This window comes from Aotus nancymaae, unplaced genomic scaffold (genome assembly GCF_030222135.1).
Source record: "Aotus nancymaae isolate 86718 unplaced genomic scaffold, 86718_ANA_hifiasm-v0.15.2.pri h1tg000058l, whole genome shotgun sequence".
Lineage (NCBI taxonomy): Eukaryota > Metazoa > Chordata > Mammalia > Primates > Aotidae > Aotus > Aotus nancymaae.
The window spans coordinates 3,909,009-3,981,097 of NW_026988472.1; the positions used below are offsets into that span (position 1 = coordinate 3,909,009).

General features: G+C 37.8%; 1 protein-coding gene across 1 annotated transcript; it reads right to left on the reverse strand.

Moving 5' to 3' along the window:
- Positions 1-22,992: 22,992 nt before the first annotated feature.
- Positions 22,993-23,939, reverse strand: LOC135269932 (cleavage and polyadenylation specificity factor subunit 5-like). The gene is given in 1 exon segment (XM_064364580.1): positions 22,993-23,939. A coding segment is annotated over 1 exon segment (684 nt). The 3' UTR covers positions 22,993-23,255.
- Between the last annotated feature and the right edge of the window lie 48,150 nt (positions 23,940-72,089).

Consider the following 72,089-nt stretch of genomic DNA (forward strand, 5'->3'; position numbering starts at 1 on the left):
GGGTGCTGCAAACCACCATCGCACGTGTATACCTATGTAACAAACCTGCACGTTCTGCACATGTACCCCAGAACTTAAAGTATAATAAAACAAATTGGAAGAATCAACAATGTTAAATTATCCACATTACCTAAAGCAATCTACAGATTCAATGCAAATCCTATTAAAATACCAAAGTCCTCGCCCACAGTACTAAAAAACTATTCTAAAATGTATACGGAACCATAAATAAAACAAAACAAAACAAAAAAATCAAAAACAGAACAGTCACAGCTATCCTAACAAAAAACAACAAAAATGAAGAAATCACATTACCTGACTTCAAATTATGCTAAATCTATAGGAACCAAAACAGCATGGTACTGGCATGAAAAGACACATAGATCAGTGGAACAGAATAGAAAACCCAGAAATAAATCCATGTATCTACAGTGAAGTCATTTTTGACAAAGGTGCCAATAATATACATTGGGGAATGGACCATCTCTTCAATAAATGGTGCTGGGAAAACTGGATATCCATATGCGAAAGAATGAAACCAGACCCCTTTCTCTCACTATATACAAGAGTGAAATCAAAATGGATTAAAGTCTTGAATTGAAATCTCAAACTATGAAACTACAGCAAGAAAACACTGGGGAAAATATCCAGGACATTGGCCTGGGCAAAAATTTCTTGAGCAATACTCCACAAGCACAGGTAACCAAAGCAAAAATGGGCAAATGAGATCACATGAAGTTAGAAAGTTTCTGCACAACAAAGGATGCAATCAACAAAGTGAAGAAATGACCCACAGAGTGGGAGAAAATTTTGCCTTTCTGACAAGGGTTTAATAACCAGAGTCTATAAAGAGCTCTAACAACTCTATAGGGAAAAATCTTACAATCCAATTAAAAAGGGAGCAACACATTTAAATAGACATTTCTCAAAAGGAGGCATACAAATGGCAAACAGGCATATGAAAATGTGCTCAACGTCACTGATCATCAGATAAATGCAAATTAAAACTACAATGAATTATCATCTCACTCTGGTTAAAACGGATTTTATCCAAAATAGGCAATAACAAACGTTAGCGAGGATACGAAGAAAAAGGAACACTTTTACATTCTGGGTGGGGGTTTAAATTTGTACAACCACTATGGAGAACAGTTTGGAGGTTCCTCCTAATCTAAAAATAGAGCTACCATATGATCCAGTAATCCCGCTGCTGCGTATGTACTTAAAAGAAAGGAAATCAGTATATCAAAGAGATATATGCTTACCTAGGTTTGTTCCAGCACTGTTTACGACAGCTAAGATTTGGAAGCAACCTAAGAGCCCATCAACAGATGAATGGATAAAGAAAATATGGTAAATATAAACAATGGAATATTATTCAGCCACAAAAAGAATGATATTCAGTCATTTCCAACAATATAGATGGAAACGGAGATCATTATAAGCCAGGCACAGAAAGAAAAACATCACATGTTCTCACTTATTTGTGGGATCTAAAAATAAAAACAATGTAACTCATAGACATAGAGAGTAGGATAGTTTTCAGAGGCTAGGGAGGGTAATGGAGTGTAGGTGGGGAAGTGGGGATGGGTAATGGATACAAAAAAATAGCTGGGTTTAAATTGTGACTCTAGCTGTGTGACCTAACAGAAGTTACCTACCCACTCTAAGGTTCATCTTGCTTATCTGTAATTACCAGGATAATTAAATTTTAAATACTTCACAGGGTTGGAAGAACTAAAAAAGACCATGAACCGTATATCACATATTGGTTAAAAGCACGAACTCTGTATTCATACTACGTAGATTTAAGCTGAGCTCTACTCTCTACTAGCTGTGTGACCTTGGAAAAGTCACTTAACCTCCCTGTCCTTCAATTTTATCCTCTGTAAAATGTAAACAATAATGGTACCTACTGTGACTGGTAGTTGTGAGTATTCAGTGATTTAAAATATATGTGAAGTATTTATAATAGTAGCTGGCACTGGCACATAATAAGAATTAGTAAATATTAACTACTATATGTGTTTTATTTAAATAAAGTCCCTTGTACCATTCCTGATACATAGTAAGTGCTCAATAAATGATTGTTAAAATGCCCAAATATAAAAAAAAAAAATGGTTGGAAAGAAGAAATAAGACCTGCTATTTGATAGCACAACAGGGTGACTATAGTTAACAATAGCTTAATTGTACACGTAGAAATAACTAAAAGAGTCTAATTGGATTGTTTGTAACTCAAAGGATAAATGCTTGAGAGGATGGATACCTCATTCTCCATGATGTGCTTCTTTCACATTGCACTCCTGTATCAAAACACCTCATATACCTCATAGATATATATACCTATTATGTACCCAAAAAAAAAAAAAAAACCAAAAAAACCCAATCAACAAACAAATCAAAAATTAGACGTGCAATGTGAAAAAAAGAATGTAGGGTCTCAAAAGTCAGTTTGTAGCTCTTCTCTCTTAAATATTCCATTTCACCTGGAGGACTCACTCTCAGGGGGTGTATATTCTTCTCTAGGAGGCTCAGATACTTGCAGGTCAAGTCTTAATGGACTTGGCAATGAGGGAGTAGTTGTTGACATACTTCCCAAATCCCAAGAAAGTCCTGAATTATTGATACTGGTAAGGCATCCACAAGTCTCAATGATCAATGTTTTCATGGCTCCATGCTGTTCCACTTGATAAATGATATAACTCATGTATTTTATTTAAGTCCAGCAAAACAAGGATTTGTTGAAAACTGACTTAGGGCCAGCCATATTTAGGCTACTGGGTTTTTGATGAGCCTCTATTAATGTAATTTTTAAAACCACATTACTGAGGTATGACTGACATGTAAAAACTGTACATATTTAATGTATACAACTAAATGAGTCTGAGGATAAGTATATTTTCATGAAACCATCACAACCATCAAGACCATAGACATATCTATCACCTCCCAAAGTTTTCTTCTGTCTTCTTCACTATAATAATTGTTTCTTGTGAGACTACCTAACATAAGAACTCCCCTCTTATCAATTTTTTTTTTTTTGAGACGGAGTTTCACTCTTGTCACCCAGGCTGGAGTGCAATGTCGCGATCTCGGCTCACCGCAACCTCCGCCTCCTGGGTTCAAGCAATTCTCCTGCCTCAGCCTCCCAAGTAGCTGGGACTACAGGCACGCGCCACCATGCCCAGCTAATTTTTTGTATTTTTAGTAGAGACGGGGTTTCACCATGTTGACCGGGATGGTCTCGATCTCTGGACCTCGTGATCCACCCGCCTCGGCCTCCCAAAGTGCTGGGATTACAGGCTTGAGCCACTGCACCCGGCCCTCAAATTTTAACTATACAACACAGTTAAGTATAAGCATTATGCTGTCTGGTAACTCTCCAGGACTTATTTACCTTGCCTAACAGAAACTTTGTATCCTTTGACCATCATCTCCACATTTTCCCCACCCTCCAACCCCTGACAACTAACATGTTTTGTATGAGTTCGCCTGTATTAGATTCTTTATATAAGCGTTATCATATAGTGTTGGTTTTTCTTTGCCTGGCTTATTTCACATAGCATCATATCCTCCAGCTCCATCCATGTCATCACAAAATGGCAGAATTTCCTTTTTTTTTTTTTGAGACGGAGTTTTGTTCTTGTTGCTCAGACGAGTGCAATGGTGCGATCTCAGCTCACCGCAACCTCTACCTCCCGGGTTCAAGTGATTCTCCTGCCTCAGCCTCCCGAGTAGCTGGGATTATAGGCATGCAACACCATGCCTGACTAATTTTGTATTTTAAGTAGAGACGGAGTTTCACCATGTTGGTCAGGCTGGTCTTGAACTCCCAGCCTCAGGTGATCTACCCGCTTCAGCCTCCCAAAGTGCTGGGATTACAGGCATGAGCCACTGCGCCCGGCAGAATTTACTTGTTTTTAAAGAATGAATAATATTTCACTGTATGTATATATCACATTTTCTTTATCCATTCATGTGCCAATGGACATTTAGGTTGTTTTCATGTCTTGGCTATTGTGAATAATGTTGCAATAAACATTGAAATACAAATATCTCTTTCAGATCCTGATTTCAATTTCTTTAGATAAATACCTAGGAGTGGGACTGCTAAACCATATGATAGTTTTATTTTTAATTTTTTGAGAAACCATCACACTGTTTTCCATAATGGCCGTAACAATTTACACTCTCATCAAAACTGTACAGTAATTCTTCCTTCTCCACATAGTAACCAACATTTGTCATCTTTTACTTTATTTTTTAAAAAATAATAACCATCCTAACAGTTGTGATGTGATATCATATTGTGATTTTGATTTGCATTTCCCTAATGATTAATAATGCTGAGCACCTTTTCACATACCTTTTGATTGTATGTTTTCTTTGGGAAAAACATGTCTATTCAGGTCCTTTACCCCTTTTTAAATTTATTTTATTTTATTTTTAATTTTAATTTTATTTTATTTTATTTATTTTTATTTATTTATTTATTTTTTTAAAGATGGGGTTTCACCATGAAGGCCAGGCTAGTCTTGAACTCCTGACCTCAGGTGATCCACCCACCTTGGCCTCCCAAAGTGCTAGGATTACAGGCGTGAGCCACCGCACCTGGCCCCCTTTATTCCTTTTTAATTTGGGTTATTATTAATCTTTTGCTATTGAGTTGTAGGCATTCCTTATATATTTGATTATTAATCCCTTTATCAGATATATGGTTTGTAAATATTTTTTCCCAATCCATAGGATGGCTTTTCATTTTTTTTATCGTGTCCTTTGCTGCTCAGTGGTTTTTTAGTTTGATGTAGTTCACTTGCTTATTTTTGCTTTTGTTGCTTAAAATCATTGCCAAGACCAATGTGAACAATATTTTCCCTGTTGTTTTCTTCTAGGATTTTTATGGATTCTGGTCTTATATTTAAGTCTGTATTCAATGCAGGTTAATTTTTGTATATCATTTAATATAAAGGGCCAATTTCACATTTTTGCACGTGAATATCCAATTTTCCCAACACAATTTAATATTATTTTTCATTTAAAAAACATTTACTTATATTTTATATGTTTTGTTTTTAAAATTTTTTGTAGATATTTTAGTCTTTATTGGTTCACCTTTTTTTAAAAATAATTTAGTTTTTGTGAGTACATACTAGGTGTATATGAGTTAGAGGAGATATTTTAACACAGGGATGCAATGCATAATAATCACATCAGAGTAAATAAGGTATCTATCATCTAAAGCATTTTCCCTCTGTGATGCAAACAACTCAGTTATACTCTTTTAGTTATTTTAAAATGTTCAATTAAACTGTTTTTATTATAGTCACTCTGTTGTGCTAGCAAACACTAGGTCTAATACATTCTTTCGATTTTTTTTTTTTTTTTTAACAATTAAGGATCCCCACTTTCCCACACCACTGAATTACCCTTCCCAACCTCTGGTAAACATCCTTCTACTCTCTATCTCCATGAGTTCAATTGTTTCCGTATTTAGCTCTCACAAATAAGCCTGAACATTTGAAGCCTGTGTTTCTGTGCTTGGCTTATGTCCCTTAGCATAATAGCCTCCAATTCCATTCATATTGCAAATGACAGAATCTCAGTATTTTTTATGGCTAAATAATACTCAGTTGTGTATACCTACCACATTTTCTTTATCCATTCATTTATTGATGAACACTTCAATTGCTTCCAAATCTCAGCTATTGTCAATAGTGCTGCAATAAATATGACAGTGCAGATATCTCTAAGATATATTGCTTTCCTTTCTTTTGGATATATACCCAGCAGTAGGATTGCTGTATCATATGGTAGCTCTATTTTTAGTTTTTTGAGGAACCTCCAAACTGTTCTCCATAGTCGTTGTACTAATTTACACCCCCACTCAACATATACAAGGGTTCCCTTTTCTCCACATCCTTACCAACATTTGTTATTGCCTGTGTTTTGGGTAAAAGCCATTTTAACTGGAGTGAGGTGATATTTCATTGTAGTTTTGATTTGCATTTCTCTGATGATGTTGAGCACATTTTCATATGCCTGTTTGCCATTTGTATGCCTTCTTTAGAGAAATGTCTATTTAAATGTTTTCCTCCTTTTAAAATTGGCTAAGATTTTTCCCTATAGAGTTGTTTGAGCTGCTTATACATTCTGGTTATTAAACCCTTGTCAGAAAGGTAGTTTGAAAAATTTTTCTCCCACTCTGTGGGTCATTTCTTCACTTTGTTGATTGCATCCTTTGTTGTGCAGAAACTTTCTAACTTCATGTGATCTCATTTGCCCATTTTTGCTTTGGTTACCTGTGCTTGTGGAGTATTGCTCAAGAAATTTTTGCCCAGGCCAATGTCCTGGATATTTTCCCCAGTGTTTTCTTGCCGTAGTTTCATAGTTTGAGATTTCAATTCAAGACTTTAATCCATTTTGATTTCACTCTTGTATATAGTGAGAGAAAGGGGTCTGGTTTCATTCTTTCGCATATGGATATCCAGTTTTCCCAGCACCATTTATTGAAGAGATGGTCCATTCCCCAATGTATATTATTGGCACCTTTGTCAAAAATGACTTCACTGTAGATACATGGATTTATTTCTGGGTTTTCTATTCTGTTCCACTGATCTATGTGTCTTTTCATGCCAGTACCATGCTGTTTTGGTTCTTATAGATTTAGCATAATTTGAAGTCAGGTAATGTGATTTCTTCATTTTTGTTGTTTTTTGTGAGGATAGCTTAGGCTATTCTAGGTATTTTGTTGTTCCATATGAATTTTAGGAGTGTGTTTTCTATTTCTCTAAAGAATGCCGTTAATAATTTGGTCAGGACTGCATTGACTCTGTAGATTGCTTTTTGTAGTATAGATATTTTAACAATATTGATTCTTCCAATTCATAAGCATGGAATAGCGTTCCAGTTTATTGTTGTCTTCAATTTATTGCATCAATGTTTTATAGTTCTCATTGTCAAAATATTTTATTTATCTGGTTAAGTTAATTTGTAGGTATTTTATTTTATCTGTAGATATTGTAAATGGAATTACTTTCTTGATTCTTATTTTAGATGGTTTGCTCTTGGCATTAAGAAATGGTTCTGATTTTTGCATGTTGACTTTTTATCCTGAAACTTTACTGAATTTGTTTATCAGTTCCAATAGTTTTTGTGGAATCTTTAGAATTTTCTAAATATAAAATCATATCACCTGCAAATAAGAATAATTTGTCTTCTGCCCTTCCAATTTGTATGCATTTTGTTTCTTTCTCTTGTCTGATTGCTTTAGTTAGGACTTCCTGTACTATGCAGAATAACAGTGGTGACAATGGGCATCCTTATTGTGGTCAAGATCTTAGGCAAAGGCTTTAAATTTTTCCAATTCAGTATAATACTAGCTGTGAGTCTGTCATATATATAAAGTCTGCTTTTATTACTCTGGTATATTCCATCTATACCCAGTTTGTAAAGCACATTTAACATAAAGTTATGTTGAATTTTTATTAAATGTATTTTCAGCATCAATTGAAATGATCACAAATAATCATTTCAACTGATCATGAATGATCATTTCAATTGAATATGAAATAATCATGAATGATCATTGCTATACAAAATGAATGAATAAATTTTGCTATTCATTCTGTTGTTATGATGCTTCACATTGTTTAATTTGCATATTCTGAACCATCCTTGAATCTCTCGGATAAATCCCAGTTGGTTATGATGAAAGATGTTTTGGATGGGCATGGTGGCTCACATTTGTAATCCCAGCACTTTGGGAGTCCGAGGTGGGTGGATCACGAGGTCAGGAGTTTGAGACCAGCCTGGCCAATATGATGAAACCCTGTCTCTGCTAAAAATACAAAAATTAGCTGGGTGCGGTGGTGTGTGCCTGTAGTCCCAGCTGCTTGGGAGGCTGAGGCAGGAGAATTGCTTGAACCTGGGAGATGGAGATTGAATTGAACCAAGATGGTATCACTGCATTCCAGCCTGGGTGACAGAGCAAGACTGTCTCAAAAAAAAAAAAAAATCTTTTTAATGTACTGTTGAATTCTGCCTGCTAGTATTTTGTTGAGAATTTTTGCATTAACACTCATTAGTGATACTGGCCTGTGGTTTTCTGTTTTTGGTGTGTCTCTGTCTGCTTTTGTTAATACTGGCCTCATGGAATAAATTTGGAAGTATTCCCTCCTCTGCTAGTTTTTGGAATAGTTCGAATAGGAGTGGTATTAGTTCTTCCTTAAATGTTTCACAAAATTTAGCAGTGAATGTATCAGGTCTCAGGCCTTTCTTTGCTGGGATAATGTCAACTACGGCTTCAATCTCATTACTTGTTTTTGGTCTGTTCGGGTTTCAAATTTACTTATGGTTCATTCTTGGTAAACTGTACGTTTCTAGCAATTTATCCATTTCATTTAGATTTTCTAATTTATTGGCATATAGTTGCTCATAATAGCCACTAATGATCCTGTGAATTTCTGTGGTATCATTTATAACATCTCCTTTTTCATCTCTGATTTTATTTATTTGGATCTCTTTTTTTTTGTTTTGTTTTTCTTAGTCTGGCTAAAGGTTTGTCAGTTTTGAACTTTTCAAAAAACCAATTTTTGTTTAGTTGATCCTTTGTATTTTCTTTTTCTCAAATTCATTTATTTCTGTTGTAATCTTTAGTATCTCTTTTGTTCTACTAATTTTGGGTTCGGGTTGCTCTTGCTTTTCTAGTTAAGATGTATGATTATATTGCTTATTTAATGTTTATCTTGTTTTTTGATGTAGGCAGTTACAGCAATCAACTTCCCTCTTTATACTGGTTTTGCTGTATCCCACAGGTTTTGGCATGTTGTGTTTTCATTATCACTTGTGTCAAGAAATGTTTTAATTTCCTTCTTAATTTCATTGTTGATTCACTGGTCATTAGGGAGCATACATTTAATTTTCATGTGTTTGTATAGTTTCTAAAATTCTTATTATTCATTTCTAGTCATTGTGTTCAGAGAAGATGCTTGACATTATTTCAGTTTTTTGAATGTTTTAAGATTTGTTTTGTGACCTAAATTATGATATTTCTTTGAGAATGATATTTGTGCCAAGGAAAAAAATGTTTATTCTGCAGCCATTAAATGAAAGGTTCTGTAATTATTTATTAGGTTTATGTGGTCTATAGTGCAGAGTATGTTTGATGATTCTTTGCTGATTTTCTGTCTGGAACATCTGTCTAATACTGAAAAAGGGGTACTGAAGTCTCCAGCTATGATTGTATTGGAGTCTATCTCTCTCTTTGGCTGTAATAATATTTGCTTTATATATCTGTGTACTCCAGTGTTGCATGCATATATATTTGCAACTGTTATATCTTCTTGCTCGGTTGACTCCTTTATCATTCTATAGTGACCTTCTTCTCTAATTGTTTTGGTTTTGAAATCTGGTTTGTCTGATACAAGTATAGCTACTGATGGTCTATTTGGGTTTCCTTTGGAATGAAATATCTTTTTACATCCCTTCGTTTTTAATCTATATGTTTATTTATAGAGGAAATGTGTTTCTTGTAGGCAATAAATCATTGGGTCCTGATTTTTTATCCATTGAGCCTCCCTCTGTGTTTTGATTAGAGAGTTTAGTCCATTTATATTCAATATCATTATTGATAAGTAGTTACCCTTTCCATTTTGTCATTTGTTCTCTGTTTTGTCATCTTCTCTTCCTTCTTTCCTTTCTTCCTGTCTTCCTTATAGTGAAGGTAGTTTTCTCCAGTGCTATGATTTAATCTCTTGTTTCTTATTTTTTGTGTATTTTTTAATTTGACGTTACCATGAGGCCTGTAAATACTACCTTATAACCTATTATCTAAAGCTAATAACTACTTAACACTGCTTGCATAAACAAAAAACAATCAAAAATAAAACTAATAAAACTGATAAAAACTCTATACTTCATTCCTCTGCTTTTAAACTTTTTGTTGTTTCTATTTATATCTTTTTGTACTGTCTATGTCTTGAAAAGTTATTGTAGTTGCTTTGATGGATTATTTGTTCAGTCTTTCTACTAAAGATTTAGTGGTTTACACACCACAGTTGCAGTACTATAATATTCTGTGTTTTTCTACAGACTTACTATTGCCAGTGAGTTTTGGACCTTCAGATTATTTCTTAATGCTCATTAACATCCTTTCTTTCTGACTGAAGAAAGAACTCTCCTGTCCTTTAAGGTTTACACTAAAAAGTCTGCTGCCAGATATATTGGAGCTCCAGTGCATGTTATTTGTTTCTTTTCTCCTGCTGCTTTTAGGATGCTTTCTTCATCTCTAACCTTTGAGAATTTGGCTATTTAATGCCTTGAGATAGGATTATTTGGGTTAAATTTGCTTGGTGTTCTATAAACTACTTGTATTTTGACACTGATATCTTTTTCTTCTCTGTTGTTTTTCCTTTGAATAAACTTTCTATCCTATCTCTCTACTTCCTCTTCAAGGTCAATATTGATTTGCCCTTTTGAAGCTATTTTCTAGATCCTTCATTGTTTTTAATTCTTTCTCCTTTTGTCTTCTCTAACTACATATTTTAAAATGTCCTGTCTTTATGCTCACTAATGATTTCTTCTGCTTGACCAATTATGCTATAAAATAACTGATGAATTTCTTACTAGGCTAATTGCATTTTTTTTAGCTCCAGAATTTTTGCTTGAGTCTTTTAAATTATTTCAATCTCTTTGTTACACTTGTCTGATAGAACTCTGAATTCTTTGTGCTACCTTGAATTTCTCTGAGTTTTGTCCAAGTAACTATTTTCAATTCTCTTTCTGAAAGGTCACATTTCTATTTCTCCAGCATTGGTCCCTGGTTCTTTATTTAGTTCATTTGGTGAGGTCATGTTTTCCTGGATGGTCTTGATGCTTGTGGTTATTTGTCAGTTCTGGGCATTGAAGAGTTAGGTATTTATTGTAATCTTCATATTCTGTGCTTGTTTATGCCCATCCTCCTTGGGAAGGCTTTCCAGGTATTTGAATGAATTTAGTTGTGATCTAAGTTATGTTTGCATGAGTGGGTACCCCAAGTCCATTAATGCTGTGGTTTTTCTAGACTAATAGATGTACCATCTTGATGTTCTTGAATAAGATCGAGAAAAATTCTATTGATTACCAGGCAGAGACCCTTGTGTACTTCTTTTACTTTCTCCCAAAATCTCTCTCTTTGTTCTGATCCACCTGCAACTGAGGGTGGGGTGACACAAGCATCCCAGTGGCCATCGCCACTGAGACAGTGCTTGTCAGACCTTAAGTCAGCACAACCCTGGGTCTAAGCCAAGACCCACTTGTGCCAGTACCTAGGTACTATGTTCACACAAGGCCCTAGGGCACTACAATAAGAAGATGGCAAGGCCAGTCATGCTTGTGTCCTTCCCTTCAGGGTAGCGAGTTCCCCCGGCCCCTGGTGGGTCCAGAGATAACCCGTAGGAGCCACGGACTGCAGTCAAAAACCTTAGAAGTCCACCTCATGTTCTATTATAATGCAGATGAGCTGGCACTCATACAACAAGACACAGTCCTTTCCACTCTTCTCTTTCCTTTCCACAGCCGGAGGAGCCTCACTCCATGACCACCACCATCACAGGTCCACAGAGAGTACTGCTGGACTACTGCTTATGTTCTCTTAAGGCTCAAGGGCTCTTCAGTCAGCTTATAACTGTCCTGAGACTCACCTTTCAGGGCAGTGGGCTCCACTCTGGCTCAGGGCAGGTCCAGAAATGCCGTGCAAGAGCATTTCTGAACTTTCACTAAAATCAAGGACCCCAAGAGCAAACTTGCTGCTCTATCTCCCTGTGGCAATACTAGTACCTAGGGCGCAAAACGAAGTCCCCTTTACTTTTCCCTCCATGTTTCTCAAGCAAAAAGAGTGCCTTCCTGTAGCCACCACAGTTGGAAATTTGCCGAGTTTCATCTGAAGCCAGTAAATCTGAGTCTTACCCAAGGCCTATTGCTTACTACCTGGGTACTACCTCTGATTATTCATGGACCAAGGGCTCTTTAGTCAGCAGGAGATGGGTCCTGCCAGAGCCAGGTCATTCCCTTTAAAGCAGCAGCTTCCCTTCTGGTCTGTCTGTCTAGAAATGTCATCCAGAAGGCTAGGGCCTTGAAAGGGGGCCTCATGTCTCTGACTGGTATCAACGTCAGTTTTTATGCCAGTATCATACTATTTGGTTACTATAGCTTTGCAATATAGTTTGAAATAAGGAAATGTGTTGTCTTCAGCTTGTTCTTGCTTAAGATTGCTTTAGCTGTTGAGGGTCTTTTGTGCTACCATACTAACTTTAAGACTACTTTTTCTGTTTATCTGTAAAATGCCATAAACATTTTAACAATATTAATTTGTCTAACCTATGGACATGAGATATCTTTTCATTAATTTTTGTCATATTCAGTTTCTTTCATCAATGACTTACAGTTTTCAGTGCATAGGTATTTTATTTTGGTTAAATTTATTCCTAAGTGTTGTATTCTTTTTGATATTATTATTCATAGGATTGCTTTCATAATTTCTTTTTGGATAATTCATTGTTAGTGTATGGAAATGCAACTGATTCTTGTATGTTGACTTTGTTTACCGAATTTGTTCAGCCGTTCTAACAGTTTTTTAAGGAGACTATTTAGCAGCCTAAAATAATTTTGCCTAAAATTGTGACATAATCTAGAAAAATATGCATTTTCATGAGATTTATGACCAATTTTTCACTGTTTATTGGAAAAAATCGTGTTTTTTAAATCCATCAGGGCAGCCCTTTAAACTGATAAAAATCTCCATGGATGGAAAAATATGTGGAGATGCAGCTCCCTTTATGGATATCCTGTGGTATATGTTATGAAAATTCAGCATTAAAAATAACAATATGGGATGAAAATAATTTACCCATTCTGGTTTGCTCATTCAAAATCTGCTAGTTAATATATATTTGATTTCTCCTTAAAACTTCCACAGGTCATCAAGAGGTAGCACATTTTAGAATGCGGTTCTACAAAAAGATTGCGTAAACTAGGATATTGTCTCTCTCACTTGAAGTCTGACCTTAAGTAAGTAATTTAACCTTCTTTGCTTAGGTTATATTTTCTGTAAAATGGGAATGGTTATAGTATCTAATTCATAAAATTACTGTAAGAATTAAATTATGTAATACATAGCAAGTGTTCAGCCACAGTGCCTGTCATGGTAAGGACTCAATCATTGTCATCAACTACCGTTATTAAATAGGACTCCAACAATCATATATTTCCCCAGTAGTCCTTTAGTCAGAGTCCACAGGTTCACTATTTCAGCTTCAGGGTGTTTCCTAGGTGGCTCTCTTAAAGCCAAGCATCGTGAATAAAGCTTAACAGTGATGGGTTCTTCCAGCCAATACTGTAGAGTTAATTAATTTCCCAGGCTCTTCAATTAGAGGGCACTGGAGAAGAGCTCAAATCAGAAAGTAATGTGGGCCAGGCATGGTCGCTAGTGCCTGTAATCCCAGCACTTTGGGAGGCAGACATGAGCAGATGATTTAAGGTCAGGAGTTTGAGACAGCCTGGCCAACATGGTAAAAGCCCATCTCTACTAAAAATACAAAAAGTAGCTGGGCGTGGTGACACAGGCCTATAATCTCAGCTACTTGGGAGACGACTGAGGAAGGAGAATTGCTTGAACCCGGGAGGTGGAGGTTGCAGTGAGCCTGGATCATGCCACTGCACTTCAGCCGAGACGACAGAGCAAGCAAGACTCCAACTCCACACACACCCCCGCAAAAAAAAAAAAAAAAAAAAAAAGAAAGAAAAAAGCAATGTGTCAGGTGTGGCAACTCCATTACCTTCTGCAGCTTTATTTCTTGTCTCAGATCATGAGGGAAAGATTCACTCATTGTCCTTTTAGACTGGTACATATGGCTTTCGCACACATCATGTTCTCAAACCCATGAATCAGAACTTGTAGACAGTTGATTGCAAGCATGAAATCCTTGGATAGGCCTCTCAGGTTCTCAATTAATAGATATTGTTTCTCAAAGCCTGGCAATTGTCACATCTGGAGCATCTCTATAGTAGGCTTCAACCCAGCCTTCTAACAAATGCTTTGTCCTCAGAAAACAAATCACACTCCTAGGGAACACCTACTGCTGTTATTAGCTGGTCAGTTAACAGTAAAGCTGTACAATCTGTCTGACAGTTTCCTCCAGTGTCAATGATCAGGAAATCTTGGGACACTAAAGAGCCCTGATGAATGAAAATGAGACTTACATTTAAATTTGACATACACAAAATAACACTATATGCCACTCCACATGTAGATACCATGTGCCCATTAAAAGCAGAATTTGCAGCACAAATTCCATTCATACTTTATTGCTACATGAGTGGTTCTTAATGTATGTACAAATATCCCAGGATCCCCAAGACACTCTCAGGGGTCCATGAGATGAAAAAATGTTTTACAATAATAGGAAGACATTATTTGCCTTATTCACTGCACTGATACTTGTCCTGATGGGGCAAGAGCAATGGTGGATTAAACTGTTAGTACCTTAGCACAAATGAAGGCAGCAGCAAAGTGAACTAGTAAATCTTATGTAGAAGAATATCACACATTTTAGTTTTAAAAATGTCAGTTTCACTTAAGAATACCTTGATAAAACTATATAAATTATTACTTTGATTAAATATTAACTATTAAGTATAAGTCTTTTTAATATTCTACGTGGCCAAAAGTACTTCTTCTGTACTTTGAAGTGCAATGTTTGTCTCACAAAAGGCACTTATATGATTGTTTGAGGTATGGGTGGAACTACCTGCTATTTTTACTGAACACTGTTTTTACTTGAAGGAGCAACTGGGAGACAAATTGTGGTAATTCATATTTGGGTCTTTGATAGAAATTTTACCAAAAATAAAATTTGAGTTTTCAAGCAAAAGTTAAAATTTTAAAAGATTTGTATCTGTTTCTATGAGGTAGAAATCTTTTTTAAAAAATACTTTAAGTTCTGGGGTACATGTGCAGAATGTGCAGGTTTGTTACATAGGTACGCATGTGCCATGGTGGTTTGCTACATCCGTCACCCTGTCACCTACATTCAGTATTTTTCCTAATGCTATCCCTTCCGCTACCCCCCACTCACCGACAGGCCCCGGTGTGTGATGTTCCCGTACCTGTGTCCGTGTGTTCTCATTGTTCAACTCCCACTTATGAGTGAGAACATGTAGTGTTTGGTTTTCTGTTCTTGTGTTAGTTTGCTGAGAATGATGGTTTCCAGCTTCATCCATGTCCCTGCAAAGGACATGAACTCATCCTTTTTTTTATAGCTGCATAATATTCTATGATGTATATCTGCCACATTTTCTTTATTCAGTCTATCATTAATGGGCATTCGGGTTGGTTCCAAGTCTTTGCTATTGTTAACAGTGCTGCAATAAACATACATGTGCATGTGTCTTTGTAATAGAATGATTTATAATCCTTTGGGTATACACCCAGGAATGGGATTTCTGGGTCAAGTGGTATTTCTAGTTCTAGATCCTTGAGGAACCACCACACTGCTGTCAACAATAGTTGAACTAATTTACACTCCCATCAACAGTGTAAAAGCATTCCTATTTCTCCACATCTTTAACAGCATCTGTTGTCTCCTGACATTTTGATGACAGCCATTCTAACTGGCATGAGATGGTATCTCAGTGTGGTTTTGATTTACATTTCCCTAATGACCAGTGATGATGAGCTTTTTTTCATATGTTTGTTGGCTGCATAAATGTCTCCTTTCGAGAAACGTCTGTTCATATCCTTTGCCCACTTTGTGATGATGTTGTTTGTTTTCTTCTTGTAAATTTGTTTAAGTTCTTTGTAGATTCTGGATATTAGTCCTTTGTCGGATGGATAGATTGTAAAAATTTTCTCCCATTCTGTAGGGTGCCTGTTGACTTTGATGATAGTTTCTTTTGCTGTGAAGAAGCTCTTAATTTTAGTTAAATCCTATTTGTTTATTTTGGCTTTTGTTGCCATTTCCTTTGGTGTTTCAGTCATGAAGTCTTTGCCCATGCTTATGTCCTGAATGATATTGCCTAGGTTTTCTTCTAGGGTTTTTACGGTTTTAGGTCTTACGTTTAAGTCTTTAATTCATCTTGAATTAATTTTTGTATAAGGTGTATGGAGGGGGATCTAGTTTCAGCTTTCTGCATATGGCTAGCCAGTTTTCCCAATACGATTTATTAAATAGGGAATTCTTTTCCCATTGCTTGTTTTTGTCAGCATTGTTAAAGATCAGATAGTTGTAGATGTGTGGTGTAGCATGATGCCTCCAGCTTTTTAAAAATTTTTTGCTAAGTATTGTCTTGGTTATGTGGACTCTTTTTTGGTTCCATATTAAAGTATTTTTTTCCAATTCTGTGAAGAAAGCCAACTGTAGCTTGACGTGAATAGCACTGAATCTATAAATTACTTTGGGCAGTGTGGCCATTTTTATGATATTGATTCTTCCTAATCACAAGAATGGAAGTTTTTCCATGTTTGTGTCCTCTCTTACTAACTTGAGCAATGGTTTGTAGTTCTCCTTGAAGAGGTCCTTCACATCCCTTGTTAGTTGTATTCCTAGGTACTTAATTCTCTTCGTAGCAATTGTAAATGGGATTTCACTCATGATTTGACTCTCTGTCTGCTATTGGTGTATAGGAATGCCTATATTTTTGCACATTGATTTTATATCTGGAGACTTTGCTGAAGTTGCTTATCAGCTTAAGGAGATTTGGGGCTGAGACAATGGGGTCTTCTAAATATACAATCATGTCATCTGCAAATAAAGACAACTTGACTTCCTCTTTTCCTAATTGGATACTTTTATTTCTTTCTCTTGCCTTATTGCCCTGGACAGAGCTTCTAATACTATCTCTGTTTTGGTACTAGTACCATGCTGTTTTGATTACTGTAGCCTTGTAGTATAGTTTGATGTCTGGTAGTGTGATGCCTCTCGCTTTGTTCTTTTTGCTTAGAATTGACTTGGCTATGCGGGCTCTCTTTTGGTTCCATATGAAATTTAAGGTGGTTTTTTCCAGTTCTGTGAAGAAGGTCATTGGTAGCTTGATGGGGATAGTGTTGAATCTGTAAATTATTTTGGGCAGTATGGCCATTTTCACGATATTGATTCTTCCTAACCATGAACATGGAATGTTTCTCCATCTGTTTGTGTCCTCTCTTATTTCGTTGAGCAGTGGTTTGTAGTTCTCCTTGAAGAGGTCCTTTATGTTCCTTTTTAGTTGTATTCCTAGGTATTTTATTCTCTTTGTAGCAATTGTGAATGGCAGTTCATTCTTGATTTGGCTCTCTTTAAGTCTGTTATTGGTGTATAGGAATGCTTGTGATTTTTGCACGTTGATTTTGTATCCTGAGACTTTGCTGAAGTTGCTTATCAGTTTCAGGAGATTTTGGGCTGAGACGATGGGGTCTTCTAGATATACAATCATGTCGTCTGCAAATAGAGACAATTTGACTTCCTCCTTTCCTATGTGAATACCCTTTATTTCTTTTTCTTGCCTGATTGCTCTGGCTAGAACTTCCAGTACTATATTGAATAGGAGTGGTGAGAGAAGGCATCCTTGTCTAGTGCCAGATTTCAAAGGGAATGCTTCTAGTTTTTGCCCATTCAGTATGATATTGGCTGTTGGTTTGTCGTAAATAGCTTTTATTATTTTGAGATACGTTCCGTCGATACCTAGTTTATTGAGGGTTTTTAGCATAAAGGGCTGTTGAATTTTGTCAAAGGCCTTCTCTGCATCAATTGAGATAATCATGTGGTTTTTGTCTTTGGCTCTGTTTATGTGTTACGTTTATAGACTTGCGTATGTTGAACCAGCCTTACATCCCCGGGATGAATCCTACTTGATCATGGTGGATAAGGTTTTTGATGTGCTGTTGCAATCGGCTTGCCAGTATTTTATTGAAGATTTTTGCATCTATGTTCATCATGGATATTGGCCTGTAGTTTTCTTTTCTTGTTGAGTCTCTGCCGGGTTTTGGTATCAGGATGATGTTGGTCTCATAAAATGATTTGGGAAGGATTCTCTCTTTTTGGATTATTTGGAATAGTTTCAGAAGGAATGGTACCAGCTCCTCTTTGTATGTCTGCTGGAATTCGGCTGTGAACCCATCTGGACCTGGGCTTTTTTTGGGTGGTAGGCTCTTAATTGCTGCCTCGACTTCAGACCTTGTTATTGGTTTATTCAGGGTTTTGTCTTCTTCCTGGTTTAGGCTTGGGAGGCGGCAAGTGTCCAGGAATTTATCCATTTCTTCCACGTTTTCTAGTTTATGTGCATAGAGTTGTTTGTAATAATCTCTGATGATGGTTTGAATTTCTGTGGAATCTGTGGTGATATCCCCTCTATTGTTTTTTATTGCATCTGTTTGGTTATTCTCTCTTTTCTTTTTTATTAATCTGGCTAGTGGTCTGTCTATTTTGTTGATCTTTTCAAAAAACCAGCTCCTGGATTTGATTTTTTGAAGGGTTTTTTTGTGTCTCTATCTCCTTCAGTTCTGCTCTGATCTTAGTTATTTCTTGTCTTCTGCTAGCTTTTGAGTTTTTTTGATCTGGCTCCTCTAGCTCTTTCAATTTTGATGATAGGGTGTCGATGTTAGATCTCTCCTTGCTTCTCATGTGGGCACTTATTGCTATATATTTTCCTCTAGAGACTGCTTTAAATGTGTCCCAGAGATTCTGGTATGTGGTGTCTTCGTTCTCGTTGGTTTCGAAGAACATCTTTATTTCTGCCTTCATTTCATTGTTTATCCAGTCAACATTCAGGAGAAAGTTGTTCAGTTTCCATGAAGCTGTGCGGTTCTGGGTTGGTTTCTGAATTCTGAGTTCTAACTTGATTGCACTGTGGTCTGAGAGACTGTTTGTTATGATTTCCGTTCTTTTGCATTTGCTGAGGAGTGATTTACTTCCAATTATGTGGTCAATTTTAGAGTAGGTGTGATGTGGTGCTGAGAAGAATGTATATTCTGTGGATTTGGGTTGGAGAGTTCTGTAAATGTCTATTAGGTTTGCTTGGTCCAGGTCTGAGTTCAAGTCCTGGATATCCTTGTTAATTTTCTGTCTCGTTGATCTAATATTGACAATGGGGTGTTGAAGTCTCCCACTATTATTGTGTGGGAGTGTAGGTCTCTTTGTAAGTCATTAAGAACTTGCTTTATGTATCTGGGTGCTCCTGTATTAGGTGCATATATATTTAGGATCGTTAGCTCTTCTTGCTGCATTGATCCTTTTACCATTATGTAATGTCCTTCTTTGTCTCTTTTGATATTTGTTGCTTTAAAGTCTACTTTATCAGAGATGTGAATTGCAACTTCTGCTTTTTTTTGCTCTCCATTTACTTGGTTCCTCTGGCCTGAATATCCTTGTTAATTTTCTGTCTCATTGATCTGTATAATATTGACAGTGGAGTGTTAAAGTCTCCCACTATTATTGTGTTGGAGCCGAAGTCTCTTTGTAGGTGTCTGGGAACTTGCTTTATGAATCTGGGTGCTCCTGTATTGGCTTCATATATATTTAAGATAGTTGGCTCTTTTTGTTGCATTAATCCCTTTACCATTATGTAATGTTATTGTCTCTTTTGATCTTTGTTTTTTTTCTCTTTCAAATATTTTTTATTGAAATGACAATAAAATAAAAAAAGAACAGTGATCATTTTTAACTAAATTTTTACTTTACAAATATAAAAATATAACCAAAACTTGTTTCCTTTATACATTTTCCATAAACGTAATACCAGAAAAGTTCTCAAAGCGAAACTGTAAATGAGGCTTGTATACTATGTCAACACAATAACCAAGTTTAAATTTCCAAATACGTGACCTTTCCCTCAACAGAACAGCGTAATCAATATATCTTCCCAACTTATCTCTATTTTACGATATGATCCATCACTAAATTACAAAATACACCTAAACTGGCTTAATGTAGACTTATCTAGGTTTTAGTTTTTCCACAAAAACAACCTTAATAAATATAATAAAAACTAATATTAAAATGTATTTTATGGCTCAAGTCAAATTACAGTATTAGGTTTCTCATCACTTATTTGAACAACAAAGGCAAACTGCTTGAAATGAGTCCAGTTTACCCCAAATAATCAGTGATGTATAACAAGTGGAGTTAAGTATGGGAAAATCCAATCTTATGCTACAGAAAGCTGACTTATACTAGTCAACAACCACTAAGCCTTCTTTGGTAATGAAACATACAAAATTGCAAACTCTGAATCAGTCTTAGTGATTGGCACATACTGTTCCAAACACTATGAACTAGTAAAAACATTACTTGAGGATGGAAAAGCTACCCCAAGCATTTCATCTCAAGTGACTGAGCAAGTACTTTAAAAATAAAGTCGTTAAAAAGCCAAGAGCATCTCGCTGGAGGCTTCAGGAAAAGCCAAGAGCATAAGAATCACAACATTTAAGAAAGGGAATTTTAAGCCAATTGCTTGCTCGCCTGCTGAATTTGAAGTACATCTACCTCTCACTTCTAATTAAACATGGAAGAAAACAGACTGGCTAATTTGGTTACACTTTGTCCAAATACACTACTAACTTAATGGAACCCCTAAATATCCAAAATAATAACTGAATGCTAGTTACAACACAATAAAAAGTTTAAAAATCTTCCAAATGTGCTGTTAACAGTACAAATTCAAGTGCAGAATTATTATGCCATTTTAACTATTATCTACTTAAAAAAAAATCACAATGGTCTTCATCACATAGCGAAAAAACCAATCACTCTTCTCCAAAGGGAAAGTCCATCTTAAACGTAACCACAAACAACTGTGTAAAACTTTTTAGTTTTTTCCCCCTAATCTAGTAAAGATTTTCCAGTGTCATTTAGTAGTTTTACAAAGAATATGCACTATACTTGGATTACTCAGGGAAAATAAGATGATATATATACTGTAGTTTTACAATGCAAAAGACAGCTTTCATTTTAGACAAATGTACAACATAGGAGGTACAGAAAAATACGGGTCTATTAATCAAGAGCCCATTTTAAAATGATTCAGCATTTAGTATGTAGATCTGGAATGCAGTTTCTGAAGTGTAGACCTTACATATCAAAAGAGCTTAATGTTAAACAGTGCCCTATACCCTCTTCTCATACTCTAGACACCTACCAGATTTAATTTCCCCTAGTTCCATTATTTCCATCAGAAAACCAAAAACAAATTATTGGGATTCACCTCTAACTGACCAGAGCAAAATGTTTTTAATACTTCCATTTATGTTATGAATTTTACGTTCAAAATCAGATCTCTTACATTCCAAGGTTAGTAACCCAGCCATCCTGAATCAAATGTTTTTGTCAACTAGACCTTAGTGTATGGATGACTGGCTCACATATTGTATATTGGGAAGAAGTGAAGAAGTGGGAAGAAGTGAAGAATTTCTTGGTCAAAGCTTAAGTTACAAAGAACATTAGTGGCCTTGAATCAGATAACTCTTCAAATCAAACACTCCTTACTGAGAGCACTTTATAAAACACACGTCTACCTCTCTCCACCCTCCCCAAATTGCAAAAGTGAGCATCTGAAATGTGCCTGCTGTAGCTTTTCACTCAGAAGCAATTATGGAAGGTGAGCTGAATCAATCCATCTTCATCTCCACTTCCCCCAATCTAAAGGTCTTGCTCCCCAATCTAAAGGAATAGAGGAAGGATTCAGCTAATCAATGAGCTTACCAGTGAAACACATTACATGCTAATGTAGGCTAGAGGGGCAGGACTGTTAAGGGTAGGAAGGAAAAGGACAATTCACAGAACTAGTGGCTTTTTCAAAGGAAACAGGAACATTTTTGGTCATGGAGACTGGTACTCACCTACCACTAAGAACACGCGCAGTTACAGTCACTACTTAACAACCATGTGAGGGTTCGGCATGACCCCAACTCAAAAAACTAGAGTGTTTATGAATATAATTGCTCAGCTACACTTAGCCTGATTTCCTGAAGTATAATACACCTTTGACATCAAGCAATATTCAGGAAAATAGCCCTGTGATTGGTATCATAAAAATGTAAGAACTAATCAAAAGTTCATTTCTATTAAAAACCTTTTTTTTCTTAAGTAGCTGCATCTGGCAAGACTTTTTTTTATATTAAGCCTATAGTCAACAAGTCTGTAATAAAGCATACAAGCTATACTTTGATCATTAAATAATGACACAACCAGCAAACTCCTTTGCTGTAATATTTTTTATTCCCTCAAATTTGATCCAAATTTATCAGTATTTTAAGAAGGTTTTAAAATTTGGTATTTTTTCTTATGCTAACAAAATCTGTCCTCTGCCTTGCCCCCAGTTTTCGGTGGATTCACATTATTACAAAATATTTTTGAAGGCTGTCATTTGCTAACACCAAATTTTCTTCTCTATGTATATAACTTCAGGTTCATTGAATATCTGTGCAATCTCAGAGTTCAAAACCTAATACATCCACTTTTAGAAATTTCCTTCACAGATCACTATTTTTACCATGGCTTTAAGAATAAGACACATAATTTCACAACAGCTCAAATAATTAATTCCCCCATTATGTGAAGAAAATTCTGAGCTCTAAATGAGTCTCTTCTTACACCAATTCCTATGATTGCTGATTTAGCCAATTTTAATAGTTTCCTATATGTTTAAGGTCCGTTGCTTGCAAACCAAGGCCTGAATGGTTATAAAATGTACTTACTGGTCAGTGAATTTTACTGGGAGATCTCTGTAACACAGCTCATTTAGGAGTTGTACCTTGGACTCAATCAGACAAAGTTTTCAAAAGTAATGGAAGCTCTTCATCACAAAAATCTAATACAGTCTTGGACTATGTGCCCAAGAATGGTATCAAAGCAAGGGTCCAATAAACTTGACTGACCTAAACCTGTCACTGTGTTGTAACATTCACCAGCCTAAGGTGGGGGTGGTCGGGGAGTAGGTGATCCTCACCTATAAGAATTGTAGAAGTTTAATGAAAAGTTAAAATTAAAAAGGAAGTCCATTTTCTTTAATGTTGTACAAAAAAGTATGAGTAGAACCAAAAGTAAATAAACATTATCACATTTGTTTACACCACTATCTAGCTCTTCATATTAATTTTACTATTCAAACAATAGAAAGTAGGTGGCAATTCAGGGATCGCAAAAGAGATAAAACCAAAAAACTTTTCTACCACATTTATTCTACACTGTGTATAGCTGTGCTCACAGAGACAAGCAGCTCCTTTAACTTCTCCACTGCGCAGGAATTCAGTTGTATATAAAATTGAACCTGCTCAACAGCTGAGGGAGACTAGAAATGATGGGTCCATATCCTGGTGCATTGTCATACAATTCAAACAATGGTGCAGCTACCAGCTTATAATTTTTAGGGAGTGCAAACAAGGCTTTTTCTTGAAGCTGAACCAGAAACAACTTCTTATGTTCCTTAGGCTTTGTAATATGTGCAGGAATATATGGATATTGAGAAGGTTCAAAATTTGTTCTCCACCAGTTACCAATGCAGTCGTCAATGACCCAGTCTTGCAGAACTCCACCTTGACGACCCAGTATCTCTGTCATTAAGCGTTTTAGTCCTTCAACTTCATCTTCTCCTGGGTTAAGTTCACCACCAGGTAGTTTGAAGAAAGTTGTTCCCAGCTGTAGCAGTAACACATGGGGTAGCCGGTGCTCATGTACAATCAGAACCCCTTCTACAGTCCTCCTCATTCCAATTTTATCAAATTCTTCCCTCATGCGCTGAAATCTGGCTGCAACAGAGCTGTCCTTCTCATAGCGGGGCTCTTTTGTACCAAAAGTATAATTGGTAAGAGGATACAGGTTGATGGTGCGCTCCAGGGTGAGGGGCTTGGTCTGCTGGATGTACTTGTTGCTGAACTGAGTGACCCCCCGGGGTCAGCCGGTCTGCGAACGATTGGGCGGTACCACAGACATGCTGGCGAGCTCAGGTGCTGACGGCGAGCAGAAAGTGGGAGGCAGGGGAGACTTTCCCCGAGCGCAAAGCGGTTATCTCTGACCCCCTCAGAGGCCACCGCCCGACATTAACAGGAGAGCGCAATCTTTTGATCTTTGTTGGTTTAAAGTCTGTTTTATTGGAGACCAGGATTGCAACCCCGGTTTTTTTTGCTTTCCTTTTGCTTGGTAAATATTCTACCATCTTTATTTTGAGCCTATGTGTGTCTTTACACATGAGATGGGTCTCTGAATACAGCACACCAATGGGTCTTGACTCTTTATCCAATTTTCCAGTCTGTGTCTTTTAATTGGGGCATTTAGCCCATTTGCAACTAAGGCTAATATCGTTATGTGTGAATTTGATCCTGCCATTATGATGCTACCTGGCTGTTGTGCCCATTAGTTGATGCAGTTTTTTCATAACATTGATGGTCGTTACGATTTGGTGTGTTTTTGCAGTGGCTACTACCGGTTGTTCTTTTCCATGTTTAATGCTTCTTTCAGGCACTGAGGCAGGCCTGATGGTAATAAAATCTCTCAACATTTGCTTGTTTGTAAAGGAATTTATTTCTCCTTTGCTTATGAAGCTTAGTTTGGCAGGATATGAAATTCTTATGTAGCTTAGTTTGGCTGGATATGAAATTCTGGGTTGAAAATATTTTTAAGAATGTTGAATATTGGCCCCTACTCTCTTCTGGCTTGTATGGTTCCTGCTGAGAGATCCACTGTGAGTCTGAGAGAGCTTCTCTTTGTGGGTAACCCAACCTTTCTGTCTGTCTGCCCTTAACTTTTTTTCTTTCATTTCAACCTTGGTGAATCTGACGATTATGTGTCTTGGGGTTGCTCTTCTCAAGGAGTGTTTTTGTGGTGTTTGCTGTATTTCCTGAATTTGAATGTTGGCCTGCCTTGCTAGGTTAGGGAAGTACTTCTTGATAATATCCTGAAGAGTGTTTCCCAACTTGGTTTCATTCTCCCCATCACTTTCAGGTACACTGATCAAATGTAGATTTGGTCTTATTTTTGGAGGCTTTGTTCGTTTCTTTTCACTCTTTTTTTTCTGTAATCTTGCCTTTTTGCTTTATGTCATTGAGTTTACTTTCAATCTCTGATATCCCTTTCTTCTGTTTGATCAATTCGACTATTGAAACTTGTGTATGCTTCACGAAGTTCTTGTGCTGTGTTTTTCAGCTCCATCACATCTTTCATGTTCTTCTCTAAACTGGTTATTCTAGTTAGCAATTCATCCAAACTTTTCTCAAATTTCTTAGCTTCCTTGTGTTGGATTAGAACATGCTCCTTTAGCTCAGAGTAGTTTGTTATTATCCACCTTCTGAAGCCTGCTTCTGTCAATTCATCAAACTCATTCTCCATCCGGTTTTGTTCCCTTGCTGGCAAGGAGTTGTGATTCCTTGAAGGAGAAGTGGCATTCTGGTTTTTGGAATTTTCAGCCTTCTTGCACTGGTTTCTCCCCATCTTTGTCGATTTATCTACCTTTGGTCTTTGAAGTCGGTGACGTTTTTGATGGGGTCTCTGAGTGGATGTCTTTTTGTTGAGGTTGATACTATTCCTTTCTGTTTGTTAGTTTTCCTTCTAACAGTCAGGCCCCTCTGCTGCAGGTCTGCTGAAGTTTGCTGGAGGTCCAATCCAGACACTGCTTGCCTGGGAATCACCAGTGGAAGCTGCAGAATAGCAAACATTGCTGCCTGATCCTTCCTCTGGTAGCTTCATCCCTGATGGGTACCTGCCAGATGCCAGCCAGAGCTCTCCTGTATGAGATGTCTGCCCGCCCCTACTGGAAGGTGTCTCCTGGTCAGAATACATGGGGGTCAAGGAGTCACTTGAGGAGGCAGTCTGTCCCTTATCAGAGCTCAAACCCTGTGCTGGGAGTTCCACTGTTCTCTTCAGAGCTGACATCCATGGATGTTTAAGTCTGCCAAAGCTGTGTCCACAACTGCCCCTTTCCCCAGGTGCTTTGTCCCAGGAAGGTGGGGGCTTTATGTCCCTACCTGGGTCTGCTGCCTTTTTTCAGAGATGCCCTGCCCAGTGAGGACGGAATCTAGTGAGGGAGTCTGCCTGCAGTGGCCTTGCTGATCAGTGGTGTGCTCCACCAGTTCAAACTTCCTGGTCACTTTGTTTATATTATTAGTTTAAAACTGCCTATCTGAGCCTCAGCAATAGCGGATGTCCCTCCTCGCACCTAGCTTGTGCTTCCCAGTTCAGACTGTTGTGCTGGCTGCAAGAAGTTCAAGTCAGTGGATATTAGCTTCCTAGTCTCTATTGGGGTGGGACCCACTGAGCCAGACCACTTGGCTCCCTGGACTCAGCTCCCTTTCCAAGGGAGTGAGTGGTTCTGTCTTGCTAGCGTTCCAAGCACCACTGGATTATGAAAGAAAAAACTGCTGTAGCTAGCTCAGTGTCTTCCCAAGCAGCCGCCCAATTTTGTGCTGGAAACCTAGGGCCCTGGTGGTGTAGGTCCTGGAGGGAGTCTCCTGGTCCGTGGGTTGTGAAGACCATGGGAAAAGTGCAGTATCTGGGCTGGAGTGCAGGGTACAATCCCTAATGGCTTCCCTTGGCTAGGAGGGAGGGGTAGTTACCTGACCCCTTGCACTTCCTGGGTGAGTTGATGTTCCACTGTGCTTCGGCTTGCCCTCCTTGGGCTGCACCCAGTGTCCAGCAATCCCAATGAGATGAAGCAGGTACCTCAGTTGGAAATGCAGAAATCACCCGCCTTCCATGTCGATCTCACTGGGAGCTGCACACCAGAGCTCTTCCTATTCTGTCATCTTGGAAACGCCCCTGCAAAAGTCTTCTTAAAACTCAAAATGGTTTTCTGAAGAGATCGGTGGTTATATTAAAGAATGTATTTTTTTCTTTTTTTTTGAGACAGGGTCTTGCTCTCTCACACAGGCTGGAGTTCAGTGGTGCAATCATAGCAATCATAGCTCACTACAGCTTTGAACTCCTGGGGTCAAGCAATTTTTCCACGTCAGCATTCGGAGTAGCTAGAACTACCAGCATGTTGAACCATGACTGGCTAATTTATTTATTTATTTTTTTCTTGAATGAGGTCTCACTATGTTGCCCAGTGTAGTCTTGAACCCCTGCCCTCAAACAATCCTCAACTCAGCCTCCCAAAATATAAGGATTACAGGCATGAGCCACCATGCCCAGCCAGAATTTTTATTGTTGTACAATGAAACATGACAACATTTTGAAGACCTACACAACTGAGTGAACCAATATTTTTTAAGTCACTAACATGACGATATTACAAAATCATGTATAGGAAAAAGATTCATTTAAAATGCAAGATAGACCAATGGATTTTAATGTAACAGATTATGAAAAGCTCATTGATATAGTTTCACATTACACATTTCAACCAAGCTTTTAGAAATTACTACTTGTCTAGCCCTGTTTTTGCAGAGCAGCTGTGCTGTGCTGGGGGACTGCCTCCACTCAGGCTTGGAATCTGCAAAGCCTGAAGGCTGGAAAGGTAAGTCACCCAAACGGCATAGATTGCAGCCCACCCTTCCCTCTTGGAGCTCCGTCCCAGGGAGCTTTCAAATCTCTGTCAGCTGAAGAACACTGGTGTGGTCAGCTGGAGGCCCCAGTTGGGAGGTCCTGTCCAGTAATGAGAAATGGGACTAAGTACCTGCTTATAGAAGCAGTCTAAACATGTTTTTCTAGAGCAGCTGTGCTGTGCTGGGGGATCCCTTTCACCCCCAATCGGCATGGATTCTTCAAAGACCCAAGGCTGGAATGGCAAAATTGCCCAAACAGAAAAGATGGCGACCCAGCCCTCCCCATAAGAGCTCCATCTCAGGAAAGTGTAACACTGCTACCGGTAGTTGCCTGAAATTCCAAGCCAGTGGGTTTTATACTGTGAGGTGCCATGGAAGTGGGGCATGTGGACTGTTGCTGCTCAATCCCCTGGATTTAGCCTTTTTCCTAATGCATGTACAGAAGCCTAACTTCCTGCTTTGTCAGAGTTGCAGCTACTTTTGCCAGGAAGCCTGGAAACTCTGAGTATCTAAGGCTATATATATATCTCCCATGGAGTACTCGGCATTTAAAAAATTAATAGAAGTCTCTAGAGTTTATAAAAACATTAAAGAGCAAAGGTGTCTCTAAGGTATTTCTGCCTTAGAGAATCAGAAAAATGGTGTGCCTGTAACTTTAAAACGGAAAATTGGGAGGGGGACTGTTCTTAAGGGGCTAGTGAGATTTGAGCCCCAGTATTACCAGATCCTTGGATTTTTCTAGAAGAAATCAGAAATCTGGGCCTTCATGAAATATTTGACAATTTTAACATTAGCAAATAATTTTTAGGTATATCTTTGAGACATTTTGAAACTATGCTTCACCCACATTTCAACACTCTTTTTAATTTTGCTTTTTTGCATTAATTTTTTTTTGTTTTACACTTTCAACTTTTATTTTAGTTTCAGGGTGTATATGTGCAGGTTTGTTAGTCGGGTATATTGTACGAGGCTGAGGTTTGGGGTACAACTGATCCTATCAGGCAGGCAGTGAGTATAGTGCCCAATAGTTAGCTTTTCAGACCTTGTCCCACTCCCCCCTCCCCTTTTTAGTAGTCCTCAGTGTCTCTTGTTCTCATTTTTATGTCCATATGTACCCAATGCTTAGCTCCCACTTATATGTGAGAATATGTCAACTCTCTGCTTTATACACTCTCTCTTTGAATCTCATGCAACAATATTTAGATGAAACCCAAATCTAAATTTCTATCCCTGACCTCTCTTCTATGTTTCAGACTTTTATGTCTAAATATCCAACATAGGTATAGACATCAGGTATCACTGTTCAGATATTATAGATATAAAAATGCCTCATTATCTTAATTTATTCCATTACCACTCTAGTTCCAGAATCCAATATCTGTTGTTGGATCTAATGTAACCACTCCTTCCCTGGTCTTCCTGCTTCTATTCTTGCTCCCAACAATTCACTTTTCATTTACCTAAAGTGTTCCATTATATTTTGAACAAACAAAAAAGTTTTACATGGGTGATGAAGTCCTCCATGGGTCTGGGCTTATGGATGCTGCCTTTGATAAATGAATCAATATTTACATTTCACAAGCCTTCCATCTTGATATAGTTTGGCTGTGTCCCTACCCAAATCTCACCTCGAATTGTAATAATCTCCAAGTGTCAAGGGCAGGACCTGATTGAGATAATTGAATCATGGGGCCGTTTCCCCCATACTGTTCTCCTGGTAGTGAATAAGTCTCATGAGATCTGTTGGTTTTATAAAGGAGAGTTCCCTTCCTTGCACATGCCCTCTTGCCTGCCACCACGTAAGATATCCCTTTGCTTTCCCTTCATCTTCTGCCATGATTGTGAGGCCTCCCGAGCCATGTGGAACTATGAGTCTATTAAACCGCTTTCCTTTATAAATTATCCAGTCTTAAGTATGTCTTTATTAGCAGCATGAGAACAGACTAATACACATTTCTTACAAAGCCCACAGAACCATTATTATGTTTTCCACTTTGCTACTTCTACTTCATAGGGAGCATACAGTATAGTTATGGTGTATTTCTCTAGTTAAAAAAAAAAAAAGCTTGTAGATGATTCTTTGTTTTAAAGTTTGAATGTTTTTTTGTTCTTAAAACATGGTATAAAAACTCACCAACAACAGAGATGTAGAGTTGGTTAATGATTTCTGTAATTTTTATGAGTAGGAGAAGAACACAACAGTAAAGGAAGAATATTTGGAAGAATTAGGGCCTAATTTTAAGTTATTCATATTTTGTTTTATTGTGTGGGATTTAAAATTATCTTTTCATTCTTTGAATTCTGTCTCAAGGAACAATTAATACCAAAAGTGCATTAATAATTTCTGAGGGTTTGCATATGTACGTGTGAGGTGTGCACAGTATATAGCATATGCACAAACATTTTTATTGAAGTAAAATTCACATAACATAAAAATAACTACTTAAAAGTATATAGAGTGACATTTAGCACATTCAAAACGTTGTGCAACCATTGCTTCTATCTAGTTTTGTTTTGTTTTGAGATAGAATCTCGCTCTGTCACCCAGGATGGCGTGCAGTGGCATGAGGTCGGCTCACTGTAACCTCTGCCTCCCAGGCTCAAGGGATTCTTGTGACTCAGCCTCCCGAGTAGCTAGGATTACAGATATGCACCACCATGCTGGCCAATTTTTGTATTTTTAGGAGATGAAGTTTCACTATGTTGGTCAGGCTGGTCTCAAACTCCTGACCTCACGTGATCCACCCACCTTGGCCTCCCAAATTGCTGGGATTATAGGAGTGAACCACCATGCTTGGCATTCTATCTAGTTTCAAAAAGTTTTCAACACACCAAAAATAAACCTTATACCATTTAATTAGTCACTGCTTACCCTTCTCTAACCCCATCCACTGGCAACTCTTACTTTCTGTCCTACCTATATAGATTTTCCTGTTTTTGATATTTCAAATAAATAAAATCATGAAATATGTGACCTTTTGTCACTGGTTTCTTTCATTAGCACAATGTTTTTAAGGTTTGTTCATGTTGTAGTATGTATCAGTATGTCATTCCTCTGTATAACTAAGTAATATTCCATTGTTTGGATACATCACGTTCTGTTGATGGATATTTGTGTTGGTTCTACCTTTTGGCTGTTGTGAATGGTGCTGCTATGTATATTTGTGTACAAGAATTTATTTGAATATCTGTTTTCGATTCTTTTGGGTATATACCTGGGAGTCAAATAGCTGGACTATATGGTAACTGTAGCTTTTTGAGAAGCTTCCAAACTATTTTCTACAGTAGATGTATCATTTTACCTTCCCAACATCAATGGATGAGGGTTCCAATTTCTCCATATTCTCATCAACACTTGTTATTTTCCAATCTAGTTGGTGTGAAGTAGTATCATACTATGACTTTGATTTGCATTTCCTTAATGCCTAGTGATGTTGAGCATCTCTTCATTTGCTTCTTGGCCATTTGTATATCTTTGGAAAAATGTCTATTCAAATCCTTTGCCCATTTTCTAAGTGGCTTGTCTTTCTTTTCTTGGGTTTTTAAGAGTTCTTTATGTGCTCTGGCTGGGCACTGTGGCTCATGCCTGAAATCCCAGCACTTTGGGAGGCCAAGGTGGGTGGACCACTTGAGGTCAGGAGTTCGAGACCAGCCTGGCCAACATGGTGAAACCTTGTCTCTACTAAAAATACAAAAATTGGCCGAGTGTGGTGTTGTGTGCCTGTAATCCCAGCTACTTGAGAGGCTGAGGCAGGAAAATCGCTTGAACCTGGGAGGCACAGGTTGCCGTGAACTGAGATTGTGCCACTGCACTCCAGCCTGGGCAACAGAGCGAGACTCTATCTCAAAAATGAAAGAAAGCAAGAAAGAAAGAGAAAGAAGAAAGAAAGCAAGAAAGAAAGAGAAAGAAGAAAGAAAGAAAGAAAGAAAGAAAGAAAGAAAGAAAGGAGAAAGAAAAGAATTGTGATATTAGACCCTTATCAGATATATGATTTGCAAATATTTTCTTTCATTCTTGCCTTTTCACTTTCTTGATAGTGTTCATTGATGCACAAAAAAAATTTTTAATTTTGTCGATGTTCAATTTATCTATGTTTTCTTTTATCGTTTGTGGTTTTGCTGTTATCTGTAAAAATCCAATTCCAAATGGAAGTCATGAAAATATCTCCTATATTTTCTCCTATGAGTTACTGTTTTAATTATTACATTTTAGTCTTTGTTTTGAGTTAACATTTGCATATAGTAAGAAGTAAGGTACACTACATTCTTTTGTATGTGGATATCCAGTTACCCCAGCAATATTTGATGAAGAAACTGTTCACAACTGATTGAGTAACCTTGGCAGTCACGTCATCAATGTTGGGTCATATTGAATTAGTGATTAAGTGAAATCCCCTTCTGTTCTTGTTTTTTGTGAATTCTGGGTTTCCCAAAGTTTGTAATACCATAGTTGACTCAATGATTCCATGAATAGAACTTGATACTTTTCTTGGATAAATTTGACCCTGTGGGTTTTATTCAATTATTCATTCAATAAACATTTATTGAAGCTCTACCACATATCAGGCACTGAGCTTATCAAAGCAGTTCAAGATAGACAAGATTGCTTAAACGGTTGCAACAAAGTATAAAATTTTTATTTCTTCCAGTTTTATTTTCAAGTGACATATATAACACACATTCATGACTCTTATTCCATCACTGAGATTTATCTCATAGGATCAGAAATGGGAAGAAGTAAAGAATGGTAAGGGTTGGGGCGAAACATGGTAATGGAATTAAGTTCAGGGATGTAAAAGGGAAAGTGGGATGAAATAAGTGTGTTCATTACATAAGTCACTCATTCATTTGTTCATCTATCATATCTTCATTAAATGCCTACTATGTCTGAGGCACTTCTAAACACTGGGGGACATATCAGTGAAAAAGAAAAATAAATCCCTGTTCTTCTGTTACTTTCATTCAAGTTGGAGAGACAGATATAAACACATAAACAGATATCTAAGGTCAGACAGTGTTAAATAAAAGCAAGGTAAAAGACAGTGAGTGATTAGGGGCTGCAATTTTAATGCTGGAAGTCTTTTTTAGGAAAGGAACATTTGAGCAGAGACATAAAGATTATAATAGAGAAATACATAGGACAATCTAGAAGAAATGTTTTAAGCAGAGGGAATAACTAATGAAAGTTGCCTGCGATGAAAACATGTCTGGTACATTCCAGGAATAGTGAGGGGACCACTTTGGCAAAAGCACAGACAGAAAAGGGAAGAGTGGCAAGAGATGAGGTCAGAGATATAGCAGAAGCCCAGAGTGCAAAAGGCCTTGGATGTCATGGTCAGGTTTTGACTTTTATTGTGCACGAGACAGAAAACAATTGGAAAGGTTCAAGAAGAGGAGTGACAACGTCTGATCCATGTTTTAAAAGTATCACTTTAGACCAGGGGCAAGCAAAAAGACTGCTAAGTCAGCCATTGCATTAATCCAGATGAGAGATTATGATAGTTTGTATCACAGTAGTAATGGTAGAAGTGTTGAGACCATGTTCCAAAGGCAGAATTTCCTTAGTCTGCTGTTGGATAGGATGTAGAGTGTTACAGAGACTTCCAAGAGATTACCTCAAGGTTTTGGACCTTAGCAAATGAAATGATGGAATTTTCATTACCTGAAATGGAGAAGACTGAATTAAGTAGGTTTGGAGATAAAGGGTGGGGAAGAGGACTTAAGTTTGGGACGTGTTAAGTTTGAGATGCCCAACAAACATCCAAGTAAAGATATCAAGTAGATGGTTAGATATATGTTATATTTTCAGGGGCATGCTGTTAGCTGGGTATATACAATTTAAGAATCGTTGACATTCAGATGGCATGTGAAGTCATAGGACTGAATGATAGTACCTAAAAAGTGAGTGTATGTAGAAACGAACTCTGAAAATTGATCCTTCTATCACTCCAAAGTTTAGAGGTGGGTGAGATATGGAAGATTCAGTAAAGAAGCCAGAGAGGTAGGAGAAAAACCAAGAGAGCATAGGAACCTAGAAGTAACATAAGGAAACTGTTTCCAAGAAAATCAACGACTAAAACTGTCTTTTGCCACATATAATTTTAAGTAAGATGAGGACTAAAATTTTACTACTGGATTTAATAACTTGGAAGTTATTGGTGCACTACAAGCCCACTTCATTGAAATGGTAGGCATAAAATCCTAGAGTTAAAAATAACAAGCAAAAACATGGTTTAATGGTTTAATTCATAGGTTCCACAAAATTATAATTGCCTATTAGAGAAATCATAACAGAGAAGGGACAGAATTAAGTGAGTTTTGACAGATAAAGAGGTTTGCAGGGAAAAGAAAAGAAGGGATACTCTAGGAAAAGGAAACAGCATAAGCAAAAGGCACAGAAGCCTTGATTTCCACAAGAGTGTGTTCAAGCCTGACAATGAACAATTTGTCTTCACTGAAAACAAAGCATTCATGAGAGGTGAAGTCTTGGTAATAGTTGAATTATTGTTCATATAAATTTTGGCTACATTTCCAGCATGAGGGCAGGATTTCAGGTGAGACTTTTGGTCATTTGTACCGTCACCAGGTGATAGCGAAGGCATCACCACATATTATTTATTAAGGATACACTTGTGCTGGATACTGTCCTCAAACTATATAAGTAAGCATTTATACCATGTCAGTTTTCCTCCAGTTAAGCCATAACTGTAATTCCAACAAAAATATGAACAATTTAACTCTTCCAAACATAAAAAAGATACCATAAATTCACATATACAAAAAAGTGTGTTAATGAAATATGATTAGACAAACAGATTAAAGAAAATAAGAGATTTGAAAAATAGACACATATATGAGGATCTGTATTTGATAAGTGTGGTGGCATATAATATTAATTAGAAAAAATAGATTACTTAATAAATTAAATAATCTTTAATTTATAAATAAATTAGATAGCATTTGGCCAACTGGCTATTTATTTGTGAATAACAAAGTTAAATTTGTACCTAATACGATATAATGCACTCTCTACCCACGCAAAACAAAATGAGCAAAGGATAGAAATAGGAAATTCATAAGAAAATATAAATGGCCTGAGTCTTAACTTCAATTAACAAATGCTGGCTGGGTATGGTGGTTCACACCTGCGACCCTAGCACATTGGGAGGCTGAGGAAAGTGGATCATTTGAGCTCAGGAGTTCAAGACAAACTTGAGCAATATGTTCATGCTGTCTCTATCAAAAATTTAAAAATTTACTCAGGTGTGATGGCACGCAACTGCGGTCCCAGCTACTCAGGAGGCTGAGGCATGAAAACTGCCTGAGCCCAGGAGGCAGAGATTGTGACACTGCACTCCAGCCTGTGAGACAGTGAGACTCCATCTCAAACACACACACACACACACACACACACACACACACACACACACTCTTAACAAATGCAGAGTAAACAATTATGAGATTTTTTTAGCCCCTTAGATTGCTACCTTGTGTTGGCAAGAGTATGAAGAAAGTTTTATGCACATGCACAGTTGGTGGGTGTGGAAATTGGTATAGCATTTCTTTCTTTCCTTCTTTTTTTTCACTAGAGGGGCAACATTTTCATTTTTGTTTTTTTTTGCATTTTAGGTTTTGGGGTACATATGAAGAACATGCAAGACTGTTGCATAGGTGCACACATGGCAGTGTGATTTGCTGCCTTCCTCCCCTTCACCTATATGTGGCATTTCTCCCCATGCTATCCCTCCCCAACCTCCCAACTCCCTGCTGTCCCTCCCCTATTTACCCCCAACAGACCCCAGCATGTAGTGCTCCCTTCCCTGTGTTCATGTGTTCCCATTGTTCAACACCCGCCTATGAGTGAGAACATGCGGTGTTTGATTTTGTGTTCCTGTGTCAGTTTGCTGAGAATGATGGCTTCCAGGTTCATCCATGTCCCTACAAAGGACGCGAACTCATCGTTTTTGATGGCTGCATAATATTCCATGGTGTATATGTGCCACATTTTCCCTGTCCAGTCTATCATCGATGGGCATTTGGGTTGGTTCCAGGTCTTTGCTATTGTAAACAGTGCTGCAATGAACATTCGTGTGCGTGTGTCCTTATAGTAGAACGATTTATAATCCTTTGGATATATACCCAGTAATGGGATTGCTGGGTCAAATGGAATTTCTATTTCTAGGTCCTTGAGGAATCGCCACACTGTCTTCCACAATGGTTGAACTAATTTACACTCCCACCAACAGTGTAAAAGTGTTCCTATTTCTCCACATCCTCTCCAGCATCTGTTGTCTCCAGATTTTTAATGATCGCCATTCTAACTGGCGTGAGATGGTATCTCAATGCAGTTTTGATTTGCATTTCTCTAATGACCAGTGATGATGAGCATTTTTTCATATGTTTGTTGGCCTCGTGTATGTCTTCTTTTGTAAAGTGTCTGTTCATATCCTTCGCCCACTTGTGAATGGGCTTGTTTGCTTTTTTCTTGTAAATCTGTTTTAGTTCTTTGTAAATTCTGGATATCAGCCCTTTGTCAGATGGGTAAGCTGCAAAAATTTTTTCCCATTCTGTTGGTTGCCGATTCACTCTAATGACTGTTTCTTTTGCCGTGCAGAGCTGTGGAGTTTGATTAGGTCCCATTTGTCTATTTTGGCTTTTGTTGCCAATGCTTTTGGTGTTTTGGTCATGAAGTCCTTGCCTACGCCTATGTCCTGAATGGTTTTGCCTAGGTTTTCTTCTAGGGTTTTTATGTTGTTAGCTCTTATGTTTAAGTCTTTAATCCATCTGGAGTTAATTTTAGTGTAAGGTGTCAGGAAGGGGTCCAGTTTCTGCTTTCTGCATATAGCTAGCCAGTTTTCCCAACACCATTTATGAAACAGGGAATCATTTCCCCATTGCTTGTTTTTGTCAGGTTTGTCAAAGATCGGATGGTTGTAGATATGTTGTGTTGCCTCCGAGGCCTCTGTTCTGTTCCATTGGTCTATATCTCTGTTTTGGTACTAGTACCATGCTGTTTTGATTACTGTAGCCTTGTAGTATAGTTTGAAGTCCGGTAGTGTGATGCCTCCCGCTTTGTTCTTTTTGTTTAGAATTGACTTGGCTATGCGGGCTCTCTTTTGGTTCCATATGAAGTTTAAGGTGGTTTTTTCCAGTTCTGTGAAGAAGGTCATTGGTAGCTTGATGGGGATAGTGTTGAATCTGTAAATTATTTTGGGCAGTATGGCCATTTTGACGACCTTGATTCTTCCTAACCATGAACATGGAATGTTTCTCCATCTGTTTGTGTCCTCTCTTATTTCATTGAGCAGTGGTTTGTAGTTCTCCTTGAAGAGGTCCTTGACGTTCCTTTTTAGTTGTATTCCTAGGTATTTTATTCTCTTTGTAGCAATTGTGAATGGCAGTTCGTTCTTGATTTGGCTCTCTTTAAGTCTGTTATTGGTGTATAGGAATGCTTATGATTTTTGCAAGTTGATTTTGTATCCTGAGACTTTGCTGAAGTTGCTTATGAGTTTCAGGAGATTTTGGGCTGAGACAATGGGGTCTTCTAGATATACAATCATGTCGTCTGCAAATAGAGACAATTTGACTTCCTCCTTTCCTATGTGAATACCCTTTATTTCTTTTTCTTGCCTAATTGCTCTGGCTAGAACTTCCAGTACTATATTGAATAGGAGAGGTGAGAGAAGGCATCCTTGTCTAGTGCCAGATTTCAAAGGGAATGCTTCTAGTTTTTGCCCATTCAGTATGATATTGGCTGTTGGTTTGTCGTAAATAGCTTTTATTATTTTGAGATACGTTCCGTCGATACCTAGTTTATTGAGGGTTTTTAGCATAAAGGGCTGTTGAATTTTGTCAAAGGCCTTCTCTGCATCAATTGAGATAATCATGTGGTTTTTGTCTTTGGCTCTGTTTATGTGTTACGTTTATAGACTTGCGTATGTTGAACCAGCCTTACATCCCCGGGATGAATCCTACTTGATCATGGTGGATAAGGTTTTTGATGTGCTGTTGCAATCGGCTTGCCAGTATTTTATTGAAGATTTTTGCATCTATGTTCATCATGGATATTGGCCTGTAGTTTTCTTTTCTTGTTGAGTCTCTGCCAGGTTTTGGTATCAGGATGATGTTGGTCTCATAAAATGATCTGGGAAGGATTCTCTCTTTTTGGATTATTTGGAATAGTTTCAGAAGGAATGGTACCAGCTCCTCTTTGTATGTCTGCTGGAATTCGGCTGTGAACCCATCTGGACCTGGGCTTTTTTTGGGTGGTAGGCTCTTAATTGCTGCCTCGACTTCAGACCTTGTTATTGGTCTATTCAGGGTTTCGACTTCTTCCTGGTTTAGGCTTGGGAGGCGGCAAGTGACCAGGAATTTATCCATTTCTTCCAGGTTTTCTAGTTTATGTGCATAGAGTTGTTTGTAATAATCTCTGATGGTGGTTTGAATTTCTGTGGAATCTGTGGTGATATCGCCTTTCTTGTTTTTTATTGCATCTGTTTGGTTATTCTCTCTTTTCTTTTGTATTAATCTGTCTAGTGGTCTATTTTGTTGATCTTTTCAAAAAACCAGCTCCTGGATTTATTGATTTTTTGAAGGGTTTTTTTGTGTGTCTATCTCCTTCAGTTCTGTTCTGATCTTAGTTATTTCTTGTCTTCTGCTAGGTTTTGAGTATTTTTGATCTTGCTTCTCTAGCTCTTTCAATTTTGACGTAGGGTGTCAATTTTAGATCTCTCCTTGCTTCTCGTGTGGGCACTTATTGCCATATATTTTCCTCTAGAGACTGCTTTAAATGTGTCCCAGAGATTCTGGTATGTGGTGTCTTCGTTCTCGTTGGTTAAATGTTATTTCCCTTCTGGATCTAGCCACTCAGCAGGGCTACCAGGCTCCAGGCTGGTACTGGGGCTGTCTGCACAGAGTCCTTTGTTGTGAACCATCTTCAGGTCTCTCAATCTCCAGTGAAGGTGTCAGAAGTGTGAAACAGACTGTGTGAGGTTCCTAAGTTGTAGTTGTTTAATGCACAAGCTTTGTGCTGGTTGGCCTTCTGCCAGGAAGTGGGGCTTTCAAGAGAGCATCAGCTGTGGTAGTATAGAGGAGAATCAGGTGGTGAGCGGGTCCTTAGAACTTCCAAGAATATATGACCTTTGTCTTCAGCTACTGGGGTGGGAAGGAAAGAGCCATCAGATGGGGGCAGGGTTAGGCATGTCTGAGCTCAGACTCTCCTTGGGCATGGTTTGCTGTGGCTGCTGTGGGGTTCGGAGGCTGGGGGTGTGGTGCTCAGATCAATGAAGTAATTTTCCCAGGAGAGTTATGGCTGCCTCTGCTATGTCATGCAGATTGTCAGGGAAGTAGGGGAAAGCTGGCAGTTACAGGCCTCATCTAGCTCCCATTCAACCCAAAAGGCTGGTCTCACTCCCACTGTGCCCCACCCTGACAGCATCAAGTTTGTTTTCAGGCAGTGTGCAAGCAGGGCTGAGAACATTCCCCAGGCTACCAACTCCAACTTCACAGCTGAGAAAGAAGGCATGGCTTTTGTATCTTTTTGCCTGTCGATTCTGTACACTGGATTCATGCCTTCCTCTGAGTTTTGGCCAGAAGACTTCACGTTTGGTTCAAATTGTTACAAAGTTTAGCAGGAAGCTTCATTTTCCCTGTGGTCTACCCCCAGTTCTTCCGACAGCCCTCCAAAAGGACCCCTGTGAGATAAGTCAGAAATGGCTTCCCTGGGGACCCAGATAGGTCACAGATCTTTTCATGCTGTTTCCTCTACCCCTGTATTTTGCTCAGCTCTCTAAATTGTCTCAGATCCAGGTAAGGTCATATCCTTCTCCTGTGATCTGCTTCAGGTTCCCAAGTGAGCATGTGTGTTTGGGGGCAGACAATCCCCCTTTCCCATTTTCACAGTTTAGGCACTCACAGTATTTGGACTGTCTCCCAGGTCCTGCAGAGCATTCCTCTTCCTTCAAAGGATCTGTAGATTCTCTGAGCTTTCCTGGTCTATTCCTGCAGTAGTTTTTTGAATGAAGGTTCATGATGCTACTCTCCACACCCTGCTCTGTCTGTCTGAATGGGAAGTGCAATTTAGCCCTGCCACCTATCTGACATTTTCTTTTTCAGATATAACAGAGATTTAAAGACATTTTGATTTTGCAACTGATTAGAACTAGGAGCCACAGGAAAGTGAATTATCTTGACTGCCCAACTTTACCAGTGGCACCCATTTATCCCACCCTAAAGTGTAACCTTGCATAAGATTTTCAAAATACATGACTAGTAATTTATCTTTCTCTCTCCCTGATTACACTTTCTTGCACATTGCAGACACTCAATTTTCATGTGTTCACAGAAATGGTGTTTTGAGATGTTCATAACACCTCACAATGTGACACTCAATCTAAATCTCATCAGCTATATTTGCACACCAGCTACACTGTGGGTTTTTTGTTTGTTTTCCTTTGTTTTTCTGATCTAATTTGCCAATTTAATAAACTCTTTCTAATCTAGAGTGAATGCAGTATTAGAAAGCTGACTCAAGTTTGATCCCATTTGGAGCATTACAAGAGAGTATCTGACTTATATATGGGTGCAAAACCTTTAAAAGCAGCTCTGAAGTAAACAGTTGAACAGATAAATGCTAAGCCATTTATTTGAAAAGAAACCTCCTATATTATGTCAAATATAAATATACTTCTTTATTTTCTTCTTTTTCTCTATTCAGTTTGGGGGTTAGGGCATTAAATGATCTCTTGTTGACAAGCAAAGTTACTCTAAAGTAATTAATAGATTTTTCTGCCAAAGCTCTGGTGAAAGGATATATTCACAATTTTACCCAAGCTGGTGAGTTGAACTAAGGATTGATACTAAAGTATGTTTGGTGTTGTTCTGTTTCTTACCTAAATTAGAAGATAAACTGACCCCAGGAACATAATCCAGACCTGGAGGATATAATTTAAATAACTTTCAAAAGCATCATGAGTTCCTTCAGCCTATGAGAGCTTCTCTCCAGTGAATGGAATTTTGCACATTTCACATCCTCTTCCCACTCACTTTATCCTTTTATTAATAATTGGCTGAAGAAAGGCAAACCCCTTGAGAAAAATGAATTAAAATCTCCCTCCATGTGTACCTAATACACTAGTCCCAAAAGTTTCTCTCAATCTGTTGCTATATTCTGTTACATCTCCATGTTATTTTACTTGCTCTTCTCTTCATCTGGAATGCTTTCTCAATGAACCACTCTTACCACCACCCTTCACCCCTCAGTTGCTTACTGAATGTTCATCCTTCAAAATTCTGCTCAAAATTCTAGCTCAAGCATTACTCTCCTGATGACCTTGTCATCCTTCATGCCATCAAGCTCCCTATTCTAACCTATCAGTACCTGGCAAAGACCTTTGTTATAGCATTGAGTATTATAATGGGAATTGTATATTATTTCTTTGTGGGCCTTCATCTTCTTTTTTTCTTTCCGGAGGGCCAACATAGACATTTTGTAGATACTCAATTTATTGTTTACTTTAGCAAGATTCCATGAAATAATTATTTTCCATTTCTCCATCTTTACTGATATAAATTGACAAATAAAAATTGTACATTTTAAGGTGTATAACATGGTATTTTGATATATGCACACATTATGAAATGATTAATAACAAGTCTTTATCTCAACTTATTTTTGTTTTTGTTTTGAGACAGGGCCCTTGCTCTGTCACCCAGGCTAGAAGGTAAGGGCCTGATCACAGCTCACTGCAGCCTCGACCTCTTGAGCTCGTGATCCTCCAGCCTCAGCCTCACAAGTAGCTCGGGCTACAGGCTGGGGCCACCATGCCTGGATATTTATTTTTATTTTTTCATTTTCTTCATAAAAATATTTTATATATTTTTTATTTTTTTATTTTTCTCACAATGTTGCCTAGTCTGGTCTCAAACTCCTGGGCTCAAGGAATCCTCTCACTTCAGCCTCCAAAAGTGCTGGGATTATAGGCATAAGCCATGCTGCTTGGCCTATGTTTTAGCACTGGAGCTCATGCTTTATCTGTAGCAGAGGCTGGAGCTCATGTTTTATCTGTAGTACTACAGTGTTTATAACATAAGAGATAGCACAGTTAAATTTTTGTTCATTTGTTCATTACTAGGGATACACTGATAAACAAAACAATATACATTAGAGAGCTAAATTTTAGTCAGGGAAAATGGACAATAAACAATATGTCAGAGAAACTAAGAACAAGTAAAAGGGATGGAGAGTGCTGGGAAGTGTGTTGCTGTTTTACACAGGTCTCTCTGGGAGGCACTATTTGAATGGAGGCCTGAAAAATTAAGAAAGTGAGCCATGTAAATATTGGAGGGAAGAGAATTCCATGTAGAAAAAATGAGAAGTGCAAAGTTGCTCTGGATTGAATAAAGTGAGTGAATAGAAACAAGGGGTAGGAGATGGGGTCAGAAAGGGAGTAGGGACCAAATCATGCAGATTCTTGTATGTCAGGGTAAGTACTTTGGCTTTCAGTTTGAATAACATGGGAAACCACTGGAGGGATTTGAGTGGAGGAGTGATCTGATCTAAGTTAAGTTAAGGTACAAAATCACTCTAGCTGATGTGTTAGAATAAATCATTAGGGACAAGGATAAATGAGGGGTGATTAGTTAAGAGGCTATTATAATATTCCAAAAGAGAGATGGTGGTAGCTTGAACCAGGAATGGCAGACTGGAGGTGGAGAGAAGTGATTAGATTTAGGATATTCTATTTTTTAAGGTTAGAGCCAATAACATTTGCTGACTTTGTTATTATACATGGACACAATGAGGACTGTAATGTTTGTGGCCTTATCAACTGAAAGGAAAAGTTGCAATTTACTGAAATGGGGAAGTCTCGGTGGAACAGGTTGATGATAGCCACTGGAACGCTGTGTTGTGCTTTGGCTAGATTAAGATTGGGACAAGTTAATATGAATGGATGGAGATAAACAGTTCCCATGTCTTTTTTTACAAGCAGAGTAAGTCTACATGATTTTAGTTTTTTCCGAGTTACCGTTAATCACAAAACCATAAAAACAAAATCAATGACTATTATAAAAATCACTATGATTTTTCATAAATAATAAGCATCAGGTACTGTGGGTGCTTTATAAGCATATTCTCATCATTCCCCAATACCTAGGAAGTACAAATTATTTTTCAGTTGTCACATGATATAGCTGAGGTTCAGAGAAGTTAAGCATCCTATGCAAGTAATAAAACTGTACTAAGTGCCAGACAGTATATCACACCCTAAGACCATTATGTATTTCTAGTCTACATTCTTCCCCATAAACTAGATTTGAGCTATCCCTGGTATAGTATGTTTTCTCCAGATTTACAATTGGAGTAATGAACATTCTAGAAGGAGAAAAGGTACTTACTTAAGGCCTAACTACTGGCAGTGATGCAGACAGAAAGATACTATAGTCCAGGAAAATATCTTCTCATTAGAAACAATAGCTGACCACTAGAAAAGATGCCAGGCAATGGTAGAGAATGCAAATGTGACTTGAAGGCCTCATAACCTGTTAGACCCATGCTCTGTTACATATAGATTGCAACACATGAAATCCTCTTGTCTAGTTGCCATTCTTTAAATAAAGTCAAGATATCAATTCCATCTTTAATACAAGGCAGGCACATTACACTCTCCAGGATGCTGGACATTTTCACGTGAATAGCTGTTTCTATCTTCCTCTGTGATGCACCCCTTAGTCTAAGAAAGATACCAACACAATGATAGACTGGATAAAGAAAATGTGGCACATATACACCATGAAATACTATGCGGCCATAAAAAAGGATGAATTCATGTCCTTTTGCAGGGACATGGATGAAGCTGGAAACCATCATTCTCAGCAAACTGATACGAAAACAAAAAACCAAACACCGCATGTTCTCACTCGTAAGTAAGTGTTGAACAATGAGAACACATGGACACAGGGAGTGGAACATCACACACTGGGGCCTGTTGGGGGGTGGGGGGCTAGGAGAGGGATAGCAGGGAGTTGGGGGGCTAGAGGAGGGATAGCATTAGGAGAAATACCTAACATAGATGATGGGGTGATGGATGCAGCAAACCAACATGGCATGTGTATACCTATGTAACAAACCTGCACATTCTGCACATGTACCCCAGAACTTAACATATAACAAAATAAATAAAGATCAAACATCTGGAAAAAAAGAGAAAGATACTGAGAAGTTCTTTTCAGAGGTTAGGCAAATGAGAAAGGGTTGCATCTGATGTCTCTAGGCTATGAGGATGGAGGAGTAAAAGAACAAGAGTTCTGCTACCTCTGTTCTTCTAATTTAAAAGTGCCACCACTCATCTTTTCACTTCTTAAAAGTACAGGTGGAAAAAGCATTGTTGATCATATCCTAATCCATACTAATGTAATGAAGGCATAAACTGGAAAACTGGTACAGATGCTGAAGTGACTCACACACCAGGGTTCTTTAAGCTGTCATCTGAATCAATCCTGCCCACTTGACTGTAAGCCTAAAATCAACACAGTGTAGAAAGAGGCTTCTGAAGAGATTTTGTGGTGCATTTTCATTTCTGAATGAAATCTACAGTTGAGCTTCCTCTGATTTATGATCTTCATTAAGAGAGTTCTTCTTGTGACTCAGGAAATGGGAATGAGAATGTGAAAGGAATGAACACCAAAAGGTGGCAGCTACATAAAAATAAAATTATTTTCTCTGGGTATAGCCATAGCCAAGACTTAAAAGAAAATATACAAGTTTTCATGACATCACCTTTCTTTACCCAGAATGAACATAGTATATATAAGCTGTGCTAAACTGAGCCCACAGAGACTTGATACAGACTGGGAATTCTCCAAGACAAATCCCTTGGCAATGATGCAGAAGAATCCACTGACCTCTCTCTAGGCCACAATTGCCTGTGGTTCATGAAGGCAATCATGAATGAAAATCATCATGTTTTATATGGCATCAGAAATTGATAATTCATGTATTTCAGGTAGTGAGATAGTATAGCCTAGCAGTTAAGAGAATGGGCACTGAAGCCGGTTTACTTTCATGCAAATCTAGACTCTGTTATTCACAAGTTGTTTGACCTTGGGCAATTTATTTATTCAACAAAAAACTGAGGTTCTAATATATGCGAAGCTTTGTTTTAGGCACTTTGGATACCTTGATGAACAAAACAGGTATAGATCCCTGCCTTCATTAAGCCTGCATTCTAGTGGGGAAATATAGGCAATAAACAATAAATGTAATTTTATAGCCTGGTTGAGTGTTAGGGAGAAACAAAAATGTAAAGCAAAGCAAGTAGACCTTACTGAGCTAGCAGGAAGGGAGTTACATAAATTTTGTGGCCTCAGTTTCCTCACTTGTAAAATGTATATAATAATTATTTAAAATGTGAAGTACTGGAATAGTGCCTGTCACATAGAACATGCTTCATTAAATTTAAGTATTATTATTACTGTCCCACGATATCATTTGACCAAAGACTGTTTTCTAACAAAATGTCATTAGTACCCTGGAAAAATTATTCTTTAGTTCAGCATCTATTTGAGGAAATAGTCATAGCATCCCATCTCAGAGTTGGGTAGGTTTCAGAAATATCTGAGAAGAGGTCAGCTAAACTGGGTGCCATTTTTGTAAAATATTATATAGAGAATAAATATAGAAACAAGGCTTTATACTTACTTATAAAATTACCTTATTTATAAAATATGTTTCCTTCCTTAATGAGTGAAACCTCATCACTCTTCTTAGAAATAATCCCTTTTATCAATCCCTTCCTTTAACCAAACTTTCTCTTATAATTCTACTAGTTCCCTCTGCCCAATGTCTAAATAAATTACATCCTTAAAGAGTTTAGAAGTTATTTCAGGTTGGGCGCGGTGGCTCAAGCCTGTAATCCCAGCACTTTGGGAGGCTGAGGTGGGTGGATCACGAGATCAAGAGATCGAGACCATCCTGGCCAACATGGTGAAACCCTGTCTCTCCTAAAAAATACAATAATTAGCTGGGCATGGTGGCGTGCGCCTGCAGTCCCAGCTACTCAGGAGGCTGAGGCAGGAGAATTGCCTGAACCCGGGAGGCAGAGGTTGCAGTGAGCCGAGATTGTGCCACTGCACTCCAGCCTGGCACCTAGCGACAGAGCGAGACTCTGTCTCAAAAAAAAAAAAGAAGTTATTTCAGGCTTGTGCCCAGAGATAACCTTTAGCTTTTCTGGCTACCAAGATAGGTAACTTTTTTCGTAAAAAGTAAAGAGAATGCACTGGCTCTCTGTCAAACACATTTGGGGTGGGTGAAAGCTTAAGAAACACAGAGAAAAGGTCGGGTGTGGCAGCTCATGCCTGTAATCCCAGCCCTTTGGAAGGCCGAGGCGGGAGGATCACAAGGTGAGGAGATCGAGACCATCCTGGCTAACACAGTGAAACCTGATCTCTACTAAAAATCCAAAATTAGCCGGGTGTGGTGGCATGCGCCTACTCAGGAGGCTGAGGTAGGAGAATCGCTTGAACCTGGGAGGCGGAAGTTGCAGTGAGCCGAGATCGCGCCATTGCACTCTAGCCTGAGTGACAGAGTGAGACTCTGTCTCAAGACACACACAGAGAGAGAGAGAGAGAGAGAGAGAGAGAGAGGAAAAGAAAGAGAAAAAATGTTGAAAGGAAGTATAATGAGGAGCCCTCATTCTAGAAGCCTTGTTCTCCAAGACATTGGAGATGTCATAAAAGCAGGAATGCTTACATCCAACTCCTTTGACTTCTTATACTTCACTCACTTATTGTATGTGTATGCCTTTCAGAGTTGGCAGGGAGTGCAAAAGGGGGAGAAGTGGGAGAACAGAGTATGAGAGTCACCAAAGGAAAGAAAACAAGAAGAGGTAAGTGAGGCAAGACAAATCAGAGGTCTTAAAATCAAGTTCAGGCTGGGCATGGTGGCTCACAGCTGTAGTCCCAGCAATTTGGGAGACCTAGGCAGGAGGATCGTTTGAGCCCAGGAGTTCAACGTCAGCCTAGGCAACATAGTGAGACCCCATTTCTACTAAAAATGAAATATACATATATAACGCAAGTTCAACTCCAGGGAGTAGTGTTACAAGAAAAAGTATAGGTACACAGAAATTTATCATGTCAATAGGGGTTAAAGTAGGAAGCTCAAATGAAAAATTTCAATAATAAAGTTCAATTTCTTTTTTCTCCCTTATTTAAAAGTACTTAATATTTTAATTAAAAAAAAAACATGTGGAGTCATTGAAGTCATTAGAAATGTTCCACTATCACAGAGGAGAAAAAGCTTCTTCACTTCTCCTTAAAGTAGGTTTGTACAAAAGGATTATAACAGTATTATTAATACTATCATCAGTATAATTGAATGTATACCAGCTGTCAGCTATTTTATACATTTTATGTCATTTATTTCCCATTTTTATGTTAGCATCATTTTGACAGAGGAATAAACAGATGCTCAAAAAGGTTAAATCACGCGTCCAATGATACTCAGCTGATACGTAGCGGGGCCAGGATTGGAATCCAAATTTGGCAGATTCTCAAATTTTTTCACTTTGGCATGTTGACTTCCAAGTATAACTTGTTCAAAATTTTTACTCTTTCATATATGTCAGCCTTATCTCCTCAAATAGACCATGAACTGTCATTGAGTATTCTTTCTCATCTTTCCCACAGACCATAGCACAAGGCAGGGCGCACAACAAATTTTATTAATGTCCTAGTGAGTGGTCCATAAACCTTTATGGCTTTTAAAATATATTTCAGTTAATAAGGAGAAGAAAACAATCAAGCAATGACAACCTTAATAGTAATAAAAATTATCAAATTTTACTCAAAACATGTTCAGAGAATAAGCTATCACCCAGTTTTTGCAGATGTAGACACTGATTTCATAAATGTTTATAGAGCATCTGCTAAGTGCAACGGTTTGCACAATAAAGACACACACATTTGGAAGTGATTTTTTCCTGGGATTAAGTAAGAGTGTTTCCCTCAAATGAGGACCTTTCTATTTATGACCATACTCACTAAGCACTATCAACTACTTTCTGAAATATACGATGAAACACATCAAACTTATGTAAGTACTGTGGTAATAATAAAAGCCATCAGGCTCTGGTTGTGGCAAGTAGTCATTATTTGAATCTAAAGTTCCACCAACATGGGACACGTCGGCTTTTCTCCAATAATAATTTTACTGGGGTGCCTTTGAAAAAGCTAAATAAGGCAGAAACATGACAAGATAAATCACAATTCTTCTTCTCTGTCTTTGGGAAAAGAGTTTCCATGTCAGAAGAACTGAACTTTCAGGGCAGGCTGATAAAATTATAGCCACATAAAAACTAAAGGAGTCAGGATACAAGTCCAAAATCAATAAATAATGTCAATAGATAAGTCAGTCCTGCCCACTCAGAAACATTCTCTTTCCATTCCCCTTTCTCCACTTTTCTCCCTTGTCTCTAACTTCAGGTTATTCTTTCTCCAACCTCTTCCTTTCCAGCCCTTCTCTCCATCCTTTCCCTTTCTTTTGTCCTTTATCCTTTCCTTTGTTGAGTATCTTTCGCAGTCCTGGGCAGGAAGCCTTACGTGTGTGGTGCCTGAATTTAGTGTTTTCTTTAGGTTCAGGGCATGCTACAGTCACCCTGCTCAGAAGCCAGCAGGATTCCTTGAGCAATGATAGAAAAGGTCAAACTCTCACCCTCACTTAGAAACATGCCCTCTAAAACCCAGAATTTATGCTTCCCTGAGCTTGCTCAAAGGGGAGGAGGTGAGACATATTCTTTTTTTCTCTCACCTTCATACAAAAGAAGAGGGAAAGGCCCTAGGTTGTGGGTGAGTGAATGGCAGCAGGAAGGGAAGACCAAAAGCATGTTTCTGGAGCTAGCAATAACACTCATCCCAAGGCCTAAGAGACTGAGGGAATTTCTGGAGAGCTGGTATAAATGGAGGAAATGAAGTAAAGCCATTCAGGCTGGGGACATTTTTCTCTTTCATCTTTCTTTTGAGCCCTTCATGCAGGTACCAAGAGCACAGAAAAATAGTTGGACACCTGGCCAGCTGCCTGGAATGGGCTCTTCCTTAAGGGAGAGCTCAGCCACTGCACAAGGTCAGCTGAATACTGGGAAATAGTGTTTGTTTAAAAGCAGAAAAAACTCCAGGAAAACTTTATACTACCAAAGCTGGAAAATAAGGTTCTGAGCCTTCAAGAGGGCTGTAGCTTGAAGTCCTTGGCCATTCTACCTAAAGCTGGGTACTGTTAGCATTAGGGTTGGGATTGGGTGGCACAAGAAAAAGGAGACAAGGCAGTGGTGGCATCCAGAATTCTCACATCAGAAGAGCTTAGGGGCAGTAAGTTGAGTTGGAAAAAAAGTAGGAGACTAAAAGACTAGTTTTGGAGCTATATTTGCATTGCAAGCATACTGTGGGACTTACATTGTAGATTCCAGATTAGTTAAAAGTAAAGTTTCCAAAGATGCTTTTATTTACACTTGACATAAGATTGAGAGAATATTAATTAACAATTTAAAATAATTTTATTAATATTACATTTATTTTGAGTGATGAGGGACACTAATGAAAACTGTGGAGAAACTAAATTCCACTACCTAAGCTACCCATTGGCATGGGCATAAAATTGGGGTGAGATGCTGAATGGGGAAGCTAGGGCCTCCAATGTAGACAAACAATCATAGGAAAAAGGATGGGTATAGGAATGGCCAGAATGCAGATAAAAACAGTAGGGAAAGGCCCCGCAAGAACAGAGGATGGTGATATAAAGACACATAATTTTGAACCAATAAGAACACACAAACACACACACACGATATATATATATATATATATATATATATATATATCCTTTCTATATATCCTTTATAAACAGCCTCCACTAGTGTAAAAAGGCCCAAATGGAGTAACCATCAACTAGGTGGACTTCCAAGTTTTCTATTTTTTTTTTTTTGAGACGGAGTCGCTCTGTTGCCCAGGCTGGAGTACAGTGGTGTGATCTTGGCTCACTTCAACCTCCGACTCCCAGGTTCAGGTGATTCTACTGCCTCAGCCTCACGAGTAGCTGGGACTACAGACATGCATCACCAAGCCCAGCTAACTTTTGTATTTTTTAGTAGAGACGGGGTTTCACCAGGTTGGCCAGGAAGGTCTCGATCTTTCCACCTTGTGATCCACCCACCTCGGCCTCCCAAAGTGCTGGGATTACAGGTGTGAGCCACCATGCCCAGCTGACTTCCAAGTTTTCTAGTACCCAAAGAAGACTTGGGTACTACCTTATGGCTCCTGTGTTATGCAGATCCAGACCTGAACTTCCACAACCCATACTTCTGCTTGCAGGCACACTGGAGAATACAGCCCCTTTGGTAACCGAGAAACTAGTCAGGACACAGAAAAACTAGACTACATTAAAACTACAATAAAACAATCCCCAAACCTAAAGGCTTTTTTTGAAATCACTAAAAATAAGTGGAATCTGTTGTGATGATTGCTCTGTCACAGCCAGCTTGCTTCAGCGGGCCTCCCCCAGGATGCCTCCTCAGCTCTCCCATTAGGCTCTTGGGGATCAGACAGCTAAGACAGAGGCAACTTTTTCACTCTCCCACCATGACCCTCCTCCTCCTCACACTTTAGCAAAGGAAATAAAAGCTCTCTTCTGTCAAAGGGAACCCCAGAAGGAGGAAAGAAGGCTCTGTGGGTAGATCAGTCTCTAACTTCTCTTCCCTCTGTCTTTCACACACAGGCCTCCTCTCTTCAAATTATGACAAAAACTTTTGATTCCAGGGCTCAGATAAGAGAGCGTGGTGGCGCACGCATGTAGTCCCAGCTACCTGGGAGGCTGAGGCAGGGAATCGCTGGAATCCGGGAGGCAGAGGTTGCAGTAAGGTGAGACCGTGCTACTGCACTCCAGCCTGGGCAACAGAGCAAGACCCCGTCTCAAAAAAAAAAAAAAAAAAAAAAAGAGATAAACCCTCACAGATTTAAGAAAAGCTATCCTGGGTCCTGCAAAACAGAGTTACACACAACCTGCTCTATATCTATACCTTCTCCAGGAATTTCCTCCCATTTGAGAATTCCTACATTGTCCCCTTCCTCCTCCCAACTATGAGCCTATGTGAAATATATAAAGCTTGTGACTGAAATATACATATGCACAGCAAATGAATATAAACACACAATCAAAAACAATCTAAATTAGAAACTTCAGACCAGCACAGCTGTATACTGCTTCAGAAAAAGCTTACATTATGTAGCCAGAAGGAACATTACTATTGGCAAAATTTCACCACCCGGAAGTATTTCCATTATAGTTTATTGATGATAAAATGACAATAACATTTGCACTAAAAACTAAGAGATAATAGGTTGTTGTGTAGTCGAAGGATCTGAAATTAAGAGTTAGGAGACTTAGACTTTCAAGTGTGACCCTGAACAAATCATCTAATCTCTAGAGGCCTCAGTTAACTCAGGTCAAAATCTTTACTCTACCTATCTCACACAAATATTATACTAAATAAGGGAAAATAATACTGTGAGGGCCTTAGAAATTGATACTTAAAATGTATTTAAGAATAATACAAATAGTAACGATAAGTATTTGTAACTTCAATTTCAGACTATTTAAGGTTTATCTGACTTTCCAAGTTGTTTAATGGCCTAATGGAATTCACCACCTCCCTTCTCATAGCGCATATTAACAGTGATAGCTGACTTATACTGAACACTAGGTGCCATATATTGTATTAAGTGCTCTCTCTCTCCATATATTTAGATGTATATACATTAGTGCCTTTGCAACTCACAACAGCCCTGCCCTGTGGGGTAGGTAAACTGAGTATGAGAAAGATAAGTAAGTTGTCTAAGGTCATACAGTTAGGAATTGCTATAGTCTGCTTTTTGTCCCCCTTCCCTGCCTGCATTCATATATTGAAATACTAAGTCCCAAGCTAATGGTAATAGGAGGTAGAACATTTGGGAGGTGACTATGTCATGAGGTCTCTTCCCTCATGGAATGGAACTAGCACCCTCATAAAAGAGGCCCTAGAGAGGTCTCTTGCCCCTTCTGCCATGCCAGGACCAGGAAGTGGGTCCTCACCAGAAACCCAATATGCTGGCACCCTGATTTCAGACTTCCCAGCCTCCCTAACCATGAGAAAAAAATTTCTGTTGTTTATAAGCCACCCAATCTATGGTACTTTGTCATAGCAGCCCAATGGACTGAAACAGAAGTGCATAGGTTAGCATTTAAATTTGGGCAGTCTGACTTCAGTACTACCCCACACTGTCAATGGATTAGATTAAACAGTTAAAGATAAATGAATTTGAAGAAACACTAGAAGACAGCTAATCTCTGTTAATCAAAAACATGATCCAATGTGTTGGTCCTGCAGTCGTCTTGCTTCAAAACAATTTAACTGTTTACATGTGACTATCTGAAAGTGACATATTTAACAAGAATGCAAAATGAATTGTTTCACTGTTCCTAATTACCAATTCTGATTGAGGAATAAGCTGAAATTAATGGCAAGGTGAGATGAGATGTATTTTAATCATGCAAGTTCTTTCTTTTATTTTTTTGTCCCAGAGACAATAGAGCAGCCCGGGTAGATGATATATTCTGTAAGAGGACAGGATCATGTTTTTGTCATAGAATGGAAAAACTCAGTAAATACAAAACCTCAGTTTTGTCTAAGGCACTTGTACCTCCTGCTTAGCACTCAGCACAGGACTTGCAATAGAGTAAATGCTCAGGGAATGTTTGTTGAATAGATTTGAATTCAAAAAGGAGCATACTAATGTTCATGAGAGGGTTCAAATGTGTATAAGGGGGGAGATGAAATGGGAAGATAGTTACTTGTACTGGAATAAGTTAGGACTGTTATATCAGAGTCTCTGTTTCTTACAAGGTGTTTCAGGGCTTGGAGCATTCTCCTTTTTTCTTTCTTTTAAAAAAATTAATAGAGGTAGGGGTCTTGCTGTGTTGGCCAGACTGGTCTCAAACTTCTGGCCTCAAGCAATCCTCCCACCTTAGTCTCCCAAAGAACTGGGATTACAGGCATGAACCATTACGCCTGGTCAAGAGTTCTAACTTATTAGAAAGGTCACTCAAGAACCCATAATAGGAATTTATTAAAGCATGATATTGTACCGAAGAAAGTATAGGTAAGAGTTCTAACAAGTTACAATGTTTATGAACTGTTAAGATATTTTAAAGGCAGAACATTTCAAATACTTACACACTCTTTCAAAAGCCAGATAGCCAGCCTAAATTTGGTTCTTAATAGTTCTAGTGAGCCAATGTACAGCATGCTGACTATAGTTAGTAACACTGCACTGTATACATGAAATTTGCTAAGCAAGTAGATCTTAAATGTTCTCATTACACACACACACACACACACACACATACACACACACAAACATGGTAACCGTAAGGTGATAGACATGTTACTCATTGTGGTAATCATTTTACAGTTATACATATATCAGAACATCATGCTGTACACCATGAATATAAGCAATACTGATTTCTGGCAGAAAAGGCCACCAGGGTGAAAAGAAGACTTCAGAATTAGCTCTCAACTGAGTGGAGGTGAGGGTTATTTTTCACCAGCTCTTTCATCAGTTCTTCTCATTGGATCCCATCAGTCCACCTTCTCTCTCATAAATACTATATTGCAACAGAGCCAGCCTTTCTCTCAGAATCGTGGGCTGGATCCTCCTTACCACACCTATTCATGCCAGGTCCAGCTCTGTATGAGCACTCAGACTTGCAGCCAGGATCTCTTTGGCCAGATGGCGGACATCAGACTGCCAAAGCAGTTTCATGCCACAGCAGTACCAGCTTTAATTTTACAGCAGAAGCAGTCTGGGCCCCAAGGCAAAGAACTAAGAAAGCACAGAATAAAGAGTCAAATCAGGGATTGCTGGCAAGATGGCTGAATAGGAACAGCTCCAGTGCACAGTTCCCAGCGAGAGCAACACAGAAGGTGGGTGATCTCTGCATTTCCAACTGAGGTACCTGGTTCATCTCATTGGGACTGGTTGGACAGTGGGTGCAGTGAAGCAGGGTGGGGCATCGCCTCACCTGGGAAACACGAGGGGCTGGAGAACTCCCTCTCCTAGCCAAGGAAAGCCATTAGGGACTGTTCCTGGCACTCTGGCCCAGATACTGTGCTTTTCCCGCAGTCTTCACAACCCACAGACCAGGAGATTCACTCAGATGCCTACAACACCAGGGCCCCAGGTTTCCAGCACAAAACAGGGTAGGCATTTGGGAAGACACTGAGCTAGCTGCAGCAGTTTTTTTTTTTCTCCATGCCCCAGTGGCACCTGGAATGCCAGCAAAACAGAACTGTTCATTCCCCTGAAAAAGGGGGCTGAAGCCAAGGAGTCAAGTGATCTGCCTCAGCTGGTCCCACCCCCATGGAGACCAGCAAGCTACGATCCACTGGCTTGAAATACTCACAGCCAGCATAGATGTCTAAGCTTGACCTGGGACATTCGAGCTTGGTGGGAGAAGAGGCATCTGTCATTGCTGAGGCTTGAATAGGCAGTTTTAAACTCATCTGTGTAAACAAACTCGCCAGGAAGTCTGGACAGTGTGGAGCCCACAGCCGCTCAGCAAGGCCTCTGCAGGCAGACTGTATCACTAGACTCCCTCCTTGCTGAGCAGGGCATCTCTGAAAAAAGGCAGCAGCCCATCAGGGACTTATAAATAAAGACCCCACTTTCCTGGGACAGAGAACCTAAGAAAAGGGGCGGTTGTGGGTACAACTTCAGCAGACTTAAACGTCCCTACCTGACAGCTCTGAAGAGAGCAGCATATTTCCCAGCACAGTGTTTGAGCTCTGATGAGGGACAGACTGCCTCCTCAAGTGGCTCCCTGATCTCCATGTATCCTGACTGGGAGACACCTCTAAGCAGGGGCTGACAGACACCTCATACAGGAAAGTTCTGGCTGGCATCTGGTGAGTACTCTTCTGGGACAAAGCTACCAGAGGAAGGAATAGGCAGCAATCTTTGCTGTTCTGCAGTCCCTGCTGGTGATTCCCAGGCAAGCAGGGTCTGGAGTGGACCTCCAGCAAACTCCAGCAGACCTGCAGCAGAGGGTTCTGACTGTCAGAAGGAAAACTAACAAACAGAAAGAAACAGTTTCAACATCAACAGAAAGGATGTCCACTCAGAGGCCCCATTCAAAGTTCACCAACTTCAAAGACCAAAGGTAGATAAATCCATAAAGATGGGAAGAAACTAGTGGAAAAAGGCTGAAAATTGTAACAACCAGAACGTCTCTTATCCTTCAAGGGATCACAAATCCTTACCAGCAAGGAAACAAAACTAGAAACAGAATGAGTTTGACGAATTGACAGAAGCAGGCTTTAGACGGTGGGTAATAACAAACACCTCTGAGCTAAAGGAGCATGTTCTAAGCCAATGCAAGGAAGCTAAGAACCTTGAAAAAAGGTTAGACTAAATGTGAACTAGACTATCCAGTGAAGAGAAGAATATAAATGACCTGATGGAGCTGAAAAACACAGGACGAGAACTTCGTGAAGCATACACAAGTTTCAATAGCTGAATCAATCAAGTGGAAGAAAGGATATCAGAGATTGAAGACCAACTCAATGAAATAAAGTGAGAAGACAAGATAGGAGAAAAAAGAATAAAAAGAAATGAACAAAGCCTCCAAGAAATATGGGATTATGTGAAAAGAAAAAAATCTATGTTTGATTGGTGTACCTGAAACTGATGGGGAGAATGAAACCCAGTTGGAAAACACTCTTCAGGACATTATCCAGGAGAACTTCCCCAACCTAGCAAGGCAGGCCAACATTCAAATTCAAGAACTACAGAGAACACCACAAAGATACCTCTTGAGAAGAGCAACCCCAAGACACATAATTGTCAGATTCACTAAGGTTAAAATGAAGGAAAAGGCTAAGGGCAGCCAGAGAGAAAAGTCAAGTAATCCACAAAGGGAAGCCCATCAGACTCACAGCAGATCTCTCAGCAGGAACCCTGCAAGCCAGAAGAGAGTGGGGGCCAATATTTGACATCCTTGAAGAAAATAATTTTCAACCCAGAATTTCATATCCAGCCAAACTAAGCTTCATAAGTGAAATCCTTTACAGATCAGAAAGTGCTGAGAGATTTTGTCACCACCAAGACTGCCTTACAAGAGATCCTGAAGGAAGCACTAAATATAGAAAGGAACAACAAGGACCAGTCACTGCAAAAACATACCAAATTGTAAAGACTATCAGCGCTATGAAGAAACTGCATCAACTTATGGGCAAAACAGTCAGCTAGCATCATAATGGCAGGATCAAATTCACGTGTTAACAATTTTAACCTTAAATGTAAATGGGCTAAATGCCCCAATTAAAAGACACAGACTGGCATATTGTATAAAGGGTCAAGACCCATTGGTGTGCTGTATTCAGGAGACTCATCTCATGTACAAGAACACACATAGGCTCAAAAAAAAAAAAAAAAAAAAAAAAGATTGAGGAAGGTTTACCAAGCAAATGGAAAGCAAAAAAAATCAGGAGTTGCAATCCTAGTCTCTGATAAAACAGACTTTAAACCAACAAAGATCAAAAGAGACAAAGAAGGGCATTACATAATGGTAAAGGGATCAATGCAACAAGAAGAGTTAACTATCCTAAATATATATGCACCCAATACAGGAGTACCCAGATACAAAAAACAAGTTCTTAAAGACATACAAAGAGACTTAGACTCTCACACAATAACAGTGGGAGACTTTAACACACCACTGTCAATATTAGACAGATCTATGAGACAGAAAATTAACAAGGATATCCAAAACTTGTACTCAGATCTGGACCAAGCAAACCTAATAGACATCTATAGAACTCTCCACCCCAAATCCACAGAATATACATTCTTCTCAGCACCACATCACACTTATTCTAAAGTTGACCACGTAATTGGAAGTAAAACATTCCTCAGAAATGGCAAAAGAATGGAAATCATAACAAACAGTATCTCACACCACAGTGCAATCAAATTAGAACTCAGGATTAAGAAACTCACTCAAAACTGCATAACCACGTGGAACTGAACAACCTGCTCCTGAATGACTACTAGATAAATAATGAAATGAAGGCAGAAATAAAGATGTTCATTCAAACCAGTGAGTATGAAGACATAACATACCAGAATCTCTGGGACACATTTAAAGCAGAGGGAACTTTATAACACTAAATGCCCAAAAGAGAAAGCAGGAAACATCTAAAATTGACACCCTAACGTGATGATTAAAAGAACTAGAGGAGCAAGAAAAAAACAAATTCAAAAGCTAGCAGAAGACAAAAAATAACAAAGCTAAGTGCAGAACTAAAGGAGATAGACACACGAAAAATTCTTCAAAAAATCAATAAATCCAGGAGCTGGTTTTTTGAAAAGATCAACAAAAAAGACAGACCACTAGCCAGAATAATTAAAAAAAGAGAGAAATATCAAATAGATGCAATAAAAAATGACAAAGGAGATATCACTCCAGTTAGAATGGCGATCATTAAAAAATCAGGAGACAACAGATGCTGGAGGGGATGTGGAGAAAACAGGAACACTTTTACACTGTTGGTGGGAGTGTAAATTAGTTAAACCATTGTTGAAGACAGTGGGACAAATACCATTTGACCTAGCAATCCCACTACTGGGTATATACCCAAAGGATTATAAGTCATTTTATTATAAAGACACATGAACACAGATGTTTATTGCAGCACTGTTCACAATAGCAAAGAGTAGGAACCAACCCAAATGCCCATCAGTGATAGAGTGGATAAAGAAAATGTGGCACATATACACCGTGGAATACTATGCAGCCATAAAAAAGGATGAGTTTATGTCCTTTACAGGGACATGGATGAAGCTGGAGACCATCATTCTCAGCAAACTGAGACAAAAACAGAAAATGAAACATTGCATGTTCTTACTCATAAATGGGTGTTGAACAATGAGAACACATGGACATAGGGAGGGGAACACCATGCAATGGGATCTGTCTGTGGTGGGGGGCTAGGGGAGAAGTAGCAGTGGGGTGGGGGGTTATGGGAGGGACAGCATTAGGAGAAATACCTAATGTAGATGACGGGGTGACAGATGCAGCAAACCACTATGGCATGTGGATACGTATGTAACAAACCTGCACATTCTGCACATGTACCCCAGAACTTAAAGTATAATAATAAAACATAAAAAATAAATTTAAAAAGAGTCAAATTGGGGAAGAAATGGTGTTCTATACAAAAGCTGACCACCAGTTATATAAGTTCATATTTAATAATGTATACCTGGTAACTTTAGTGGGGGAATTCAGTAATAGAATAGCTCTCACATAAGAGACGAAAGATAGATGCTTAAAGCCTAAACTTTCTCCTTATTAGCTCTGTGATCTTAGGTACGGTACTTACTTGCTCTGTTTCCTAGGTTTCTCATCTGAAAAAAGTGATAGTAACAGTATTTACTTCATAGATTTGCCATTAATATTCAATGAGATATTCCACATAAAGTTCTTACAAACTTGCTTGACACAAGGTAAGTATTTTGTAAATGATATCATTATTATGGGAATGTCAGCTTCAACCCTGCTTAGCCGGGTACAACATCAGTTTAATAAAGGTATATCTGGTCTACTGAAAGATATTTTCCTAAATAATGCCTGCCCTCATGGCCTGAGGGCACTCCCAGCTTGATTGTTCAATACCTAGGAATGGTAAGGTCCACTTCTATCACTAATTAATTGGGAACGACATCATTCCAAAATGCATAGGGAATAAAGATTCCTTTGATTATGCTTTCCAGTATGTTAAAGAAACTTTAGCTGTCAACTGCCAAACCTAGACTCAATAACAAAAATTCTCAGCAGATGCTCCTTTTCAGATGTGTCTGCTTCCATTTTGAGTATGAGATAAATCAGGACTTGAGTCTCAGAAAAAGAATTCAGAGACTATCTAACTTTCCCCTCATGACTTTGACTATTTTTTACTTAATATATTTTTTAAATGGACTTACCTAAAAAATGAAAATTGTTTTTTGTGATGGAGTTTTTACTATGTTGCCCAGACTGGTTTCAAACTCTGGAGCTCAAACAATCCTCTTGCCTCAGCCTCTAGATTAGCTAGGATTACAAGCACATGCCACTGTGCACGGCAAAAAAAAAAAGAAATAATTTTAAGAGAAAAATATAACCTTACCACAAATAAAAAATTCCTCCCATACATAGTATACATTCAAGGAAATCCATAACTATTCAAAAATTTCTTCATTTTATAGATGAGACAAACTGAAGTGTGGCAAAAAGATCACATACAATATAAGTCAGTGTAGTGAGTAACAAATAAAACTAAAAGCCAACGCTTCTGATGCCAATTTAAGTACTCTTTATATTATGCTACCTTTGGTCTGTATAAAATTGCAATGCTTCTTCCTACCACTCCAAATATTCCTCACTTTTGTGTCACACAACTTGGGGAAATATGTGATTTCTAAAACAACTGACTAAAATTTTTCTTAGTCCTTGATTCTGCTCACATATCAGATATGCAAACTAAAGTACAAGGAAGTTATTTCATTAAGCCCAGGTATTCAATATAAAAAATTATGTCTATGTCCACATGCAATATGAGGACAGCCATTTCACTTTTCACACCTCTTGGCACAGGTAGTCACACCCAATGTTTACTATTTTGCCTGCTGGATAATAGAATTCCACACATCAAAGTTGGAAGAGGTAATAGAATTGCAAACCCTCTTTTCCTGACAAATAAGGTCACTGAAGTTTAGAAAAAAAACAATCACTTGTGCAAGATCTTCCAGTAAGTTCACAGCAGAGCATTATCTAAAAATTAGAGGAGGCCCTCGGGTCCCAAGCACAGAATTGTGTAGACTATTGGCAGCCGCTCACATTGTGGCCAGGGGCGGCAAGCTGGAGATGACCTAAAATGACCGACAGGGGAAGGGGCGGCTGCCATCACTGGGGCTCCAGTAGCCGTCATCCCCTGTGGGTGCCGGGAAGACTGGGCAGTTTGGATCAGGAGGAACTCCCCACAGTGCAGCACAGCATCTGTGGCTGATCCTGGTCAAACTGCTTCTACAGGTGGGACCCGGATCCATCCCTCCTCACGGGGTGGGGCCTTCTTGTGGGTATTTTAGCAACTCCAGCCAGGGATTTACAGACAGATCTCTGACCTCCCTGGGACAGAGCCCCTCGGGGGAGGGCCAGCTGCAGTCTCCGGTTCAGAGGACTTAGTCAATCCCCCTGCTGGCTTTCAGGAATCCAGACAATCCAGAAGAGTAGGATTCCCCCCAGAGCAGCACACCTGCTTAGCCATGGGGCAGCCAGACTGTTTTCTTAAATAAGCCTTTGATCTTGTGCATCCTGGCTGGGTGAGATCTCCCAAGAGGGGTCACTAGACACCGCATACAGTTTTGGATCAAGGGGACCTGATAGATATTTACAGAAAACTCCACCCACTCCACCCAAAAACAACAGAATATACATTCATATTAGCAATGAAGGAGTTCTCAAATTCAAAACCGATCTGTAAAGACTTGATGAAGGGTGTGTGTGTGTGTGTGTGTGTGTGTGTGTGTGTGTTTCTTTTCATTTCTTTTTTCTTTTTTGTCCTTTTAAATTTTTTTGTCTAGACATTTTTTAAAAATCCCTGTCAGGTCACTGTCTGATCACTGAGATAATAAAATGAAGACTTTAGTAACCACGTAAAATGATAAATACAGTTTTTGCAAAATTAGTTCAGAAAAGTAACCATACAAATTAAAGTCCACAGCCCATAACAAACACCAAGAGCAAACCTAGTGAGGGGAGAAAACTTATTTTCAGAGTTACCACATAACATTTGAAATGTCCAGTTTTCAACAAAAACAAAGTATACAAAAAACATGAAAGTATGACTGTTTACAGGGAAAAAATAAATTAAGAAAAATTATCCACAAAGAAGTCTAAACATTGAACTTCCTAGGAAAAGACTGTGTTTTTCTTTTCTTTTTTTTTTTTTTTTTGAGACGGAGTGCAGTGGCATGATCCCTGCTCACTGCAACCTCCGCCTCCCAGGCTTAAGCCATCCTCCTGCCTCAGCCTCCCAAGTAACTGGGACTACAGGCATGCACAACCATGCCTGGCTAATTTTTGTATTTTTAGTAAAGATGAGGCTTCATCATGTCGGCCAGGATGGCCTTGAATTCCTGACCTCAAGTGATCCACTCTCCTTGACCACTGAAAGTGCTGGGATTACAGGCATGAGCCACCATGCCCAGCCACATCAACTGTCTTAAACATGCTCAGAGAGGTTAAAAAAAAACTTAAAAAAATTAAAGATACAGAAAACCAGGAGAAGGATTTCTGCACACAATACCAATTAAAAGACATTATAAAAAGAACTAAAGTAAACATTTTGACACTGAAAAGTACAATAGCTGAATGAAAATTTCACTAGAGGGGATACAGAGCAGATTTGAAATGGCAGGAGAAAGAACTAGGGAACTTGAATATAGGACAATATAAATTACCAAATCTGAGGAGCAGATAGAAAATAAGAATGACAAAAAATAAACAGACCTTAAGGGTTGTGTGGGACACCTTCGAGCCTACCAATGTATGCATTATGGAGGTCCAAAAAGGAAAAAAGTGAGAACGAAGCAGAAAGAATATCTGAAGAAATAACAACCAAAAAACATCAAATTTGATAGACAATTGAATCTACACATCCAAAAGGCCAATGAACTCCAAGTAGAATAAACTCAAAGAGCTCCACAACTGGATATTTTATAATCAAACTGCTGAAAGCCAAGAGAAAGAGAATCCTGAGAGGATCAAGAAAGAAGTGATCTACAATAATGCATCACACAGAAAAGTGATCTTCAGTAATTTAAAGATATGATTTATCATCAGAAACCATACGAGTTAGAAGGCAGTAGACTGACACATTCAAAATGCTGAAAGAAAAAGCTGTCAAACAAAAATTCTTTGTCTGTAAAACTATCCTTCAAGAACAAGCAGAGATTCTGACATTCCCAGATCAAGAAAAGCTGAGAAAATTCATTACCAGTAGATAGACCCTACAAAAAATGCTAGAGAGAGTCCCTTGGGTTGAGATAAAAGGGCATTAGACAGTAACTTGAAGTTGCATGAAGAAATAAAAAAACTTCAAAAAAGGTAACTATATAAATATAAAAGCAAGTATTATTATCATTAGGTTAGTAATTCCTTTTTGTTTTCAATCGGATTTAAAAGACAAATAAAACAAAAATTATCAATACATGTTAATGAACACACAATATGTAAAGATATAATTTGTGACCAAAACAACATAAAAAACAAGCTATACAGGAACAGGGATTTGGGACAGAAATGAAGCTACATTGGTATAAATTAGAAACAGGTTGATATAATTTTAGGATGCTTATTGTAATGATCATCATAAAGATTATAAAAACAACTAAAATATATACTGGAAAGAAAATTAGAAGGGAATCAAAATAATACACTAAAAAAAATCAAACACAAAAGAAGTCATTATTAGAGGAATTGAGAAACAAATGAAAAACAAATGACATACAGGAAACAAATATAGTATAGCAGAAGTCCTTCCAATTAGTAGTCACATTATATGTAAATGATGTAATCATCAGTTCAAAAACAGAGTCTGGCAAAATGCATAAAATGCTTGACCCAACTATATGATGTTTGCAGTAGACTTAGGTTAAAGTCAAAAGACTTGGATAATTTGGAAGTAAATTAATGAGAAAAGCTATTCCATGCAAATAGTAACCAAAAGTAAGAAGAAATAACTATATTAACATTACAAAAAATAAACTTTAAGTTAAAAGAAGTGGCACTATTCACAAAAGCAAAGACATGGAATCAACCAATATGCCCATCAATGATAGACCGGATAAAGATAATGTGGTACATACACACCATGGAATACTATGCAGCCATAAAAAGGAATGAGATCATGTCCTTTGCAGGGGCATAGATGGAGCTGGAAGCCATTATCCTCAGCAAACTCATGTAGAAACAGAAAATCAAACACCACATATTCTCACTCATAGTGGGAGCTGAACAATGAGGACACATGGACACAGGGAGGGAAACAACACACACTGGGGCCTGTTGGGAGGGAGGAGGAAGGAGAACATCAGGAAAAATAGCTAATGCATGCTGGGCTTAATACTTAGGTGATAGGTTGATAGGTGCAGCAAACCAGCATGGCATGTTTACCTATGTAACAAACCTGCACATCCTGCACATGTACCCTAGAACTTAAAATAAAATAAAAATAAAATAGAAAAGAAAGGGAATAAATAAGTTATGAGAGACAAAAAAGTTCATTTTATATTGATAAAAGATCAATCTATCAAGAATGTATAATAATTATAAACATACATGCACCAAGTAACAGAGTCAAAATTATATGCAAACACTGATAGGATTAAAGGGAGAAATAGACAGTTTACAATAATATTAAATTCTTTAATATTCTACTTTCAATAATAGATCAAACATTTTGAAAGAAGATCAATAAGGGAATAGAGGATATGAAAAACAGTATAAACTAAACCTAGTTAACAAATATAGAACACTCCACCTAACAACATCGGTATACACATTTTTCTCAGGTGAGCATGGAACAGTCTCCAGAACAGAACCTATCTTTTTTTTTTTTTTGAGACAGAGTTTTGCTTTGTTGCCTAGACTAGAGTGCAGTGGCATGATCACAGCTCACTGCAGCTTCAATCTCCCTAGCTCAAATCATTCTATCACCTAAGTCTCCTGAGTAGCTGGAACTACAGATGCATGCCACTATGCCTGGCTAATTTTTTGATCTCTTTGTAGAAACAAGATCTCCCTATGTTGCTCAGGAAGGTCTCAAATTCCTAAGCTCATGATCTTCCCACTTTGACCTCTCAAAGTCCTGGGATTACAAGTGTGAGCCATTATGATCAGACTAGAACATATTTTAAGGCACAAAACAAGGATCAATAAATGTAAAGAGATAAAAACCATACAAAGGTTCATCTCTGGCCACAATGAAATGAACTGGAAATCAATATCAGAAGGAAAACTGGGGAATTTACAACTATGTAGAAATTAAAGAAAACACTCTTAAACAGCCAATGGTTTAAGAAGAAAAGACAAGGTAAATTAGATAATATCCCAAAGAAAATGAAAATCAAAACACAACATATGAAAACTTATAAAATATGGTGAAAAAACGCTTAGTGGGAATTTTACAGCAGCAAATGCATAAATTTGGAAATAAAACTTCTCAAATCAGGAACATAACTTTTCACTCTCAGGAACTACAAAAGAGCAAACTAAACACAAAGCTGGCAGAAGAACATAAAAATGAAGATCAGAATAGAGGTAAACAAAATAGGGAATAGAAAAAAATAGAAAAAAATTTTAAAGACCAAAATATAATTCATATAAAAAATTAACATTATTAAACCTTAAGCAATAAATAATAGAAAAATGGTGAAGATGCAAATAACTAACAGAAATAAAAATGGAGACATTACTATTGAATTTATAGTAACCAATCAATACAATACACCACATATATACACACATACATATGAAAAAGGATAACATAATCTCAGTTGATACAGAAATAGCATTTGACAAAATCCAATAAACTTTCATAATAGAAGCACCCATAAAGCTAGAACTAGAAAAATATAATTCCTCAGAATGATAAAGGGCATTTATGAAAAGTCTACAGCTAAATTACACTTAATAGTAATAGAAAAAATCCTTTCCTTTTATGATCAGAAATAAGAAAAGGATGTCTGTTTTCAACACTGCTATTCCACATTGCACTGGAAGTAATAGCCAGTAAAATTAGGCAAGTAAAAAAAAATACATTGTCATTAGAAAGAAAGAAGTAAAAATATTTATATCTGCAAATGATATAACCCTCTATATAGAAAATTGTCAAAAATTTTAAAAAGCCTGCTGGAGCTAACAAAAAAAAACTCAGCAAATTTTCATGATACATGCCAAGAAACAAAAATCAGTTGTGTTTCTATGCACAAGCAATGAATAAAATAATAAGATTTTTTAAAATTCCATTTACAATAACATTCAAAAGAATAAAAATAAAAATTGGGAATATATTTTACCAAGGAGGTCAAAGATTTGTCCACTAAAAACACTAAAATGTGGCTAAAAGAAATTAAAGAGGACCTAAATAAATGGAAATATAGCCTTTGTTTATGGATTAAAAGATTTAATGTTGTTAAAATAACACTATGAAAAACGATTTACAGATTCAATGCAATCATTGTCAACATCCTAATAATCTTTTTTTGAAGAAATTTAAAAGTCAATTCTCAAATTCATACAGAATTATAAGATCCCCAAATATTGAAAAGAATCTTGGAAAAAAAGCAAAGTTGAAGGACTTACACTTCCCAATTTCAAAACTTACTAAAAAGCTACAGAAGTGAAAACAGTGTGGTACTGACCTAAGGATATGCATATGGATCTAAGAAATACCCATATAGCCATTTGATGTTCAATAAATGTACCAAGACCATTTAATAAGGGAAGCATATTTGCCTCAAATAATGGTGCTGGTATAACTGATTATCCACATGCAAAATGATGAAGTTGGATTACACTACCTCACAGCAGTCACAAAACTAACTCAAAATGGACCACCACTCTAAATATAAGGTCTTAAACCACAAAACTCTCCAAAGAAAACAATGGCAAATCTTCATGTTTTTGAATCTGGCAAGAAAATTCTTAGTACATTTCCTAGACATTAAAAGTACAAGCAACAACAACAAAAACTGATAAAAGTTCAGCAAAATTAAACAACTTATGCATCAAGTATGTTATCAAGAAAGTGAAAAGAGTTTGGATAACAGTATGAAGGTGGAACAGGAAGTTCAAACATTTATGCACTTACAGAAACACAATTTTGGCAACTACCCAGAGATGACAATATCCTTGTGAAAGCCCTGGAGTTTAGATAAGAGGATCCGGCACCATGAAGGAACAACAAATATGAAAGTAAATGCATTGAAGAGGGTAAAAATAGTAGTTTCTCTATACTTGTGTCACCACTTCCCTAAGACAGCACAGCTCTGTGCTGAAAGAGGCCCTCTTGGCCCATGATTTCTCCCATGTGGGAAAGTAAATGCAAAGTGAGCACCTGGCTCCCAGAGTTTTGTGGAATGCTGCCCAGGAGACACAAGTTGGTATTACCTCATCCAGAAAACTGTGGGGATCTACACAGCTGAATATTCTAAATGTAGCTCTGAGCAAAAAGAAGGGGAGGAAGCACACAGCAATTGGTACACAGTTCTTAACAGTTGGCCATAAATATTGCTAACTGTCTCAGACGTTATCAACAGGCATATCCACAAACCTTATAGGATAACCCCTGTGGACACACACAACCAGCTGCCACATCCCCCCAGCACCCTGTGCATCCCTCTGTGGGAAGTGCCCCAGGTGTCCCAACGCCCAGTGTCCCACATACCCCAGCAGATGCAGCAAAAATCTCAACAGCAGGTATATATCTTAGCAGAAGGCTTAACTCTACTGGTTTGGGAAAAGGTGTACAACCTTAAACACTTCAAGACTCTACCGTACAAAAAATAATTGAGAGAGCTTCTCAGTTATTGAGTGTAGCACAAGGCCTGGCTTTGTAGAATAAATACAAAGCATGCAATTCTATGAATTCCATTCAAAGAATGAACAAGACAAGCGGAATAGATGCAGCCACAGAAAATGTCTGAGAGACTCCCATAATCTCTAGCCCGGCTCACTGGCATAGTTATTCCAGCCAGTGAAGTCAAAAGGAGATGAAAGCATCTAGAAATGTGAAGACAGCAATACAAGTGTTAAAGAAACATGAAAAACTGGGGAATAAAAAAAGGTTTAAGTGGCTGATCCCAAGTAAATAAAGATTTGTGAATTGCATGACAAAAAATTCAAAATAATCTAACTGAAGCTCTATGAGCTCTGCAAATACATAAATGTACAACTGAACAAACTCAGAAAAGCAATACATGGAAAAAATGAAAAGCTTAACAAATAAATAGAAACCATAAGAAAAACCCCAACAGAAATTCTAAAGTTGAAGGGTACAATGTCTGAACTAAAATTTCAGTGGGAATCTTCAAAAGCCTGCTTGATCAAGAAGAAAAAAATCAGCATGCTCAAAGATAAATCACATAAAATTATCCAGAGGAAAAGAAGGAAAAAGAGAAGAAGAATGAAGAAAGTCTACAGGGCTTATGGGACACCATTAAGTGAACAAATTTATATAAGCATAAGAAGGAGCAGAAAAAGCAAAAGGAGAGAAAATACATTTTAAAAAATGATTACAGAAAATGTCTCAAATCTAGGGAGAGAAATAAACATCCAGATTCATAAAGCCCAGAAAATTCCAAATAGATTGAGCTTATGAAAACACATTATAATCAAGTTGTCAAAAGTCAAAAACAGAGAATTTTGAAAGCACCAAGAAAAAAAGTGACTGATCATATAGAAAGAATCTCCCATAAAAACTATCAGGGGAATTCTCAGCAGAAATCTTGTGCCAGGAAAGAATGAGATAATATAATCAAAGTACTGAAAGAAAAAAAAACTGCCAACCATGAATACTGTCTTCATACTGTCTTCAGCACCTGGCACAGCAGACCTTCAGAAATAAAAAAGTGAAAAAGACTTTCCTAGACAAACAAAAGCTAGAGGAGTCCATCACCACTAGAACTACCTTACAAAAAATGCTAAAGACAGTTGAAATAAAAGGATCCTAATAAGTAACATTAAAATATATGAAGGTATAAAACCCATGAGTAAAGTAAGTATACAGTTAAATTCATAATATTCTAATACTGTGATGGTGATGTGTAAATCCCTTTTAAGTATAAAAGTTAAAAAACAAAAGTATTAAAAATAACTATAGTTATATTAGACAATTGTTACAATTAGACAACTATAGTTAAGAGTTAGACAATATAAAAAGATGTAAATTGTGATACCAATAACATAAAAGGTGTGTGAGGAAATAAAAAGTAGATGTTTTATATGTAGTTGGAGAAGTGACCTGCTTAAAATAGTGTGTTATGAATACATGATATTTTGTATAAGCTTTATGATAATCACAGAAAAACCTTCAGTGGGTACACAAAGATAAAAAGAAAGCAATCAAAGCATAACACTACAAAAAATAACCAAATAACAAAAGAAGACAGTAAGAGGAGAAGAATAGAATAAACTACAATACAATTGGAGAACAATTAATGAAATGACAATAGTATGTCCTTAGTATAATTACTTTGTATGTAAATAAATTAAATTATGTAATCAAAAGATTAAGTGGATAAATGAGATTTTTTAAAGAAAACATTCAACTATATTTTGTCAACAGGAGACACACTTTAGATTCAAAAACACACAGAGACTGAAAGAAAAAGGGTGGACAAGGATAATCTATGCAAATGGTAACCAAAAGAGAGCTGGGGTGATTATGTTTATATAAAACACAATAGACTTTAACTAAAACCTGTCACAACAGAAAATGAAGGTGATTATATAATGATAAAGGGATCAATGCAACAAGAGGATATAAGAATTTTATTATATATCCCCCCAAAGTTGGAGCACAGAACATACACAGCAAATATTAGCAGAGCTAAAGAGAGGAATAGACGGCAATGCAATAAGTGTAAAGAACTTCAATACCCCAGTTTTAACAATACATGGATCAGAATTCACATTAATAAGAAAACGACACACTTGGACAACACTATAGACAAAATAGACCTAGCAGACTTACACACCACATTCCATCCAACAGCAGCTGAATACACATTCTTTTAAGGAACACATGGGACATTCTCCAGGATAGATCATATGTTGGACCACAAAACAAGTCTTAACAAATATGAAAATATTGAAATCATATCAAGTATCCTTTATGACTACAATGGTATGAAGCTAGATATTAAAACAGGAGAAAAAATTTTTAAAATCACAAATTGTAAAAGTTAAGACACAAATTCCCAAACAATGAATGAATAAAAAATAATCAAATGGGAAATTTAAACATTCTTGAGACAAAGAAAAACGGAAGCACTACACTCAAAATCATATGGGATGCATAAAAGCAGGTTTTTTTTGTATTCAAATGTCTGCTGCAGTTTTATTTACAAAATAAAAGCAAGAGGCAACTCAAATATCCATAAACAGATGAATATAAAATGACATTTCATAGCAGAGTATACTTCTCAGCAACATAAAAAGAATGAATTACTCATGTGTCTATACTGATAATATCAAAATAAACATGAGGATCACAGATGCAGTCATGTTTTCTGAGTTCTTGTCTCTCTGCAAGCACCACCCAGATGGTCTCCCAAAAACTGCAACCCAGCTGCTGCCAGTGTCACTGCCTGCTGCCCATAAAGGAACTGAGCCCAGCAGGGGTGCTGCCCAGGAACCTGTGGGCAAAAGTCTATAGCAGGAGCTGATGACCCTCATAATATCTGGTAACAAAAAAATTTCTGCCTTCCCTGAAAGCTTTATCAAATGGGTAAAGACCATCCATGGAGCAGCTGGCACAGTATATGAAGACCTGAAGTATATGCTCTTTAAAAGCAGTTTTATGAGGGAAGTTTATAGCAATAAATGCCAAATTTTAAAAAAAATAATGATCTCAAATAAACAAACTGACTTTATACTCTAAGGAACTGCAGAAAAGAAAAAAAAATAAGGTCAAAGTTAGTAAAATAAGGAAAAACAGGAACCAGAGAAGAAATAGAGACTAGAAAAATAATAGGAAAATCAATGAAAATTAATGAAGATAAATGAATTAATAAAGAACAATGAAGTCTTTTCGAAATATGAACAAAACCAATAAACCTTTGCCTAGACAAAGTAAAAAAAAAACTAAATAAATAAAATTGTAAATAAAAGACGAGGCATCACGACTGATACCACCAAATTTCAAAGGATCTTAAGAGACTACTATGAACAATCATACAGCAACACATTAGATAGCTTAGAAATAAAGTAAGTAAATCCTAGAGTCGTATACTTGTAGAGTCATACAAGACTGAATCATAAAGAAGAATAAAATCTGAATACATCAGTAAGTAAGGAGACTGAATTAGTAATAATAATTTAAAAACCTACAGACAAAAAAAAAGCCCATGACCAGATGGCTTCACAGCTGAATTCTACCAACCATTTCATGAAGGTATACATGCTGATCTTTCTCAAACTCTTCTAAAAAATTGAAGAAGAGTAACAAACCTGCTTGATTGATATACACATGTACTCCAGAACTTAAAGTGTAATAAATTTAAAAAAGAAAAAATATAGTAAAGGAAAAAACAAAACTATTACATGCAGGTTAGGGAACCATTTCCAATAAAAATCAAAGGAATCCACACAAAAATAATTACAATAGCAAGTTTAAAAGAAAAAAAATAAGAAGAAGAGGGAATACATCCTAAAGTCATTCTACCAGGCCATCTTACCCAGATACCAAAGCCAAACAAGGACAATGAAAGCAAAAAAAATACAAGTCAACATCCCTGATGAGCATCAATATGAATATCCTCAACAAAATAGTACCAAAGTGAATTCAACAGCAGACTAAAATAATTATACAGCATTAATGAAGTGGGATTTATGCTTAGCATGCAAAACTGGTTAAGATATGCAAATCAATGTGACATACCACATTAACTGAATGAATGATAAAATAATATAATCATTTCAATTGATGTAGAAAAAGCATTTTTTACAATGTTGTTACATAATAAAAACTCTTAACAAATTTGGTATAGAAGAAATATATCACAATATTATATATATATCTTTGGAGACAGAGTCTTGTTCTGTCATCCAGGCTAGAAGGAGTGCAATGGTGCCAACTCAGCTCACTGCAACCTCTGACTCCTGAGTTCAAGGATTTTCCTGCCTCAGCCTCCCAGGTAGCTGGGATTACAGGTGCCTGCCACCACACCTGGCTAATTTTTGTATATTTAGTAGAGACAGGGTTTTACCATGTTGGCTAGGCCAGTCTTGAACTCCTGACCTCAGGTGATCTGCCCACCTCAACCTCCCAAAGTGCTGAGATTACAGGCATGAGCCACTGCACTCAGCCAAAAAGATAATTTTTGACAAAGCAGCAGTTAACATCATACTCAATGGTAAAAATTTACAACATAGGAAACACAAATAAATACAATGGAATATTTTTAAGCTGAAAGATTTCCCCTTAAAATCAGGAACAAGACAAAAATGGCAATTCTCACTACTTCTAGACAACATAGTACTGGAAATTTTAGCCTGAGCGACACACACACACACACACACACACACACTCTCTCTCTCTCTCTCTCTCTCTCTCTCTGAAAGAAACAAAAATGCATCCATATTAGAAAAAAAATTCCTATATATATCATTGATCACTGTATACTGCTCGAGTGATGGGTGCACCAAAATCTCACAAATTACCACTATAGAACTTACTAATGTAACCAAATACCACCTGTTTCCCCAAAAACCTCTGGGAAAAAAATTAAAAAATAAAACATTAAATTATCTCTGTTTGCAGGTGATATGCAATTATGCATAAAAATACTTAAAGAAAGTTGGCTGGGCATGGTGGCTCATGCCTGTAATCTCAGCATTGTGGGAGGCTGAGGTGGGCAAATCACCTGAGGTCAGGAGTTTGAGACATGGTGACCTCAAACTCAGCCAACATTGCGAAACCCTATCTCTACTAAAAAATACAAAAATTAGCTGGGCATGGTGGCATGCACCTGTAATCTCACCTACTCAGGATGCTAAGGCAGGAGAATCACTTGAACTCAAGAGGCAGACGTTGCAGTGAGCTGAGATTGTACCACTGCCCTCCAGCCTGGGCTACAAAGTGAGACTCTGTCTCAAAACAAAACAAAGAATCTAAAGATGTCACAAAAAACTGTTAGAATAAATAAATTCATTAAAGTTGCAGTATACAAAATCAAAATACAAAAATCAGTTGTGTTTCCCTAACAATGAACCATCCAGAAAAGCAATTAAGAAAATAATCCATTTATATTAGCATTAAAATAATATAATACATATTTATGAATACAACAAAGAAGGTGAAATAGTTGTACACTGAAACTATATAGCATTAATATGGAAAATTAAGGTAGGCATAAATAAATTGAAAGGTATCTTGTGTTCATGGACAGAAAAAAATAATATTGTTAAAATGTCTGTACTATCCAGAGTGATTTAAAATTCTGTGGGATATCTATCAAAATTCCAGTGATATTTTTCATGGAAATACATAAAGCAATCAAAAAATTATTATGAGCCCACAAATTTGAATAACCAAAACAATCTTGAGCAAGAAAAAAACGTTGGAGCCATCACATTTTATGATTTCAAATTATGTTGCAAAGCTATACTAAGCCAAACAGTATGGCACTGGCACTAAAACAGACAAAAAACCAATTGGCCTAAATAAAAGGTTCAGAAATAAGTCCACACTTATAAGGT